General features: G+C 46.3%; 5 protein-coding genes, 1 long non-coding RNA gene and 1 pseudogene across 8 annotated transcripts; 4 read left to right on the top strand and 3 right to left on the bottom strand.

Annotated features, from left to right (window-relative positions):
• The first annotated feature begins 9,241 nt into the window (after window positions 1-9,241).
• LOC136545749 (protein ETHYLENE-INSENSITIVE 3-like 1a) lies at window positions 9,242-13,017 on the top strand (annotated as a pseudogene).
• Window positions 13,018-20,035: 7,018 nt separating this feature from the next.
• Window positions 20,036-22,747, bottom strand: LOC136466385 (putative disease resistance protein RGA3). Its single transcript, XM_066464772.1, has one exon. The coding sequence runs from the start codon at window positions 22,745-22,747 to the stop codon at window positions 20,036-20,038; it is 2,712 nt and encodes a 903-aa protein (XP_066320869.1).
• A 15,048-nt stretch (window positions 22,748-37,795) lies between these two features.
• On the top strand, window positions 37,796-41,211 carry LOC136545721 (probable arabinosyltransferase ARAD1). 2 transcript variants are annotated; one of them, XR_010781138.1, is made up of 3 exons: window positions 37,931-38,904; window positions 39,537-40,615; window positions 40,733-41,211. XR_010781138.1 is itself a non-coding variant. In XM_066537714.1 (2 exons), the coding sequence occupies exons 1-2, from the start codon at window positions 38,077-38,079 to the stop codon at window positions 40,098-40,100; spliced, it is 1,392 nt and encodes a 463-aa protein (XP_066393811.1). In that variant the 5' UTR covers window positions 37,796-38,076; the 3' UTR covers window positions 40,101-40,680. The 2 variants fall into 2 exon arrangements, 1 of the variants encoding a protein (XP_066393811.1); XM_066537714.1 differs by lacking the exon at window positions 40,733-41,211 and having other exon boundaries at window positions 37,796-38,904; window positions 39,537-40,680.
• A 229-nt stretch (window positions 41,212-41,440) lies between these two features.
• Window positions 41,441-47,662, bottom strand: LOC136545732 (RGS1-HXK1-interacting protein 1-like). Of its 2 annotated transcripts, none has more exons than XM_066537720.1 (8): window positions 47,496-47,662; window positions 47,030-47,096; window positions 46,854-46,943; window positions 43,471-43,523; window positions 42,317-42,453; window positions 42,134-42,198; window positions 41,925-41,983; window positions 41,441-41,813 (listed from the first exon to the last, which is right to left on the bottom strand). In XM_066537720.1, exons 1-8 carry the CDS (start codon window positions 47,577-47,579, stop codon window positions 41,724-41,726), a joined length of 645 nt encoding a protein of 214 aa, XP_066393817.1. In that variant the 5' UTR covers window positions 47,580-47,662; the 3' UTR covers window positions 41,441-41,723. The 2 variants fall into 2 exon arrangements, with proteins under 2 accessions (XP_066393817.1, XP_066393823.1); XM_066537726.1 differs by having other exon boundaries at window positions 46,854-46,931.
• A 2,182-nt stretch (window positions 47,663-49,844) lies between these two features.
• On the top strand, window positions 49,845-50,669 carry LOC136499944 (uncharacterized). The gene is made up of 2 exons (XR_010769996.1): window positions 49,845-50,188; window positions 50,314-50,669. It is a non-coding gene; the product is annotated as an uncharacterized lncRNA (long non-coding RNA).
• A 7,601-nt stretch (window positions 50,670-58,270) lies between these two features.
• LOC136499935 (E3 ubiquitin-protein ligase SIRP1-like) lies at window positions 58,271-60,156 on the top strand. Its single transcript, XM_066495420.1, has 2 exons — window positions 58,271-58,717; window positions 58,935-60,156. The coding sequence occupies exon 2, from the start codon at window positions 58,976-58,978 to the stop codon at window positions 59,948-59,950; it is 975 nt and encodes a 324-aa protein (XP_066351517.1). The 5' UTR covers window positions 58,271-58,717; window positions 58,935-58,975; the 3' UTR covers window positions 59,951-60,156.
• Window positions 60,157-60,260: 104 nt separating this feature from the next.
• On the bottom strand, window positions 60,261-64,457 carry LOC136499927 (pyruvate kinase, cytosolic isozyme-like). Its single transcript, XM_066495413.1, has 3 exons — window positions 64,082-64,457; window positions 61,422-61,883; window positions 60,261-61,325 (listed from the first exon to the last, which is right to left on the bottom strand). The coding sequence occupies exons 1-3, from the start codon at window positions 64,358-64,360 to the stop codon at window positions 60,510-60,512; spliced, it is 1,557 nt and encodes a 518-aa protein (XP_066351510.1). The 5' UTR covers window positions 64,361-64,457; the 3' UTR covers window positions 60,261-60,509.
• Window positions 64,458-70,345: the final 5,888 nt, after the last annotated feature.

Here is a 70,345-nt window from a genome sequence, read left to right as displayed (position 1 = left end):
CCCCATTACACAAGCTTGCAATTACTTTTATACATATTAAGCTTGTGTAGTTGCTCTTGTAATTAGATAGCTTGTGTAGCTTGCTAATTACCTTCTTGCTTGTATAGCATAGAAGTAGCTCCCTTGCATGGCTAATTTGGTTTTAGTAACCTTGTTAGTCACATTGCTTAGTTTGTGTAGCTAAGTATTTGCGCTCTCTAATTAGGCATTGGTTGTCTTGTTATTGAGCATTGCTAGTAAGCTTAGTTAGCTTTGTGCTTTGATTACTAGCATGTGTAGGAGCTCCCTTGTTGCTTAAAGTACTAGTGGCATAGGTTTGTGTAACCTTGCTCCTAGAATTGGTTAGGAGAGCTCTAGCTAGCCCGGCACCTTTGTTGCATAATTGTTATCTTTGCAAGGTGCTAGTGAACATATATAGTGGGGTATAGTCTTGGCTAGACCGATAGTTTTAATTTCGCATTTATATCGGTTAGCCGACGCGATTAAGTTTAGAAAAGACTATTCACTCCCCCTCTAGTCCGCCATCTCGACCCTTCACCGAGGCGGTGCCGTGGGAAGATTCGAGGCGCCCCCGTGTCGTCGGGAGGTGGAACTCTCGGCCTGCTGAACCACAGCGGTCTCTAGGAGATCGCGGAGCTCGCCGCGGACCCGTCGCCCCTCCATGGTAGAAGGCTCGGGCATTGCACGGACCAGCATTGCCACAGCCGCGACGTTTTGGCTGGCGCGATTGAAGACTAGGGGTTGCTCACTCCCTTCGTCGTCATGGATGCGGTGATGCACATCGCGGGCCCTCCGTCGGGCTCCCCCGCCTTCGCCGCGGTCTCGCTGTTCTTGTTCAAGAGAGTCTCAAAGCTGCTGTAGAAGGAGTTGTCTTGTTCGACCTTGGCCTGGAGCACACGGAGCTGCTCTAGGTCTGGGTGCTGAGGTCATGCAAGAGCGACGTTCTCATTTCGTGCGGCTGGCAGGACATTACATGGGGGCGTGGCGGCGCCCGCCCCTGGACGAAGCGGGGAACGGCTACCTGCCCCCTCATCATCTTCGCCGGCCCTCAACATCTCGAGCCCAACGTGAAAACACTCGCGAGTGGGGTCATAAGTGCCTTCATCGTCGGAGTCAGAGTAGCCGAGGTAGTAGTCGCTTATGGCCAAGAACTGGCGCAAAGCCTCGGGGTCGTGGAGCCTGGAGAAGTCCACTCTGGGCCATGCCTCGTCCTCATCCGAGGAGTCGGCGTGGGTGCTTAGGTCAAGAGCGAAGCACTGGCGACGTTCCGAGGGATCCTCGTGAGCGGCAGTGTAAGCATAGGCGTAAGAGGCGGCGGCATTTCTCAACCCAAAGGGGTATGGGGATGGTACCGTTGCCAGATTCTGCTCCGCCGGGGTCGGTTCTTCTGGGAGTGGTGGAGCGGAGCTTGATGACTAGGCATCGCCACGTGTCACCGGCGATTTTCCTTTGTCCAAGCTCAGGCCAGATAGGGTCCCCAGCCAGGGACCCTATGCCAACAGCTGGTCCGTAGGATATCGGAGGGAGTGGCGTGCCGCCCCGGGTTCGCGTAGCGTCGGGGTGGCCTTGCTCGCGTCGTGCCTGGCGAGCGCGGCGAGAGCGGCCGCCCGGGCGCCGCCTGCGCATGGGCTGCCAGTGCGTAACTTCATCGTCGGACGGTGGGGCTCAAGGTGTGAGGAGTACCATGTCGTACTCATGCCCTAGAGACATGAACTCTAGGCTCTCGAACCAAACTACGGTGCCGAGACACAATGGTCGTACGGGGTCTGCCATCCGAAACCTGCTGGGATGACGAAACTGACACGCAGCGCCCCCTACCTGGCGTACCAACTGTCGGTGTTTCGGACCGGGGGGTCCTCAACCGACTAGTGAATTTGTTCTGCGTGCTCCCGATTCCAGATGGTGATGCAAAGAGACATAAGATTTATACTAGTTCGGGCAATCGGTGCCCTACATCCAGTCTAAGAGATCGAACTTGTATTTCTTGCACCGAAGTGCTTGTAGTAGGGGGTTACAAGCTAAGGGAGAGAAGGAACTAGTCCCAGGTCTCAGCAGGGTGTCGTGTGGGCCGCCTGAGACGTTGCTCTCAAGCGGCTGGAATGTGCGCGTGTGTGTTACCCAGTGTCCTCCTCCCTTTCCTAAGTGGCCCAAGTCCTCTCCTTTTATAGTTGAAGGGAGGACAAGGACAGTACATGTATTACTATGCGGCACCGTGCCAATAGGGTGGCACGTCCAAGCCCTGTGGCCTGTTCCTGTGGCGGCGTGGTCGTAGGAGTGGTCCGTCCTTGGAGTACTGGGGCGGCGTGGTTGTCTCATTAGATCCTGTGCGTCGTGGGAGCCCCGGGAATGCCTCGGAGCGGACGTGGCGGCGAACGTGCAAGCCACTATGGACAGACTATGCGTGAGGCCGAGACTTGGTCACTGCCGAGGCTTGCACTGCGGTGGGGGGGTCTCGGTAGGCACGAACCCTAAGATCGCCGAGGCCCTGGTGTACAGTGCCGAGGCCTTGTGCGGGCGGCTGATCGTGGGTACAGCATTTGGACACAGTGGCCGGTAATCCCCGTCGTACCCTGTCCCAGCCGGTATGGCGCTGATCGTGGACACAGTGTTAGGATACAGTGGCCAGTAATCCCTGCCGTGCCCTGTCCCGGCCGGTATGGCGTTGATGCGACCTCGGGTCGTGTCGGCCATTCTGTGGCGTTGAGCCACTGTCCAGCTGAGATTGCGGGAGTGGTTGAAAGTATTAATGAGACGTGACGCGCTGTCGGGGGGGGTCGACCGAGGCGGGGGGCGACGGGCTGCGGACGAGCCGGCCTCGAACGGTACGGAGAATGAGGCCTCGCACGAGACGGAGATCAGGCTCCTTGCCGAGGCCTCGTGCGAGAGGCCTCGCGCGATACGGAGAATGCACCTCCTGCCGAGGCCTTCTCCGGAGAGCCTCGGGCGAAGCGGAGTTTGCCTCAGGATGCCGAGACCTCCTGCTCGAGGCTCGAGGTGAGGAGGAGGACCCAGTGGGCTCGGTCGTGGCGGGTGAGGGGCCCACGACTTGCCTTCTAGTTTTTATTTATTAGATGGGACTCTAGCGACCCTTTTGATGTTTGCTTGGGGTACCCCGTTCTAAGGCACCCGACAATCTATTTGCTCAACTCTTGCTTAAAAGTAGAAATATGTGCTTATCTAGAATAGTTATAAATAATTAACTAATCATGACTGCTAATAAGAAATATACATAAGAATTCACTACTAGTATTGATTTCCGTAAAAAGGAAACCCAGCAAACGAAGAAGCCTATCATATCCTTTGGAGTCGAGAAATTACTCCCACTAGTCGGATAAGTCTCGCGAATATATTGTGTACTCAGAGTTTATTTACCCCTGTTGTAGGTGCAGCTGTTATGTGAAGGATTCTTCTGGTGGGCATAGACAGATCCTTGTATATTATCAATAGACGTTTATTTTAATTCCGCTGTTTAAATTCCGTACTCTGAACTTGGTACTTTAATAATGTAATTCTAAGAACTCTGATTGTATGAAATGGACTAAGTTTTGTAAACTCGTTCTCATTATTGGATCCTAGAGAAAAAAATATGGATTATTCGAGTTCTCCCTTATGGTGTGCTCAACGGAATCCGCCCGATATTGCTTGCTTTCGGGGTGTTTAGTGTCTAGTGGAAGACGAGCGCCTCCGAAGATGTATTACTTCGAACGATTCTGTCACACTTTCCACGACCGATTAGGATCCACCCGTTCGTACCAAAGCCATCTCAATCTTAAAGCTCTTCCAAATCTAGAATCCCTAGCCCACCAAGGGCTTTGGTCTTTGCTGCCTCAGGCCAAATCACCGAACAATGCCCCTCCACCGACGCTAAGTTCTCCTTTCCAAAGAAAGCCCCTCCTGATCTTACTAATTTACTTAACCGCCCGTTTCTTAATTTAGAACACTGTGAGGAAATGCACTGGAATAGAGGACAACACTCAGTTCACTATAGTTAGTCTGCCATGTGTGTCCAAGAATTTTGCCTTCCATTGATGGGTAGGTGCGCAGCGACTTTATCGATCATGGGAAGCACATCAACCCTCCGCAGCGGTCTAAGGTCCCGTTTAGTTTCACCAAATTTCCAACTTTGACACTATATAAAAAAATTCCTCGTCACATTAAATTAGCGATACATGCATGGAGTACTAAATGTTGATGAAATCAAAAACTAATTGCACAGTTTAGTTATACTTTACGATACGAACATTTTAAGTCTAATCAGTCAATGATCGGACAATTACTATCCAATAAAAACAAAACGGCGGAACTAACGTGGCCTAATATTTAGTGGTAGGCCTAAGTATTTGTATGGGAATGCTTTGACGTCACATGGGATGACACCGCGAATTTGCGGTCCGTTCGTTTAGACTTGTTTAGCTTATAAGTCATATTTTTTCAATTAATAAATATTATTTTTTTTCACATCAAATCAGTCGATAGTATTTTAGTCATGTTTTATCAGTCAAACAAGCCCAAACAAATAAGGATCGTTGCTGGCTATCGGATATACCACACAACTCCGCATTAATTTCAGCGGAGCTCATCAGCGGCAGGGGTTGCCAGCGGGCCGGACATTGATGGGTACACCTACTGTACAGCCAAAGAGATAATAGTAGGATTATGATTGAGAATAGAGAAATGCCTGAATGAGACGGTCCTGTCCTGAAGCAGCGGAAGGTGGCACAGACTGGTCACCGCCGCCTCCCCCGGCACGGCGTCATCACTCATCAGGCATTCAGGCCTCTCTCTGCCAAAACCGGGTTGACGGGCCGCTGTTTTCGTTTCCCAGAAAGAAATTTCTGGTTTCAAAGGATTGTTTTCGAGCTCATCTTCGCACGAGTACGTACTCCGTCGAGTACTGTACGTACCACCACCCAGAGTCTTGATCAAACCGATACAGAGATGCTGTGCTAGTAGCATAATCAAGTTGCTAATGAACCGCAGCTGAGGGTCAAACACCTGTCAAAATCATATCCCCTCTCGCCCTCTCGCTCCCCGCTGATATTTTTTCAGGGAAAAACCGGCACACCGGTGAGCGAGGCGTCGACGCATCGCGCACGGGTCTACTTCAGCCCAAGCGACCTAGCTAGCTACAGTAGCCGCACGTCTCTGGGAACTTTGCTGTTTTTGCCGTCGGTGTCCCGTCGTGCAAGTTGACTCTGATTTCTTTGCATTTTGTTGCCTGGTTGCTGGTTGGCTAGCTGAGCACTGGCTATGGCTAGTGATGGCACTGCTGCGGCCGCGCCTAGTTAGCTGACTGCGACAGATGTTTATGTCCCAAATGTCAACGGGTTTATTAGTGCCAGTAGTACTCCTATCCCTAAACAAAAATACGAAGAGCACGTCCAAAAATGCTGGACTTTAACTGTCGAAGCTTCTCAGTGGAAAGACATTTTTGTTCTGCGTTAATCTGAACCGAACATCTGTCGAGTCCGAACAACGCCCTTGTGTTCTTCAGACTGGGTCGTCTCTTGGAATCATTTCTTACTGCGATGGCATCAACAATTGCTCCTAGAGTCCTGTTACTCCAGCTTTTCACCGCGGCCCACAGTACCAGACTGGTGTGCCGTGCCCCGTGGGAGGTTGTCGTGGATGGGACCGGTTGCGACGACCGAGGCAGCCGCACATGCCCAGCGGCAGGGGAGCACGATGAGCACGTGCGGCGGCTCCGCGGGAGTGGAGTGGAGGCCACGGTGGGCGGCGGGTGGTCGCGGTCCCGGCCCGCGGCTCGCACCCCTTCGTTCCCCGATACGTGTACGGCCGGGATCGGTGTCCGTGGCTGCACGGCCAGCACAGTCGCCAGTCGGTGTTCCCCGCATCAGCGATTCAGCGTGGGCAAGGCTGGCACGGCCGCACGGGAGGGCCGCGGATCCATGGCTGGCTCCATGCTTTGACGAGGCCAGATGGAGAGCGCTCGTTCGCCGAGAGCCCAGCGCACATGCACGACCTTTAGTCTCTGAAATACTCCTACTTAATTAAGCTTGGCATTAGCGGGCTAAGAAATCCATTTGAGTACATTGCTCGCATGTTGCATACTAGAGTACCATGCTTTTGTCAGAGCAACATATACTAGAACACCACGTGTCCAAAGAGAACATGAAGATCACAGGTGCACAGAAGGCTAGTCACTTGGATCACAAAACCTGCGTGGACGACCTGCGATTATTAGTCTGCATTAATCAGTCAACAATAATCTGTCTCCAGCAATGCAGATGCAGGTCTGTAGTAACAAGAAGAAAAAACAGGCGACGCGGTGATGACCGGAGTCACCCGAGCAAAAGGTGCAACCGTGCAAGGTCTGCTGTTCATTACTATTACTAGCACCACCACACCATCGCTTGCAATTCGGAATCCAATGAGCTTGCAATTGGTTATTGTACGACCAATACTCTGTTGATCCCATTGAAAATGTTGTTTTTAACTTTTAGACTTATTATTTGATCGTTCGTCTTATTCAAAAAATTTGTAGAAATATTTTTTATTTTGTTATGACTTATTTTATCATTAATGATATTTTAATAATAATTTATTTATTTTGTTATTTGTAGTGAATACTTTAATAATAATTTATTTATTTTATTATTTGTATAAAAATTGAATAAGACGAACGACCGAACAAGAGGTTAAAAAGTAAAAAACGACATTTTTAATAAGAGTACGTACCGAGACTTTGGAACCCGGCAGAAACATCACAAAATCAGCTCGAATATGTATGTACTCCTACTACTAGTAGTAGGATTTTAAGAAAAAAACCCTGAGTTTCGAAAGTGACTTAACTACAGCAATCAGTGAGAATAGTAGTAGTACAACCCACCATTGACCCGTTTATACTTGGTAGTACACTAGTACTACTGTAAAAAGGAGAGTTTGATTCGTGCTCTGCTTTCGTTGTCACTGCCGGGGCTTTGTTGTTGTAAAAAAAAAAACCGGGGCTTGGCTGCTTGGGGGGTGGCCCGTGGCCGCAAAAGCTAGGCCAGGAGCCCCTAAAAAAAAAAGAGCTAGGCCAGGAGTAGCGTCCAGCGCGCGTGGTAGGTGGCCGTGCGTGTAAAGCCACACGGGGACAAGGTGCGTGGGGCCCGCGGGGCAGCACACATGGCCCCAGCCCATAAGGCACCACGTGGTCGTTCTGCAGGGGATCGCTGCGGCGACGGATTTCATGGCCGTCAAACTTTAACCCGATTTCATGAAAAGGGTCCTGCCTGTGCCTGGTTTTGATGACTCTTGACAGACCGTTTTGTCCCCAGGCCTTAATTAGATCGAAAGTTTTTTCAACTTGATAAATAGTACCATTTTCGTTTTATTTGACAAATATTGTCCAATCGTGGACCAACTAGGCTCAAAAGATTCATCTCGTGATTTTCAACTAAACTGTGTAATTAGTTATTTTTTTACCTATATTTAATACTCCATGCAAGCGTCCAAAAATTGATGTGATGAAGAGAGAGTGAAAAAACTTGGAATTTTGATGGAAACTAAACAAGGCCCCAGTCGCCCAGTGCTACACGCTTGCTGGACGCAAACAATCCTTCCAGGGACAGTGACGACGGGTCGATATTTTGCTTTACTTTTTTTTTTCCTTACAATTAATTAAAGAAACACAAAATGTAGCGTCAGTTTGGAGTTTGGGATCCTTTTCCATCTGTTCTCGTTCGATATGTATGTGGGATGGCAATGAGAGCTTTCCTTTACTGTCTCTTACGTGGAGAATAACACTGTGAACAAATCTACTAGGATTGATCCTTGTTCACACCAATTTCTCATTTGGGGCAACTCTATCTTGCCTGCAAGAGTCTCCCTTTCATGAGTTCTCCGCTATTACAATGGGAGGGTATGTCTTACAAAATTATTGTCCATGTACTGTTGTGCTCTACTGTTGGCTTTTTAAGTTATGTTCCTGAAATTAGTTTAAATGGTAAAGCATAAGAAAGTTAAATCTTAGTACTGAAATTTAGCTTATTCTGATGCTTATGGCTGAAATGCTATAAAAAATTATTCGTTTCGTTGAAAAATACTGCTAAAGTAGTGCAATAAAACAGGGTCATTCGGTTAGCAAATAAAGAAAGTGGATGTGGAAACCAAGTACTACACCCTATGCGGCATTATGCTAGACAAAAGTAAAAGCTAACACCCCTCTTCCTCTCTTTCTTTCCCTATCCTTTTTACCTGTTTGGTGTATTCTTCTCACTACTGCATTGATGACATTCATTTTTGAAAAGTTTGAAATCCATGTGTGTGTTTTTGGCGTTCTCTTTGATTCGAAGGAATGTTAAGAAAATGGTCGATGAGAGAGGAGCGCGCCCCACATCGAACCGAAGAACACGGGGGACGGAGGCACGGAGCCCATCTGCGAGGGTAAAGAGGTAGCATCCACTCTCCTTCGTTCTAGCGCTTTTGTCCTGGCTCTACTACGCGCAGCCCCGATCCTCCTCGGACCCCGGCAGCCAAACCGGGAGAGGAGGCCACCGACCGGGACCGGGCCCCGCGTGTCACAGGCAGACGCCCACCAGCCAAACTCGCCATCACGCGGGTGATTAGTGATTACGGAGCAGCGAGATCTTTTTTACCGCCGCGCAGCACCGCAGACTCGCAGTGGCGGCTCGTGAGTGGAGGGCGAGGATCATTAGTTTAGAGGGGAGATTATAAAAGCCGGGCTGTCGATGTTCGCTTAAACTTATCAGCCGATTTATCAGCTAGAATCTACAGCATTTTTCTTCTCACAACAAATCAGTTTCAGCCGATTTATCAGCAGGTTTTAATACTAGCCGAACAGGCCGTAGACTGCAGAGGCCGAGCAGCAGAGCACCACCAGCATCAGGCACCAGCACGCTCAGCCCTTGATTAGTTTTCACCCTAAAATTTACGCCATGTTATATTTGACACATGTATAGAGTATTAAATATAGACTAAAAAATAACTAATTGTATAGTTTACGACTAATTTGCGATACGAATCTTTTAAGCCTAATTAATTCATAATTTGACAACAAGTGCTACAGTACACATATGCTAATAATAGATTAATTATATTTAATAAATTCGTCTCGTGATTTATCGAAGGATTATGTAATTTATTTTTTATTAACATCTGAACACCCGTGCAATACGTAACCTCGAAACTTTACGGGGCCGGATCCTAACAAGGCCTCACTTGCCTGTGATTACTTTGCGCAAGAGGGCAGAGAGGCCTTGGCCCTGCCCCCGTTCTTATCCCCACCTCGTGCCTCCACTCCTCCCCCTCTTCCCCTTCCTCCTCCCTCCCTCCCTCCCTCTTGCCCGCTTCTCTCCGTCTCGTCTCCCAGGTCATGGCAAAGCTGGAACACGGGGGAAAAATAGCAAGTGGGAGATAAACAGGAAGAGCTAGGTGAGTTCCTCTACCTACCTGTGCCTCCTATCCTTCTCAGTTCTTGTGTGGTTGCTCCTTCTCTTCTTCGTTGATCTTCGTCTTCTCTTTCTCCCTTGATGTCTGCTTGTTCTGTTGGAGGGTGGTCGGCTGATTATCTGATGGATATGTAGAGCGATAATTTTTCGAGAGATCTTTTTTTTCCTCTAGATTTTTTCCAGGATCCTGTAGCTTCCTGCAGTGGCCAATTCCCGTTTGAGTTTTTTTTTTCTGATCTTTCCTTCCGGTGCTGATGTTTTGTCCTTCTGCGTAATAGCTGCGGCTAAATCCATGGCAGAGTTCCAAGGTTGATGCCTTGATGATGTAGCAGCTCCCATCCAAAAACCCGAGTTTCTTACATCTCTTTTAAGCTTCCGCTTGGATCTCAATACTTCTCCTAGTCAAAGGCGGAGCTCGTTCTAGGAAGTGTATAATCAGGGAAAAATTGTTTTCCCTGCATCATCTTTGGAGGTGGAAAATTTGATCAGTTTTCTTTAGGTTCGATATGTGTCTAGTCCATTTCATCCCTTGACCTTGATTCCCTTTGTCAAGCACATGGGTACATGTTCTTGTTACCAACTGTCCATTCGTGCTTGGCTGGGTGCCTGGGTAAAAACAAATAGATCCATGAAAAATGATTTACTGAAAAGCCTTCCTTCCCTGCCTTTTGACCTTTTTTTAATCTTTCCCCCTCGTGATTCAATCAGAGCTTACGTTCATACGTTTGCACATGCTTTCGTAAGAAGGGGAAAAAGATGCAACTTTACGTGCTTGTTCCAGTGAACCGGCATATGAGAAGTAGTTATTTGGTGGAAGTATTTATGGTCATACATTTTCATGCTTGAATTCCTTCTTCCACAAGTATGTTATGATGCATATTACTATTCCATGCTGTGTAATCTGTTTCTTTATGTCGAAACAATAAGGATTGTGCTATATTGGTCCCTGTTAGTCTTAGAAGTATCAATTTCAGAAGGATTATGGGGGAAGTGTCCATGTGTAGTTTGATCAGATCAAGGCCCTGTTCTGTTTCACCAAACACATGCTAGGCTGCTAACTTTGGCCTTCCCGGTTGTTGCTTCAATAGGCAAGCTTGCCTTTTGCTGCCACATGATTGTCTCCAATAGCTGTGTAGAATCTATGATGCCAAGGGCAATAAGCCCTTGCAGATCGTGTAATCACCAAATTAAGATGCCACAATAAGCTTCACTCGGCCATCTTAATTACTTTTTTTTTACTAATAACACGCAATCGTGTTGCACATGTTTACCTTTACCCTACACTTATTGTCTCTGCACTTAATTACTGACAGTAAAACACAGCAGCTGACGTGTTCATCTTCCTTGTTGCTTCCGCGCAGGTGAATACTACAAGTAGCAGTACAAGGAAGAGAGTCAATCTGCCCGTGACTGCGAGTGAACTTGTTGGGTGTGGTGTTTGTTGAGGTCACGATGATGGGAGGCGGGCTGATGATGGATCAGAGCGTGGTGTTCCCTGGCGTCCACAACTTCGTGGATCTCCTGCAGCAGAACGGCGACAAGAACCTGGGCTTCGGGTCGCTGATGCCGCAGACGTCCTCTGGCGACCAGTGCGTGATGGGGGGAGGGTGATCTTGTGGACCCGCCGCCAGAGAGCTTCCCGGACACCGGGGAGGACGACAGCGACGATGACGTCGAGGACATCGAGGAGCTGGAGCGCCGCATGTGGCGCGACCGCATGAAGCTGAAGCGGCTCAGGGAGCTGCAGCAGAGCCGCGGCAAGGATTCGCTGGCCGGTGGTGGTGGCCTGGCTGACGGCTCGTCCAAGCCAAGGCAGTCGCAGGAGCAGGCGCGGCGCAAGAAGATGTCTCGCGCACAGACGGCATCCTCAAGTACATGCTCAAGATGATGGAGGTGTGCCACGCACAGGGCTTTGTGTATGGGGATCATTCCGGAGAAGGGCAAGCCGGTGAGCGGCGCCTCCGACAACCTCCGTGCGTGGTGGAAGGAGAAGGTCCGCTTCGACCGCAACGGCCCGGCCGCCATCGCCAAGTATCATGCTGACAACGCTGTCCCTGGCGCTGAGAACGAGCTCGCCTCTGGCGTCGCCAGCCCTCATTCCTTGCAGGAGCTGCAGGACACGACGCTCGGCTCACTACTCTCAGCACTCATGCAGCACTGCGACCCCCCACAGCGGCGCTACCCGCTGGAGAAGGGTGTTCCTCCACCATGGTGGCCTACCGGCGACGAGGAGTGGTGGCCGGAACTTGGCATTCCCAAGGACCAGGTCCCACCCCCCTACAAGAAGCCTCATGACCTTAAGAAGGCCTGGAAGGTGAGCGTGCTCACCGCTGTCATCAAGCACATGTCGCCTGACATAGAGAAGATCCGTCGCCTCGTTCGCCAGTCCAAGTGTCTCCAGGACAAGATGACTGCCAAGGAGATCTCAACCTGGCTGGCGGTCGTCAAGCAGGAAGAGGAGCTGTACCTGAAGCTGCACCCCGGCGCACTCCCACCGGCATCTACTGGTGGCATCGCCAGTGCCATATCCTTCAACACTAGCTCAAGCGAGTATGATGTGGACATCATTGATGAGTGCAAGGGGGATGAGGCCGGCAACCAGAAGACAGCAGTCACTGACCCAACCGCATTCAACCTTGGTGCCGCTATCCTAAGTGAGAAGTTCCTCGTGCCGCCGCCGATGAAGGAGGAGACTGCCGACGTCGAGTTCATCCAGAAGAGGAACGCCCCCGCTGCTGCTGAGCCAGAGCTAATGCTAAACAACCGAGTGTACACCTGCAACAACGTCCAATGCCCGCACAGTGACTACAGCTTTGGATTCCTCGACCGGAATACCCGCAACAGCCACCAGTACACCTGTAAGTACAACGATCCAATCCCTCAGAGCACTGAGAACAAGCCGCCACCAGCACCCCCACAGTCACAAGCCTTCCAGCCAGTCTTCAACCAACCCAATCAGGCACTGAACAATCTGGATTTCAGCCTGCCCATGGATGGGCAGAGGTCTATCGCCGAGCTGATGAACATGTACGACAACAACTTCATGACGAACAAGAACATGAGCAGTGACAGCGTCACCATCATGGAGAGGCCTAATGCGATGCCCCAGAGGATCCAGATGGATGAGGGTTTCTTTGGACAGGGCAACGGAGTCTTCGACGATGTCAATAGCATGATTCAACAACAACAGCAGGCACCAGTGCAGCAGCAGCAGCAGCAGCAGTTCTTCATCCGCGATGACACGCCATTCGTGAACCAGATGGGCGACATCACCAGCACGTCGGAGTTCAGGTTCGGTTCTGGTTTCAACATGTCTAGCACCGTTGATTACCCTGGTGCGGCACAGAAGAACGACGGGACTAATTGGTTCTACTGAAGAATAAACTTGTAGGGCTGAAAAACGTCGTTATAAGCTTTGGATTTCTCCATGGTTCTCCTAAGTTGTCAAGTCTATAGGTCTTTGTCATATAGGTTTTGCAGTAGCTGCAAGACGGCTGGAACTTGGAACTGGTTTATACTTGTATGTCCGTCCAGCCATAAACCTCTTATGGAAACTTAATGTTATTCCTAGTTTTAATTGGTTAGTTCCAATGCTGTTCGTATATATGGCTGTTGAAATGCTTGTGCTTGTTTCTGTATGTGATGTTGTACTACCTGTTATTTGGTGTCTGAATGCACTGTTTCTTTGAGTAATTCTGCTCGAGATCTCTGCTCATTGTTGCTGAGGTGCATCCTCACTGCTGCTCTTCACAAAAACAAGATGACCTGACCGCTTCAGATATTTTGTTAAAGGTTTTGGGGCGTTCACATGTTTGACTGATGCAATTTCTCCGGGTTTTTTCCTCTGTCGGTGTCAAATTGTGAAAAAAAATCCAACCTAACGTGTTTGAAATTTCCCTATTCCTGTATCTGTCGCGCCTTGAGATTCTGTCAATACGGTAAACATGGACAGGTACTTCTGTCATATTAGGTGGAAATTCCGCCTGAATTCCACTGAGCTTGATATTGATATACACCCAAATCACACCGATCCGTTAGATAATTTTCCTCGTTTCATTGGACCAAACGAAGAACTTCCACGACAAAATATGTCCACCATCTTCTGTTGCTTGAGTTACCGTTTTGTTAAAGAGAGATTACCATTAACATCAAGATGCTTAGAAAAGGCATGCTTTGATATTCATCATCCTTGCTTTCCCCAAAGCCTGGTCAACGCGAAGTGGCAGCCCTAAGGAAAGTTAGGCCGTCCAAACCGTTCCAAGTATTTTGAATTTTGATGCTCAAGAAACTGGATGGTCCTTTCTTTGATCGCAAGAGCCCTCCTCCCTTTATTGCTTGCTTGGTGTGGTGGCACCTGTCATCATCCATAAGACCATGACCCATCTTATCCTTGCGATTGTGATGCTGGCGTGACCTGCTGTGAGCCCTCCTCACATGCTCGCTGCTGGAGCTGGATGCTGTGGGGCGGGAGCTCCCGTGCTGGCTGGATCATGGAGATGGAGAAGGGGATGGGGATGGGACGGGGGTGGGGAGGGGAGGGGATCAGGATGGGGACGGCTCGCTCGCTGGACAGCAATTGCGGGTTCTTGTTTCCGTGGCGGCGGATCCAAGCGTTTGGGCCCGCTGCCAGATTTCTGCAGATATACACTACTGTATTCAGAGAAGTCGTTCGACTGACGCGTTTAGTTCGGTAAAGTTTGCACTACAAATTTTACATAGTACACGATTCTCTACGATAGCATTTCGTTTATATTTATAAATTATTGTCCAAACATTGATTAATTAGGCTCAAAAGATTCGTCTCGCAAAGTTAAAGCAAACTGTGTAATTAGTTTTTGATTTCGTCTATATCTAGTACTCCATGCATATATCGTAAATTTAAGAACCAAACAAGGGCCCAGCTGAATTTCCTGATCATTTCGCAAAGAGCCCCAGAGCTCTGTTCATTGGGGGAAAAGAAAGAGTGAGGCGATGTTTAGTTTCAAAAACTTTTTTTAAAAAGTGCTACCATAGCCATCACATCGAATCTTACGATACGTGCATGGAGCATTAAATGTAGACGAAAAAAACTAATTGCACAGTTTGGTTGGAAATCGCGAGACGAACGTTTTGAACCTAATTAGTCCATGATTGAATACTAATTGCCAAATAAAAACGAAAATGCTACAGTAGCCAAAATATCAAACTTCACCCAACTAAACAAGGCAAGAGTTGAGTCTGATCTAAGCTAAAGTGACTACAAGTAACGAGGCCACCAAATCTGGGCCCTGTCGGCTCCAAATCCTTCTTGAGATCTACCTAATCCGCTCCTAAAGAAAACGCTTAGATTTCTATCTATTAAGCTAAAAATGTGCAGCATAATTTAATTTAATTGTTAAACGAGACAGGTGGCTGATGTGACTTGGAATGGTCAAATTGCCCCTTTGATATTCGCTAGCCACCCAACCGGCCAATTATACTACTTTTGTTAACCTAAAACAATGGTTATAGTGCTCCAACTCTACATCCTACTTCTTCTTTTATGTGTTTTATTACTTTTTGGTCCATTGCTGAGCTTATCAATGATGGTGATGGGTCATAGGTGCGGATCAAGCAGAGGAATAAACCAGCACTGCTCTTTAACTAACCAATATTCTGAGGCAAACTAAGCCGCTTAAAACACATGCTTAGGCGCTTGATTCTTTATTGTAGTACGACTTCTTTTTTCCTTCCAGCTTCATGGACCAGGCAAACGAAAGAGCAGGTCTCCATGCCGTAGCTTAGATTAAAATAGATGAGGCCCCAATGATTTGTTTGGACTCAACGCTCAACTGGCACTAACAAACTGGCCAAATGGGCGGGGTTCAAAAGAAGCAGAGAATCGGTTCATCGAAAACGTGTGTGTGGGATGCCATATCGGTCCATGGACTGACTGCCGGAGGACGGTCTCCGCTTCACCGATTGGGTCATGGACACGCCTAACAAAGCGCACGAGGCACGATCAACTGAACCCAGCCATGCTTTCCCGGTCGATCTCGACGTGCGTGATGATGGCACGGCGGGCCTGGCAGCTGCCCAGATGCCACGCTGGACGATGGGGGGGGAGCTCGCTGGTGAGTGGCGACTGGTGAAGTGCAAGCGAGCGAGCCCGTCGTCACTGGCCACACCGTTGTTTTCCCGGCTAGGTGCGGCGTACGATGGCGAGGTCACGGGGCTGGGGCTGTTGAGCCGGGCCGGGCGTACAGTGCCGACCACGGGGACAGCGAGAGGATGGGAGGTGGCCATGAGATGGTGATAGTAGAATTTGTCGTCGTGGGGGATGTTTGGTTCGAATCCGTGCCGGTTTAGTACAGGAAGCTGGAAGCGTTTCCATGGGGACCAAGAAGTGGGATGGTGGCGTGGCTGGGTTGGCCTGAAAGCAACAGATGGATGCGATGGTAGGAGGTGGGAGAGTGGGGCTGGCAGCGCCGCGGCTGCTGCGTCCGCCGTGCGACGAGTGACCGACGCGACTTCAGCGTCCGCACCGCTGCGTCCAGCCTGGTTCGATTCGACGGTGGTTCCGGACTTGGCCTCGGCGCGATCTGTTTCTGGTAAAAAGGACCTGGAGATAGATCGACGGAGATTGCCTCGTCACTCGTCAGTTGGTTCCTGTACACGCGGATGTGTCACGCCACGCGACATGGGCCTCCTCGGGGATCCGCGAGGCAGGGAGGACCGGAGGAGTCGCGGCCTCGGTCTGACCCAACCCAATGCGCACACGCGTTGGCGGCCTCCCTCCCCCTGCAACTTGCGAGATGAACTTTGCCTTGGGAACTGTAGCCGCGTAGCGTGCGTGCGAGCGCCGTCGCTGACGAACGGGGCGAGATGCCGCCGGGCGATCCGAGATTTCATCAGTGGGGACGGCTGATCCCGCTCTCGCCGAGGCCCCGGCGGATAGCGAGGCCGACGCCGACGCGGGCGTGCTGTTCACGGCGACTGACGGATCCATCAAGCTGGCCTTCTTGGCAGGGCATATTCCGCGGCGATGCGCGAGCAACGTCAGGATTCCCCTGGCCCTGGCCTGGCGTCACGAGCTCGGGGTTCGGCAGATGGCCACCAAGGCCTCGTTTAGTTGGCGAAATTTTTGGCGAAATGGTACTATAGTACTTTTGTTGTTATTTGGCAATTAGTGTCCCATCATAGTCTAATTAGGCTTAAAAGATTCGTCTCGTGAATTTCATCTAAACTATGTAATTAGTTTTATTTTTTATTTATATTTAATGTTTCATGCATGCGTCTAAATATTCGATGTGACGAGAAATCTTGAAAATTTTTGCAAAATGAAGTGCAACTAAACGGGCACCAGTCGCCGATCCTACTCTACGTAGTACAAGCCTTGCTTCGACGGCAGCTCGCGCTGCGGGTTCCTCCTATTGTGGTAGTACAATCCTATTCCCAATCCACTTGGACCACGATTTTGCCCAGTGGCTCCGCACGGCAGTGCATTTCCAGCCCAGCTTTCGCTTCGCTCTCGCTTTCAGTTTCAGTGGATCTTTTTTATCCTTGTTCGTTTAGGATGTGTGCCGTTTCCGCGAGGCATTGGAGCCGTCCTCTGCCTGCAAGTGGCTGGCAGCGGCCCCTGTAGTCCTGTAGCCGCTACTACATGGTTTCTCGTCCACCAGGTAGTACTAGTAGGAGAACTCGCTTTCAGTGGCGCAGCGCAGGGAAGGGGACAAGGCATCGCCGTGCAAAGCTGACAGTTTCCTGCGCCACATCTGCGACTTGCAGCTCCACGGCATGTGTCATAACTGATGGCTCATGTGCCTCTTCTCACAAGGAAACGAACAAACACGGGCGTAAATGGAGCCTGCGCCGAACCTGCGTGCGTTATTGTTGTTTTCCGTGCGAGTTGCTGTCGACCCCGCGGCCCGCCTCACAGTGTTGGGCTCTTTCGCCCAAGTGGGCTAGTACGTAACCGGACAGCATTCGGCCTGCACACTACTTGCGCGACCTTTGAGGTCGCCTGCATTCTTTGCGCGTGTTTAGTTGCGCGAAGTTGAGATCTTAGCTACTGTAGCACTTTCGTTTTTATTTAGTAATTAGTGTTCAATCATGGACTAATTAGGCTTAAAACGTTCATCTCGTAATTTTCAACCAAACTGTGCAATTAGTTTTTTTCGTCCACATTTAATGCTACATGCACGTCTCGTAAGATTCGATGTGATAGATACTGTAGCATTTTTTTGGGAATTTGGATGGCAACTAAACGTGCGCTTTGTTCGAAAAAAAGGGGCCTTCTGTGTTTCTCTCTTCTGCTTTCTGTTCCTCGGGATTCGGAGGTGTTTTCGGTCTTTGTGAGGCTGGTTTGTACGGAAATGCTTCTGGCAAAAACGGGTGCGCAGAGATTGCAAAGGACAACATCAGGCTGTAGGAATTGTTTACATAGGCTAACGTGCCTGTAATGTTTTAGCAAGATGAGAACAAGACTACTCCGCCCTGGCCGCAAAATGGTTTAGTGTAATAGTGTCTTTCTGATTCTTACTGCTTTTCATTTCTCGTCAGTTTGACCTTATGTGTTGCAAGCCGTGGCTTGCGTTCTGTAATTCTTGCTACCCTCTTAATTAAAAACGGGCTCAGTTGAGCGCGGTTGCGAGAAAAAAAATAAGCTGCTCCGCCCAAACGGAAGCTTCCGTTTTTCTTTACGAGTTCAGAAAGAAGTTGCTCTGCCTTGGCCTGGCTGCTTGGAGATCCTTGCATTTCGTTCGAACCAGATATCCCACGTGAATTTGTCTAAAAAAAAAGAATACCCCACGTGAATAGACTGAATAAGGAGTTCCGGACTTGCCCAGGAATCAGATCACGGAGGTTGGAATGGATGGATCCACGAAGAGCAGTGAAGAACATGCTAGATTGATCATTGTCGGTTGGCCCAACGGTCAATTAGGCCTTCCGGAGGACGTCCAGCCGTTCTGCTCATTGATAGACTTGTAGGACCTCTAGGTGCAGATCAGTGGAGAAATTCTTAACTTAGATAAGCAGACTTGGTAATATACTTTGTCGAGTGCAGTCGCAGCCGTGGCGCCCTTCGCCAACAAGGTGGCCGTGACGTGTCGGTATAGGCGAAGCCGTGTAGACGTCCGCTAGGTCGTCGACGGTAGCAGCAGCGTAGGCGCAGACCAGTGGCGACGGTGAAGACGGTGTGGACTTTCCGTCGCTTACAGCGCGCCCTTCTAGATCAGACTAGGGCTAGGAACCTCGGTGGGACGCTAGCGGCTACGATGAACCTCGTATCTTGCACCCCGGCCCCTACCTTCCTCTTTATAGCGCTATGCGACGGGGGCCCATCAGCCAGGAGAACGGCTGGGCGCCCCGATCAGGGCGTGGATCAAGGGCCCAATTGACCGTTGGGCCAACTGGTGAAGATCAATGTAACATTCTCTCCCTTGATCTCACCTTATGACTTAAACTTAACTTACTTTTATTTTTTTTTCCATTCCATCGCAGATCAGTACATAGAGCGTGCCTCATCGTCAAGGTCAGTTGCCATTAGATTAAACAGCTACAAAACAGATTCTCAACTAGGCCCTTAGTATCCAGAAATCATAGAGCCTGTTCGTTTGGCTGGGCTTGTTCGTTGCTGGATCGTGAAGAAGTACTGTTGGCTGGTTTGTGTAAGAGAAAAATACTGTTCCGGCTGAAAATTTACGATCGTTTATGAGGGAATAATCCCAGCCGAACAGGCTGATAGTCTTTCCCGTCAATCCATGTCGACTGTGTGTTCTCTGAACGCACGACTGTGTGTTCTCTGAACGCACTGGGTGGTTAGTCTTTGGTAAGCGGATCCGCAAGTACTTGCTTGGTACTTATATGCTCAATGTTTTCAAAATGATTCTGAATTTTCTCCTTTACAACATATAACTTAATGTCAATGTGTTTAACAATACACTAGACCTGTTGTCTTAGGAGTTAACTACTTTAAATGGTTATTGCCGTTGACTATCATTGTTAAATCCGGGTACATATTCCCTTAACCACTTTTGCCTGTTCCTGAGGTCTCATGACAAGCTATATTATGATATGCATCATTGATGACACCACAACTGTTTCATTTGATCTTTTTCACAATAATACTCTAACTACGAGTGTTAGCAACTACTGTAGAAGATTTCACTATACATCTCGCCAAAACTTAACAGAACATAGTCATGTATAGAATTCAAACAACTCAACGATTTGAATTGTTGTTCAGGGTTTGACATATTCAGACCCCCACCCCAAAGTAAACCTAGACTGCAAAGTGCAAACAGCAGAACTCATCATACAAGCGCCCATTGAGCGTGCATATAAATCTAGGCATCTAGCAAAACTTCAACGCGTTGTCAGGCACATCATATATCATATACTTAATGAGCGAATCATGCAAGTAAGGCTCCACATATTTGATCAAGGAAATAAATCTCAATTGGGAGTACAAATGTTATTCCAATAGCCAATCAAATGTTCAGATATACCTCACACATCAACAGATCAGAAGGCACAACAGTTGATGTTAAATCAGGAACCTAGCTCAGCTGGTAAAAGAACTGACACCACGATTCAGACAGACGCATCAAAGAGCCTAGGAGAAAATTGCCATAAATATCCAACTTTATAACTCCACTGCATCAATTACTCAATTGAATCCTTACATCAGGAATTTGCTGCACTCTCTCAGCGCCTTCTTCCAGGCACCATCTCTCTAATGCATCGCATCCACTTACAACCAATCGGGAGATGTTTCTTGGCAATATGACCACTGCACTTATTCTCAGATTTGGAGCGCCATCGGTTTCCAGACAATGAAGGGATTCTAGGTTGCACAGGCCTCTGGGAAGAACTGCAAGATCAGCACATTGACGTATCCTTAAAGTCCTGAGAGATTGCATCATCTGCACGGAAAATTGAGTGAGCCTGGGGCAAGAAATTATCTCCAGGGATTCCAGAGCCGAGAGGTTCTCGAAGCAAGAAGGAAATTGTCTTCCAGGGTAATTTTCGATGCGCAGATGCTTAAGGCTGGTATGTGGACAGAGTGCCTCAATGATCGTCTCACTGTTCTCCATGCCCTGCTGCTGCTCGTCCTTGCAAGTGTCCTCACTCCATTTCAGCATCAATTCGCGCAAGTACTCCTTCCCACGCAAATTGCCCTCCATGACACCATCATTGGTGGCAGCTTCCAAATTAAGAATACAAAGCTCTCCGCGGATCTTCAAATTCTTCAACTCATTAATGTTGCACTTGCCTCCATCCCTGGAGACCACAACAAATCTGGAAAGAGTTTGAAGTGACTGTAAACGGTCAATGCCACTTGGCATTGATCTAAAAGTAGTAACTCTATCCCAATCAATATGTAAACTAAGGTGCCGCAAGTTAACTAATCGGCTCAAGCCTGCAGGCAAATCCATGAGCCAATAGCAGTCCCTGAGGTCAAGTGTCTGCAAATTGAATAGGTTGCTGACTGTTTCTGGAAGAGTCTTTATCAGAGTATTCCGAAGATTGAGGTATCTGAGGTGTATACAGAACCCAACAGAATCTGGCAGGAGGTCTAGCTCAGTGTAACTCAGGTCTAGTGCACGCAGACAAGTTAACTTCGAGAAAAGTGCCGATGGTACCTGATTCAAGGGTAGTTTCATTGTGGGGCATAATTTCAAGAGCCTCGAATTTTCATAGTGATAAATCTTGTCAAATGCAAGAGGCTCATCTTTCGGGCACAATATGGTTGTATAGCGGATCCACTCAGGATGGTCAGCTACAGGTGAATTCTCAGTGCTGAGAGTTAGAGATTCATGTTTAGAAACAAGTTGTGCTAGCTCAAGCATCAAACTTGGCACTCTAAACTTTTGATTAGGGAAGTTGTGGGAAGTTTCAAAGAATGACCTCCATAGGAGCTCATCAAAACATCTTCCTGCTTCCATCTCAACCCTTTTCCTTCCATTACTCTTAACAAGACCGTCAGCTATCCAGAGTCTAACCAGCTCATCCTTCTCAAACTCAACACCATGAGGAAGTATTGAACAGAAGGCAAAACATTGTTTGAGATGATACGACAAGTGCTGATAACTTATCTGCAAACTTGGTAATATATTGTTTATGTTCTTGTCATCTTCAAGAATCTGCATTTCACCTAGTATGCTTTCCCACTGTTCTTTGTCTCCATGAGTGTCGGACAATAGCACCCCAAGAGATTTAGCAGCTAATGGGGAGCCTTGGCAGTTGGCAGCAATCCTCCGCCCAATGGATTCCAGACCATGCTGATCTCTGCTGCTCCACCCTAAGAACGCATAGAGTTTGAGGATTTGCCAGCATTCTTCATCTTCCAAGCGCTCTAAATGGATGTTTAGAATGGGGGAACTCATCCTAGACACCCTTTCGTGTTGAGTAGTGATCAGAACCTTGCTTCCGTCCGCTCCACCAGTCAATGAGGGCCTCAGAAATTCCCAGAACTGAAAACCCTCTGCCCATAGGTTATCAATCACCAGCAAGAAGTGCTTTTTATGTAGGTGGTCGTGCAGCTGCTGCTGCAATATGTCCAAGCTTAGAAGTTCACATTTTTGACTGGTCACAGCTTCAATGATCGTTTTGGTGGCCTTCCTCACATCACACCTATCTGGTAACCAAACCCAGATCTTGTCAGTGAAGAAGTTTTGTACCTCAGGATCTTTGTAAACCGACTGTGCCAGTGCTGTCTTCCCAATGCCTGCCGTTCCCCAGATGGAAATCACCCCCATTTCTGCACTGTCAGAAACCAGAGCACGGACAATCTGCTCCATCTCTTCGTTGCGGCCAATGGGCCTCTCGTCACGATGCGCGGCAGATTCAAGGAACCGCGGGCGCTGCATCGGCTGAGCCGCCGTCCTCCTCCCGTCTCCAGCTTGCAACCTGTACCTTTTCCTGCCCCTGTTGATCTCGTCGAGGCGTTCGTTGATCTTGGCGATCTTCTCATCCAGCTCCCACCGCTGCCGCGGGCCGAGCTCGACGCTGGGCCAGAGCCGCTTCCGCTTCCGCGACTGCTCGGCCGCCGCTAGCCTGGACACGGCCGTGCTGGTGCTCAGCCTGTCAAGCAGGGCGTCGACGTCGAAGGCGGCGGCCCTGAGCTCCCGGAGCCAGAGCCTGACGGAGTCGTGGTCGACGAAGCGGCGCTGCTCGGCGTCCTCGAGCACGGCGTGGATGCGTTCCTTGGTGCGCCGCAGCTTGTCGGCCTCCTCCTCGACCTTCCACAGGCGGGCGCCCCGGGAGCAGAGAGCGTCGATTACCGCGCCGCCGATTTTATCCGAGTGACCGAGCGCCGTGAAGATGCTCTTCAGCGGTCGGTCCCCCAGCATGTTACTCAGCCGATCCATGGACGACGAGGTGCCGTGAGCCAAGAAGGGGGAGTTGACTTGTTTTGGGAACGGGGCGGAACAAAGCAGAGATCCTGAGCTGTGAAGAGATCCGGCGAATGGAGAGCTCGCTTCTTGTAGAGTGGCCGCGAGTTTTTTGCTCGGGATTGGATGGAAAGTTCACTGGCCGCTTCCAGGAAGGATCCTGGCAATGGCGACGATGGGTAGGAGGTGGGGAAAGGAGGAGTAGCAGCCAGCTGCTCTCGGGCAAATGAACGAACGCCTCGCGGCCGGAGTGGGGTGAGGTCGGGCGAGAACCTTACCAGAAGTAAGGGGGTGTTTGAAGCAATTGGTGTTAGGTTGCTCATTGAATGTTTAGATATATGTATAAAGTATTAAATATAGATTAATTATAAAATTAATTATATAGTTTGTGATTAATTTATGAGATGAATCTTTTGAGCCTAATTAGTCCATGATTTGACAACGGTTTGCTACAGTAAACATATGCTAATGACGGCTTAATTAGGCTTAAAAAATTCGTCAAGAGAAGTACAGACGAATTATATAATTTGTTTTTTTATTAGTATCCGAACACCCCATACAACATCCTTCCGACACCTCTCTTAAATTTTAGTAACCCGATCTAAACATCCATTACACACGGTCGGTCAACGTCGACTTGGGCTCATTATTTGTTTTTCATATTTTATTTACCTACTAGCAATTGCTATAAAAAATTTCATATTATGTACACAGGACCTTCTTGCTGGTACCATTGCCAATAACACTGCAATGCCAATGTTTGTAAATGAAGTGCATGGGCAATCTTCAACCATGGCTACTCCGTTTATCCAAGGCGGACAAGCTAATGCCACAATGCCGTTGTTTGCAAGTGATATGCATGGGCCATCTTCGAACATTTCAGTCCCTTTATTCCAAGGTGGACTTACTGGTCTTCTGATTGGAGTTGAACAAGATGCCACATTGTCCAAATCTGCTAGAAAGTTACACTTCAATGAAAAATAGTCATTTTGGGTCACTGAATTGTACGTATCATTTTCGGCGTGTTCGCTGGTTGGTTTCTGAGCTGATTTGGACTGGTTGGTGCTGGTTTGTTGTAAGAGAAAAACATTGTTGGCTGGTTGAATAAGCCTGGCTGAAACCAAGAAACGAACAGGGCGTTTACTTCCGGTTTGAATTAATAGCACTCTGTAAGACTTAGCTGCATTCTATTTGAATGCAGTTTATTTTATTTTGGCATACAAACATTCAGTCATCAACGCTTTGGTCTTGTCAATGCAAATGTTTGAATTTCTACACTAAGTGCAACATCTAGATGATGTGTTTGAGAAGATCCTCTCTGTTCGATTTCAAATATAGTAATACTTACTGATACAAGGTCATTGCAGACAATGAGCTGCTTATCCTTTTCTGCTAAGAAAAAAAGAGCTTATCCATTTCAGGCTGTGGCATACAAACATTCAGTCATCAACGCTTTGTAGTTTTCAACACAGATGTACACTCTGTTCGCTTTGCATTTCATATAACATGCTTGCATTCAGGAGAACCATATATATCTTTCAAATACGAAAGCACATTGTACACATTACAATTGGGCCGGAGTTTACCACTACAATCACCACAAGCTCTCAGGTTGCAAAGAAAAGTTACAGTCATGAAACTACATTCCTATACAACCATATGCATAAGATTTTCATAAAATTCCAGCTCCAACCCCTGTCAGTTTTGACTGGGCAGAGGACACCCCTGCACTTGATCACCGCAAACATGTATGTCCATAGTTTCAGTTGGTGTTTCAACAAATTGAGCCATATAGGTGAGATGCACCATTCTTCACATAAGATAGCTTCCTGACTCCCTAGAAACAAAATGAAAAGTTCAGGCTGCTGCATCAAACACCAGCACGGTGATTAAAACATTGGCAAAATGAATGTGACTTGGGACAACAAAATCGAAGCCTTTACATGTCAAACACCAATAATGGACATCATCAGCATGTTCGTAACGTTCATCAGCACCATGGTCCATTCCGATGGCTGCGGATCTGCGGCAACTTCATGGACGACCTGACTTGCCTCATGTGGCTGGACGCCCGGGGTGCCGGCTTGTCGCAGAGTTCGCATGGGCCGGGGCCTGGAACCAAGGTAGGCGTAGCCAACGACGGCGATGATCGGGAGAGGCAGTGGCGGCGCTAGGGGATGGGGGAAGCGGATGCGGATGAAAGAACACAGAGACGACGCGATGGGGATGAGCCTGGGCTGGTGTGAGTCGAGCCCGAGCCGCACGGCCTCATCGCCTGGGAGCCGAGCCGATACGCTGGGCCGCTGGGGAAACAAACACCGTCGAAGCCGTTCCTCACCTGGCCGCGTGATCGCTTTTTGGGACGCGTGGTTTTCATCGGAGTGAGGTCTGCACCGAGCGTGAGTGGTGCAGCCAGACTGCACACAATTTTTTTTCCGTGGCACACCGCACACCTCATCCAAAAACTGTGTCCGAATTCGCACCGGAACTCATGAATAACCGTTGACCCGTGATAGGAAATCAGAAGACCTAGAGACGCAAGCTCTGTTTGTGCGCTTGCACGGACCTACACAGCCATCGCCCTCGCCCTCGCCCTCGCCCTCGCCCATCGCTCATCAGATCAGGTATCCACAAGCAGCCTATTCCTATTCCGAAACATAGTACACCTGATTGGGTGATTCGGGATCGGCAACAGTTTCCGAGTCGAACCAGGGAACCATCAATTTTCCCGCCACGCCTAGTATATACATGATGCCATCGATCTCGTCCGCTTCCTCGATCCGTCATCCGCGCACTCGATCCGTTCAAGCAAGATGGATCGTCGTCTTCCCGGCGGCGTCCCGGCGGTTCGTCTCGCCAGCCGCTTGCAGGTCGCCACCTTCTTCGCCACAGACTCGACGACATCGTCGTCGAACCGCAGCGGTCGACAACAAGCAGGTTCACGACGACACCAACCCCCCGCACTGGCGGCGGACGTGAGGATCGTCATCCGGAGGCACTTCCCCGTCGTCAGCCCAGGCGGCGGCACCCGCATCGCTGTGAAAGTGGCCGAGGACATCGCCCTCCGCAGGCGGCCCTCGCGCAGGCTGCGCGGGGCCGAGAGCGTGGAGAGAGCTCTGGCGGAGGAGGTGCTCCCGCTGGTCGCGCACCCGTTCGACCGCGGCGCCGTGGTCGCGTCCCGGCAGCAGATATGCGCGCACGTGGCCGCGGCCTGCGCCGACCCGCGCATCGCCCGGGGCGGCGCCCGTGTCCTTGTTCTGATCGATACCTTCGCGTGCCCCGTGGTGTTCCGCCGCCTTCCGCTGCCTCCCAAGCCGATGAAGGCTGTTGTTGCCTGTGCGCCGAAGAACTTCGTCGTCACGAGTGTCAAACCTTGCATGGAAGAACTAGAGAGCGCTGCGCCTGTACCGGAAAAGAAGCCCGTCGGCGTCATCGGAGATCAGCGGCCAAAGCCGGTGGTGGAGGAGAGGTACAATGGTTGGGTACCGTGGTAGGATGGACAGCTTCTACCCTACCTCTCGAAGCTGCTAGGCAGGCACGCAGTTGACGGGCACTGCCGCTTGTGAGTTGTGATTGTGAACGCATATGCCTGCGCGCCCAGGAATTATTCCCTTTTTTGAGGGACATGTATTACTGTGAATTAGTAAGAAGTTTTTGAATTATAAACAATGCTTGCAAGGTTTATGAATAGTGAACGGTCTGAAGTAATTTCGACTAGCTAATTTGTATTTATGGAAATTCAGTTTCGTGAATTGCCCGCATCTCGTTTTTAACTTCATTGTCCTGTTTGATACTATATGCGGTCTCTTTATGCTTATTTTTCCCCTGAAGCCCGAACACACAAGAGAACTGCACAGTACATTAACAAGGAGTACTGTTATGCTCGCACCACGTGAAACTATAGGAAATGGTCACTAACCACCAAAATTAAGGGTTTGCTGGGATCAGCGAGGGCTAATATCAATTATGCTGTCTGAGATCGATTGTCCCGTTCGCTTGGCTGATAAGCCATAGCTGAAAGTACTGTTGGTTGATTTGTTGTGAGAGAAAAACATTGTTCGTTGACTGAAAAAGTACGATTTATAAGCCAAACGAACAAGGTAGATGTCGGCTTTTGTTGATCAGAGAGAGTACTATGGGCATGTCATCCTAAAACCATCCGCTTATCCCTATGTTGCCTACAATCCATAGCTAGTTCCATAGTGCATATCCAGCAATGACAAAGCTAAAGAAAATTGAAGAGATGCACTTGCCTTATAGGTGCATACACTTGTGTTATGAAAAATACATATGTGGTAGCTTCGCCCCTGATAAGTGTAATGATCTCTAGTGACAATGGAAGCTAGTGTATTACTTCCTATGTTTTTAGACACGATGTATTCTAAAATAGTGGGGTAAGTCATGTAATTTGGAATTTAACCAAATTTGTATAAAAATAATAATAACTATCATACTAAGGCCTTGTTCGCTTGTCTTATAATTTGTACTTTTCAGCTGGAACAATGTTTTCCTCTTACAACAAATCAGCCGGAACAATATTTTGGCTTGTTTTTTCAGCGAAGCGAACGGGGCATAAATATGTATCGAAGTGTTGATATTGTTTTCTATAAATTTAGTTAAATTTAAGATAGTTCGACTTTGACCCAATTTAGAACTGCATCCACTTTTTGAGACCGAGACTTAACTAGAGCCAAGCAAAGTACTACTATATATACCCCATCCATTTTTATACATCTGATATTTAGAGCAAGCTACTTAGTTAAAAAAAATTAATTACCATCCTAAATGTCTTATATTTAGAAACAGAGGTGATAGTGATACCGAGTTGTCAGCAGCATATTGACCTATGTAAAAGAAACAAAAGCAGATGGAGATGTCAATGGCTATATATCTCTTTTTTCTCATGAAAAAGCAAACCTATGCATGTTGAACCCTCATCGAAAGAAACGCGGGTGGGCAAAAACTACAGAAAGACAACAAGAATTATTCAAACTGCTACATCACCTTGCCCATTACTACTATCATAGCAATAATAAATACTCCCTCCTATTGGGAAAAAAAATATAATTCTAATATAGTATCAAATCAGATTTTAAGTTTGATCACATTTATATAAAAATGTCATACCAAATAAGTGCTACTGGATTCGCCGTGAGATACATTTCATCATGTTTTATGTTATAAATATAGACACTCAGTTTTATAAACTTGCTTTAAAAATCGGAACAGAGATAGAGGTAGAATTGCATCTTTCTCCAGACGAATGTAGAGTAGATTGTTTAAATACTAGAGTTCTACCTTGATAGCTGGTTGGGGGGCGTCATGGCTCACCAGATTAGTGCGATAGCCAACGGACACGACCACCACCACCTCTCATACAACCATGGTAGCCTGGCGCGGAGGGGAAAGGGAAAGAGGATTGAGGTTCTCTCCCCTTTCTTTGAGGTATTGATTGAGAATGACCTTCGAGGGCGCTGGTCAGTAGCGCGTTATTTGCATGGTTAAACTTTTCTTAAATATAATAATACATAGATCTTTTGTGTATTCGAGAAAAAAAAATTCACATGAAAAAATCAGAAAAAAGAAGTAAAAAGACGATCAGTTGGAGCTAGGATTTTGTAACTCAACCCTATTTATGCAAGAATAGAAAAACAATCTCTTTTCTTAATATGGCAGAGTTGCTCTAAGCCCATATAATATACTCCTTCTGTCCCTCAATAAATAGATTTTATAGAATTGTCTGAAGTCAAACTTTTTAAACTTCGACCAAATTTCTAGAAAAAAAACGTTAAGATTTATGGTATCAAATTAGTATCATTAGATTTGCCATAGAATATATTTTCATAAGGTGTTCGTTTATATTATAGATATTGTTATTCTTTTCTATAAAGTTAGTCAAACTTTTTATTGGACACGAATTCTAGGAATTGATTTATTTGGGGACAGGGGAACATAGTTTGGTTTTTAGGACATCTTGGTAGAAGCATAGTTTGGCTCTTAGGACATCGCAACATGAGCAATGCTACATTAGAGTACAAATATATTCTTTACAATGTTAAAATGGTGATTTTGTCTAAATTTTCACTATACATACTCTCGTATGGCATAAGTATATACACCGGTACAAACTTGGAAAACCCCAACACCTCGTAACCCCGATGCTGTGACCACCCTTAGCCCTGGGCAAATTTTACCGAGAACCGAGAACCGAACCGAATTTACTGAGAACCGAAATCTCGGTTCCCTGTTCGGTTCCCATTTCCTACGAACCAAAATTTGTTCGGTTAATTCGGTCCCTTCTCTCGGTTAACCGAACTAACCGAGGAACCGAACTCCCACCGCCAGAGACACGGAGTCCCGGCGCCCCCCCTGCAACAGCCGACCTCCCGCGACGCCGCATCCCCGCCCAGAGTCCGACGCGCCCTTCTGAGTCGCTGATTTTTTGGAAGCCGGAGTTGGTCGGTGTAACACCTCGGTGTTATGCCAGCATTTAGGCACTGCAAATCATGCATATTGTGCATCATCAAGCATCCTAAGTATCCATGCCTAACTATGTAAATGGTAACTAAAACCATGTTTCGAAACATATGAAACATGCTCGTGAAACATGAATGTTGCATACACTTGTTTAGAGTTGTTTTTGCCCTAATTATGCTTGCTAGGTTAGTAAAACATGTTTGGCTATAATTGTAAATCATCTAGAATTATTTAGCACAGTTTTTGAAGCAAGGTTTGTATTCAAGCTTTTGACAAAATATGCATTTGAAACCTTTATTGAAAATGGTCAAAAATTCTCCCAATTTAGCTTTTGCTTCCCAATTCAAAATCTATGCAAAATTTTTAGTTGGTCCCTAAAGCAAAGTTGTAGAGGATTAAATTCTAAGCAACTTTTATTTTTGGGACATTTTCAAAAGAAGTCATTTTCTTGCTCAAAATGATATTTGAAAACTGGTATTTGAAAATTTCTTGAAAATAGAAATTGAAAAAATGTTTCTCCTTTCGCGGGCCGCCGCCTCCTTTCTGGCCCACGGCCGAAGCCGGCTCGGCCTGCCACCGCGCCCGTCGCTCGCTCGCCCGCCCCGCGTCTGGCCCAGCAACGCCTTTGCCGCGGCCCAACCCACCTCGCGCGCCTGGCCTGCCTCCGCGCTGCGCCGCGCCGTTCCCGCGCGTCGCGCCCGACCGCGTCAGGACGCGCTCGCCGCGTGGCCGCCATGCACCGGCGACGCACGCCGCGCGACAGCCCTGGCCTGCCTCGCCCTCCACGTGCTTGCCTTCATCTGCTGCCCCCGCTGCGCTCCCCACTCCGCACTCCCGCTTGCTCAGAAGCCACGACAGCAGCAGCGCGCGCCCGCTCTCACCACCGAACGCCGCCGCTGCCCCGCCGGCAACGTACCCTCCTTCCGCGCCTCCATTCTTCGATTCCCGCCGTCAGCAGCTCCGCCTTGGGTCCCTGCTTTGCCTGCGCTCGCTCACGGTCGCCGTCGTCGAGGTAAGGGCCGAGCTTGGCGCCTCTTTCCTCTCCGACGAGCACGCTGCCGTGGCCGTGTGGTCCGTCACGCTGTCGGGCCAACGCCACCCTCCCAGCCAGTGCGGCTCGACGTGGTGTGCACGCTGGCACCGCCCGCGCCACCAGAAGGGCTCGCCGCCGGTGAGCACCGATCGGCGGGGCTCCTCCCCTGTTCTCGGGTCGCTGACCCGTGGGGCCACAGGGCCCAGCCGCAGTGGCTGGTGAAGGTTCTGGGTGCACAGCACCGGGTGCACCCAGCCTTTTTCGTCGGCTGGTTTTTAAAAAGAATTAAGAAATGAATTTTCATATTTCTGTTAAATACTTTGGAAAATATTTGTGTACTCATTTTGGCTCTAAATTTGTTGAAACAAATTTTGCTAGGTTCCTTATCACCAGATCTACATGATAAAAATGTTGAATGTCATTTTTTAGATACTTTTCTATAGAGCTTTAATTAATTCTTAATATTGCTGATATCTTGTAAAATGGTTAATAAATCCTATATGTATCAGAAAAATATGATTTCAAGTTTGTTACTCTTCTTGTGTAATGTACTTCCTAGAAAAAATATGTGCCATGTATGTCCTGTAGAAAAATTATGAGATGTAGTTCAAGTGCCTTTAATGGCTGATTTTTGTTATTTTTGCTAGAGAGCAAATTTTGTATAAAACATGCATGTGATAATTTTTAAACAGTGATTATTTGTTGTGTAGAACATAGGAAAAATATTTTATCTATTGTTTGACACTTTTCACGGTACAAAGTATTTTCATGTTCATAATCATGCCATAGCTTGTTATTTTTGTGTAGGCTAATCCACTCATCCAAATGCCATAAAAATCTGATGGTAGACTACTTAGGGTAGTACTGTGCTATGGTAATTTTCTAAGATTTTTCTAAGCTATAAAAATAGATGTTGTTATTCAAACATATTATTAACTAGGGTTAATCATATGTTGCTTTGTGTATGTTTAAGAGATTAGTGAAGCTTTGATGTATCTTTGAAGCATTTAATGAGATGTGTTGACTTAGCATATTAGTAGTAGAAGAGAATGCAGTAGATGACATGTGCTTATAGTATATGTTCTTGGATGATGTTGACTACCTTGCATTCAAGCACATCTATTGTGTTCATTTCATCCGATGCACTTTTTGCATAAACACTTACGCACATGCATCATACATGATCGCAAACCGAGAGCCCAGTCATCATACCCGAGGAGCCTGAGGAAAAGCTCGAGGTGCAGCCGCAGGAAGTGACCGAAGCCGACAAGGAGGACGTTGAGAAACTTCTGGAGTACCCCGATCACCGCCCGAGCTCCTTCGAGAGAGGCAAGCCCCGGAACATTTTCTCCCTAGTTTGCCATTATTAATTAAATGCTTTACTTTAATTGATGCATTACGTTCAGGAGTTGTTTGCAACCGTTGCTACATTATACCTTGTCTACCTTGTTATATGATATCCTTGTTACCCTGGTATCCGTAGTCGAGTCAATGCTTAGCTGGCTTAGACCGGTAGAAGTCGGGTAATTTTCTGTCACCTGTGAGCTATAGGTGGTTACCTGGATCTGCTTGGATAACTATGTAGTCATGGTATAACTAAGTGTTAAATGAAGTTGAGACCGGATGGAGACTTACAGAGTTTTGGACTGTAGTGCTTTCCGTCTGTGTCGATTAAGGACCGACCGTTGTTGGGCCTCAGGTCATGTTGAACATATGCCTTATATTTAGCTGGCCGAATAAAGTACCTTTCGACCACGAAGCTGGGAGATTATTCGGGTCGAGTAGATTGCCCGCAGCGCACTGTGCCAGAGCAGGTGTGGTAAGACATGGGGGCGAGATGATAAGACCAAAGTGCAGTCGGTCGACCTCCGGGTACATGTGGTTCCTAGCAAACTCGAGATTCCTGGATAGTTGACTCGGTGATCAATACCCCACTTTAGCGGGTAAGTGAGGTTTGTGTAAGGAATAAATCACCAGCTAATTAGGAATCGATTCGAATCGCCATTGCTCCTAGATAGTGAGCACTTGACTTGAGTGACTTCATCGTAGTAATGTTAATGGAACACTTGGACAGTTATAATGAATATGACATTATGGAAGTTGTTGATGATCATGGGTTATCATTATTGGCTTAATCGCATGCTTGCTCTAGTATAGGTGCAAATTTAGCCGACAAGTTAATAACAATTAACTTGACAATAATGCTTTTGGAAAGGTTATTAGAATGCTAAAAATATTTCTTTTTGCAAATGAGTCGGCTACCCTACTATAAGCCCTTCATAATCCTTGGTGTCACTTATTTTCGGTTATGTCGGGTAAGTTTAGCTGAGTACCTTCTTGTACTCAGGGTTTTATTTCCACTTGTTGTAGATGGGCAGATGTATTATGGCTATTGTATCAACTGCCTTTATCCTGCAATGGGTGATGCTTAGGACCATGGGCATGGTCATTCCTTACGTCTCGTCTAATGTTTTTATTGGAGATGATCATTAGCTGGCACTGTATTTGAACTCCATGTGAGTGTGTGTGGTTTGAACAAATGGCTTCCGCTACTTCTATTTGAACTCATTTTGTAATAACTATGTTTAAACTCTGATGTATCTGCGATGTGAATTTTTATGTAATATGTGATGGTGACCGCTGAACTTATTACGATCTTGGCTGGGATGTGAGTTGGTTTGAAATCCTTCATGATTTCATGGACTACCGGGTTATATGGGCTTAAGTTTGCTAAATCGTCTGCTCCGACGGATGATTTTCTTACTTAATTTCGTATAATTGGTCGGTTCTGTTACAGTCAGTTAGTTTGGTTCGAAATCGAACTGAACTAACCGAAGCCAAACTTCATCGGTACCAATTTAGAAGAATCGATCAGTACCAACTTTCCTGGGATGAAAGAATCGATGATTCGGTTCGGTTCGCTGAATGGCCAGGGCTAACCACCCTCTCGTAGTCTCACCCCCATGTAACCCACGGTCGATGGTCTATCACTCACACTCTACCAAACCAGAAACCACAAGGTTATAAAAAGAGGCTTTTACATGTATGCCATTAAAAAAGTTTATAATTACACATAAGCCATTAAAAAAATTGACCGCACACGAGTGCCATCGTTCTGAACTTCTTTGCTCTCCAAGCCATTTCATCGGTGTTCCGTTCATTTTTCACCGTTACATGTGGGCCCGGTCAGTATAAAGGTCCAAAATACTCCTCTCATCCCTATCCTCTCTCTCTCTCAAACTCTCTCTCTTCTCGCGCGCACGACGGCAGAAGAAGGAAGCGGCCACGCTGGCAGGGCGGCATGGCGTGCTCATGCGCGCGCGCCCGCGACGGCCGCGGCGGAGCTCGCTCACGGCGGCATGGCGCGTTGCTCCTACCCCGGGCGCCCCCAGCAGCCAGAGGTGGTCGGACCAACATGGCCGCGTGCGCCCCTACCCGCCATGGCCGTCGGTCGCGAGACCTCCAGCGCCACCCTGGCCCTGCGTGCCCCGCCCCACGAGTTCCCGCCGCCATGGCTCCCCTTCCTCGTCATGATCCTACCGGCGCTTTGCGACTGGCTCCCCTTCCTCGTCATCCTCGACCTCTCCTCCAACCAACTCACCGGCCCAATCCCCGCTGAGCTTGCCAACTGCCGCTTCCTCAACATGCTCAGGCTCTCTAGGAACCAGCTCTCCGGCTAGATCCCCACCTCACTCGCGCGGCTCGACCGCCTCAACACGCTCGACCTCTCGGGGAACAAGCTCGACGGCCAGATCCCGCCCTAGCTCAGCGACAACTTCTCCAAGGACTCGTTCTCGAGGAACTCGAGACTCTGCGGCCGCCCCGTGTCCTCGCGCTGCGGCCACGGGCTGGGGAGCACCACCCTTGGCATCGTCATCGCCGCAGGAGTCTTTGGAGCCGCAGCATCATTGCTCCTCGCCTACTTCTTCTGGCGGTGCACCGGGAAGGGCAAGGGAGGGCACCGCCGCCACAGGCGTGACGCCAGCGAGTCCAGCGGCAGGTGAAAGGTCCTAATGGCTAGAGGAAGGGGATGAATAGCCTAATAAAATTTCTACAACAACATTTAACAAAATGGTTAGATAATTATGAGGCGAAGTAAGTGTTGCGCTAGCCTACTCAAAATGTAAGCCACATACCATAATTCTAGTTTAGATAGTGTCTATTCACACAATAGCTATAACATTACCCTATGTTAGTGTGCTCTCAAAGGCTAACTAAAGAGCCACACCAACCAAGCAAGCAATCTCTCACAACTAGTTACACTAAAGAGCTTGTCAACTAGTTTGCGGTAAAGTAAAGAGAGTGATCAAGAAGGTTATACCACCATGTAGATGAAGAACCAATCAATCACAAGGATGAATAACAATGAAGACCAATCACCTTGGAATCAATGATGAACACAATGATTTTTATCGAGGTTCACTTGTTTGCCGGCAAGCTAGTCCTCATTGTGGCAATTCACTCACTTGGAGGTTCACGCGCTAATTGACTTCACACGCCAAACCCTCAATAGGGTGCCGCACAACCAACACAAGATGAGAATCACACAAGCCACGAGCAATCCACTAGAGTATCTTTTGGCGCTCCGCCGGAGAAAGGTCAAGAACCCCTCACAATCACCACGATCAGAGCCGGAGACAATCACCACCCTCCGCTCGACGATCCTCGCTGCTCCAAGCCGTCTAGGTGGCGGCAACCACCAAGAGTAACAAGCGAAATTCATAGTGAAACACGAACACCAAGTGCCTCTAGATGCAAACACTCAAGCAATGCACTTGGATCACTCCCAATATCACTATGATGATGAATCAATGATGGAGATGAGTGGGAGGACTTTGGCTAAGCTCACAAGGTTGCTATGTCAATGCAAATGGCCAAGAGTTGTGAGCTACAGCCGGCCATGAGGCTTAAATAGAAGCCCCCACGAAATAGAGTCATTGTACCCTTTCACTAGGCACTGATCGAGGTGACCGGACGCTCCGGTCCAACTGACCGGACACTGCTCCTTAGCATCCGGTCGCCTGATGGTGGCCACGTGTCTCTTGCGTTCAACAGTGAACGTTTGATCTCAATGGTCGACATGTTGACCAGACGCTCCGACAGAGTTGACCAGACGCTGGACCCTCAGCGTCCGGTCGTTTACAGTAAGGGTCCAAAACATGTTTTTGCCGACCGGACGCGTCCGGTCAAGCTTGACCGGATACAGCCCAGCGTCCGGTGCTTAACCCTAATCACTGTGCTGACCGACAACACGACCGGACGCAACCCTTCAGCGTCCGGTCGCAGAGCGACCCAGCGTCCAGTCAGTTAACCGACGCCAGCATCATTGCGACCAACTCCATTTCACCTCTAACTTTTTCACCCTTACTCAAATGTGCCAACCACCAAGTGTATCACCTTGTGTACATGTGTTAGCATATTTTCATAAATATTTTCAAGGATGTTAGTTCTCTACTAGATCCTAAATGCATATGCAATGAGTTAGAGCATCTAGTGCCACTTTGATAACCGCATTTCGATACGAGTTTCACCCCTCTTAATAGTACGGCTATCAATCTTAAATGTGATCACACTCTTTAAGTGTCTTGATCACCAAAATAAAATAGTTCCTATGATTTATACCTTTGCCTTGAGCTTTTTGTTTTTCTCTTTCTTCTTTCTAAGTCCAAGCACTTGATCATCATCATCATGTTATGATCTTCATTTGCTTCACCACTTGGAATGTCCTACCTATCTCATGATCACTTGATAAACTAGGTTAGCACTTAGGGTTTCATCAATTCACCAAAACCAAACTAAAGCTTTCAGCGGGGAAGACGGGAGTTGGTGGACCGAGAGGTTGTGGGCGGCGCACAACCGCCTGGCCCTGGTCTCGCTGTTCCAGAAGCCCATCGTCAAGGTCAAGCTGGCTGACCTGATGGCTGCCACGTAGGACTTCAGCACCAGCCACATCATGGTCGCCGGGAGCTCGTGGGGCGAGGACGGCTTACCGAGCCGTGCTACGGGACGGATCTGCACTGACGGTCAAGCGCCTGCACTCGTGCCCACTCTTGGAGAAGGCGTTCAGGGCAGAGATGGGTCGGATTGGGCAGCTGCGACATCCCAACATCGTGCCATTGTTGGGCTTCTTTGTTGTCGAGGATGAGATGTTGCTGGTGTATAAGCATATGGAGAGTGGGGCTCTTTTGTCGGTGATGAAGAAGCCAGGGAAGCGCCGCTGAAGCGGGCGCGGGCACGGGGGAGCTCCGCCCTGATCGCCGCGGGCGCGCGCGCGAGCGTACCATGCCGCCCTGCCAGTGCGGCCGCTTCCTTCTTCTGCCGTCGTGCGCGCGAGAAGAGAGAGAGTTTGAGAGGGAGAATAGGGATGGGAGGGGTATTTTAGACCTTTATACTGATCGGGCCCACATGTAACGATGAAAAACGAATGGAACACCGACAAAATAGCTTGGAGAGTAAAAAAATTCAGAACGATGGTACTCATGTGCGATCAATTTTTTTAATAACTTATATGTAATTACATACTTTTTTTTAATGCCATGGAAAAGCCTGTTATAAAAACACTCGTGAGCCCAACTCGCGTGAGAGCTCCTCCTCTCGACCCTTCCTCTTTTACAGTTGAGCAAGGGCGAAAAGAAGGCGAGTAGCTTCCGGCGCCAATCCCCTTCGTTCCCTCTCCCCTCCGGCGGCCGTTTTGGTGTCGGAGAGGATGGGGAACGGGGGTTGAGGCGGCCGATGTATATCTTTTGCTTGCCCGCCAGTGGAGTCGTCGCCGGCGTTGGCCGTGGTGTTGCCTGGCTTCTCCGTCGTGGAGGAGTTGAGGTATGTTTTTCCTTGCAGTAGCCGTTGGGAGAAGGTGGCGCTGCTTCTAATGAATAAGCTTTTCCGGCTTGGTCTTCTCTCTGCTGATGGCTGCTCCGGAGCCATTCGAGGCGGGCATGGAAAGAGGGAGAACTCTAGTTTTGGAAGAGTAGCCGACGCTGCGTCCGTTCCAGATCTTGGTGTTTCCCGCTTAGGAGCCGGCTGCTTGGCGATTCTACCACCTTTGGTTCGATTGCTGGAAGGCCGATGCAGAGGGATGGTTCTTGGATTTGTGGTTGGTCCTGTGCTTCTTCCTCGTCGCCGGCCGGCGAGTTGTGCAGGGCCACGGTCAGAGGAGTACGAGGCGTGTCCCCGGCCGATGTCCTTTCTCCGTCAAGATCTACTGCAGCTCGATTCAAAGCCTTCGTGCGATGGTACATCTTCTGGCTATGGTGTTCGTCGTCTTCTTCTTGATCTGGGCTAGCGGCGGCGGTGGAAGACGAAGATCGACGGCGGCAAGCACAGAAGACCCGGAGCACTTTTTTGTAATTTCTCTTTTTATAGGGTCTTTTGTGCAAGTTGTGTGGGACAGCTGTCCTCTCTGCATCCTTCTAGGATGTACCTGTACTGTGTGTATTTGTAGTCTTAATACAGGTACGCTTTCAAAAAAAAAAAAAACAGAAACCGCAAGAGCAGCCGTGCCGTGGGGTAGCGTGCAGCGCTTGCGTCGATTTGGAGGTGCCCGCCCGTGCCTTTCCGCCGCTTCCCACCGCGCCGCACCCGCCCCACTCCCCAGCACCCAACTCAACCGTTGCCACCAGCTCCAGATCCGACCGCCTCGATCGGGACTCGAGCGTCAGTCACCACAGCGATCAACCGGCCGCCGCGGGTGATCAACCCACCCGCGCTTACCCCCGCCAGATCCCCAGATCCCCCTCCCAGTCAGCCATGGCCGCGCCCCGCTCCGGCCTCCGCCCGCACTGCCACTGCTAGCGCCATGGCCGCCGCCGCCGCCTCCTGCCGGAGCCCGCTCGCCTGGCTCTTCGCGCTTGCCGCCGCGCTCTTCTTCTTCTCCTGGTACCTCCTCCTCGACTCCGCCGCGGGCCCAGCCGCCGCCCGCCGCCCCAACCAGTGGCTCCGCCCCGGCGGCGGCGGGCGGCGCCCCGGCCCCGGTACGAAATGCGACCCCGCGGAGGCGCTGCTGCGAGTGTTCATGTACGACCTGCCCCCCGAGTTCCACTTCGGGCTGCTCGACTGGAAGCCCCCCGGCTTCGGCGGCGGCGTGTGGCCCGACGTCAGGGACGGCGTGCCGGACTACCCGGGGGGCCTCAACCTGCAGCACAGCATCGAGTACTGGCTCACCCTCGACCTCCTGGCCTCCGAGCAGGGCGCGCCCGCGCCCTGCGCGGCGGCGCGGGTGCGCCACGCCGCGGACGCCGACGTCGTCTTCGTGCCCTTCTTCGCCTCGCTCAGCTTCAACCGCCACTCCCGGGTCGTGCCGCCCGCGCGGGACAGCGAGGACCGCGCGCTGCAGCGGAGGCTCCTCGAGTTCCTCGCCGCGCGGCCCGAGTGGCGGAGGACCGGAGGGCGGGACCACGTCGTGCTCGCGCATCACCCCAACGGGATGCTCGACGCGCGCTACAGGTTCTGGCCCTGCGTCTTCGTGCTCTGCGACTTCGGGAGGTACCCGCCCAGCGTCGCTAACCTCGACAAGGACGTCATCGCGCCCTACCGGCACCTCGTCGCCAACTTCGCTAATGACACCGCCGGATACGACGACCGGCCGACGCTGCTCTACTTCCAAGGCGCCATCTACAGGAAGGACGTGAGTATCTTGCTACTTACTCATCTCGTCTAATTTGAATCTTCATTGGATTAGTCACATCTAATTTAATATAATAGTAATGTCAGCATGCCTCTTTTGCTTAAAAAACTTGTGTTCTTCCCTAAAAAGAATTGAGAATGTTTGACATGCTCATGTGGCACGTGCAATCCTTTTCATTCCGTAGCCTTGCAATGGCTAACATGTCCCTTTCCCTCCGTGTGCCACTTACCTAAATTTGCACAAGTTCTGGGCACCAAAGATGCATCGTTGTATGCTTCTTTACGAATTGGAGCGTTTTGCCCTGTCTATCAGTAATTAGTCCAGCTCGTACATAGGCAATCACTTCTCCCAGTCATATATGACCACGATCAGCATACTTCGCTGTCTTTTTGCAACAAGTTCAGTATACTTTAGTAGTTATATTATACAATCTGACAGGTGATCTATGTATCTGTAAACAAATTCAGTATACTTTAGTAGTTATACAATTGACAGTCAAACATGGATTAGACGTGGGTTATATTGATTGGTCTAAGAGATTAGGCTCTGTGAGCAGATGAACTATGGAAAATGTATGTAGTTCACATATATATTTGCTATTCTACTCACATTTTCACTGCACAATGTTGTAGGGTGGTTCCATCCGGCAGGAACTGTATTACCTTCTGAAAGACGAGAAAGATGTGCATTTCTCATTTGGAAGTGTAGCTGGTAACGGGATCGAGCAATCAACACAAGGGATGCGGTCATCCAAGTTCTGCCTCAACATTGCAGGTGACACTCCATCCTCCAACCGCCTCTTCGACTTCATAGTCAGTCACTGTGTTCCCGTCATCATCAGCGATGAGATTGAGCTCCCGTTTGAGGATGTCCTTGACTACTCAAAGTTCAGCGTCATAGTACGTGGTGCAGACGCAGTCAAGAAGGGGTTTCTAATGAGCCTGATCAAAGGGATCAGCCGAGAAGAGTGGACACGCATGTGGAACAAGCTAAAGGAAGTAGAAAAACACTTTGAGTACCAATACCCATCCCAGACTGATGATGCCGTGCAGATGATATGGAAGGCTATTGCTCGGAAGGTGCCCTCTATCCGGCTGAAGATTAACAGATTACGAAGATTTTCTCGGTTTGATACTAACAAGACAGATGAGACTCTACCCCAGTCTTCTTCTTGGCTACAGAATCAGGCTCCTTGATTTTGGACTACCAAGCCCAGGCTTTCACCATGTTTTCAATCCTGTCGAAACAAGAGTTGATACTGAAGACCAAACCTTAATCGCATGACTGGGGGCAGATGTTACATCTGCTGACATCAACGGAGAGTAAAGTTGAAACACTTTAGCATAACAGAATTACATATCCAATGGCATATCATTTTTCTTCGATTCTTTTCTTTTACTTACTATTCATCCAAAATGTCCTCGGCTGCAGACTAAGGACAATGAATTTTGTACGAGAAGCTGTATATTCTAGGTGGCAATATAATTACTGATCAGTTACAGTTGCTGAGCACTTTCGGTTAACGTCCACTGAAGTCTAAAGTCAAATAGGGAAGGTTCTGCAGATGGAGAAAAGGGTGATATCACGCTGTGTGTGAATTGAGATCGGAATGTGCCACTGAAAGCATGGAAAGACTGAACGGGCGCACCAGATAGGGAAAGCTGGATAATAGTCTCTTCCTCGACTTGTTTTACGGTTTCACATACTGGTTGTATGTTCAATTGTTTCCTCCACTTGTTTTATAGTTTCACATACTGGTTATATTTGCATTGTTCATCAAGTTCTCGATTACTTACAGCGCCCACTGGCTACCTTTAATGGTACGCAGTCCCGGCCAATCTTTCAATCTCGCCAAAGAAGAAATGACTCAGAGGGGCAAGCGGAGGAAATGCAGAAATCGCGTATCCCTCCTATCCTCGGTGGAGTACAGTGGATATAGAAAGAAAGGAAGAGTTCGATTGCTTTGCTTTGAGACGGTGTCCTTCTTGGTTGACTCAGAGGGGCAAGCGGAGGAAATGCAGAAATCGCGTATCCCTCCTATCCTCGGTGGAGTACAGTGGATATAGAAAGAAAGGAAGAGTTCGATTGCTTTGCTTGGAGACGGTGTTCTTCTTGGTCGACGTATAAGTAGGTATAACAGAACATATAGAACAAGAAATTTGCACCTTGCCAAATTTTATATCACACTATTATCTTCTCATCTTGGTAAGGCCTCAGGCCCCAGACTGTAGCCCTGTTAGCACTGACCTATTTGAGATTGCCTGATGGGAAGATAAACACGCCGTCCTCGGCAAGAAACACGATGTTAATCAGGTGTTTTTCCATAAATGTTCAAGGACTGTCAATGGATGGAATTTTTTGTTCAAATTTGTGATCCTGTTCGAAGAGAAAGCGAGATGCGAAAAACCTGCAAAACTAAAATCAATCATGACTGCAATACCCCTATCGCCTCCTCCCTGCATTTTGTAGCTATTTGTTTTTCTGAAAAGGAATGGCAGAATTATTGCAGGAAGCACAGCGCCTATCAAGGTGGAACAAAGTTTTCCTTGCAATCGCATATATATATATGGTGAGTAGCCATCTGCTCATCAGCTTCCCAGAAATGAGCAATGCTCAACATTAGTGACAGGAACAATTTATGGTTGTGATGAGTTACCATGTTTGTCCTAGCATTTAAAATGCTGACAAAAAAGAAGGTTAGAATCCAATGCGGAACTTTGTCTAATCAAAGTGGCATCTCTCATGGTGGATTCACAGTTTATTGTACGGAAGGACCAAAAGAGGCTCTCTATCAGGGGAAATGTACAGACTGGTGCAGTTCAGACACGGACACCATATTCAGATATTTTGTTGATCCTTTCCTGCAAGGCACATCTCTGGTTCTTCAAATCGGAGGCCATGGAAGCCACCTAATGGATAAAAAGAAACAGTATTTTAATCAACACTTTTTTTGTAAGGTTTTATTTAATCAGCACTTGACGCAAGGGCAAAGACATTCTATGTACAAATCATGTACTCGCCTCTGCTCGCAGCTCGAGAGATTGCCTGGTAGGAATGGTCCTTAGTCTATCCATCAGACCTACAATCACAAAAATAATACGCATGCCGTTATGAGATGTAAAGTGAGCAATCTTAGTGTTTAGTCGATTTTGTGTAGAGGACGTTTGAAATTAAGTTGCAAATAACTAAAAGCAATGAACCCAATAATCAGAAGAAATATAATTAATACCTGCAGCTGTAGATTCTGCTTTGTAAATGGAACCTATAAGAGATTGGATCTGCTTCCCAGTAGATCTGGAGAGGGGCACAGGCAATAATTTTACAGTATGTTGGTGACAAACCATTATTAAATGAAACAGCAACAGACATGGAAAAAAACAGACTTTTCCGAATGAGACTAAATGTAAAATACCTCAAATCAGTACGTCCACGCTGCAGATCACTTTCACCAACAGCTACTTTGTCAAGAGTGTATTTTGATTCTTTCTTCAAGTTCTGAATAGATGTTTTGTACTCCATCATACTTTGCTCAGCATCATTCAGCAAATCCTGGCAAGATTTTGGTAAAAAAGTCAGATGCACTCATACATGATCACACAGTTATGATCTCATTGGATTCACAGAAGTTCCATTTATCTCATGTAAATCATTCTAATGAAGTGCTAGTTGATGAAAGCCGGACAGGAGTGAACCAGAAACTGGAGTTATGGCGGGAGACTTTGGAGTCCAAAGGTTTTAGACTCAGTAGAACTAAAACTGAGTATATGAGATGTGACTTCGGTACTGCTACTCGGGAGGAGGAAGATATTAGTTTGGAAGGTCAAGTAATGCCTAGGAAGGATACCTTTCGATATTTATGATCAATGCTACAGAGAGACGGGGATATTGATCAAGATGTTAGCCATAGAATCAAAGCAGGGTGGTTGAAGTGGCGCCAAGCATCTGGTGTCCTATGTGACAAAAGGGTACCACAGAAGCTAAAAGGCAAGTTTTATAGGACGGCGATTAGACCTGTTATGTTGTATGGTGTAAAATGTTGGCCTACAAAAAGACGACATGTTCAATAGATAAGTGTCGCGGAAATGCGTATGTTGCGTTGGATTTGCGGTCATACAAGAAGGGATCGAGTTCGGAACGATGATATACGTGATAGATTAGGGGTAGCATCAATTGAAGAAAAGCTTGTCCAACACCGGTTAAGATGGTTTGGACATGTCCAACGGAGACATCCAGAGGCATCGGTGCGTAGTGGAATCCTAAGCCAGGATAGTAACGTGAAGAGAGACAGAGGAAGACCGAAGTTGACTTGAGTAGAGGCAATAAAAGGAGACTTAAAAGGATGGAATATACCCAAAGACTTAGCCTTAGATAGGAGTGCTTGGAAAACAGCTATTCACGTGCTTGAACCTTGATTGCTTCTGCTGGGTTTCAACTCTAGCCTACCCCAACTTGGTTGGGACTTAAAGGCTTCGTTGTTGTTGTTGTTGTTGTAAATCATTCTAATGAATCTTACATGAGTGAAGAAAAGTTTCAACATGAACATAACCGCATTTATAAGACTTATACCTTCTCAGTCTTGAAACGGCCAAAGGTATTGCGGTATAAAAATCTTCGAGGACCTGATGGTACAATTCATCACTAAATCAGTATCAAAATTTGAGATGCAACAAAACAAGTATGCACACCATTGCCAAACTAATGTCACCTTTGTGTAATTACTAGAGGAACTATTCACAGGGAACGCTATACATATTAGGCATACAGCATTACAAAAGTTAATTCTTGATAAGGCAACAGCTTTACAAAGTTAATTCTTGTTAAGTGCACTGTCTATTAGTAACTGTTGTTCTTAAGTATGTTCTGGCTGGTACTTTTGTCAAATGCTCATGGTTGTGATGTGTTTTATGTGCTATCTCTACTTAATTTCACGAAACTTTTGTCCAAACGAAGTTAAACTCTCAAGTCACCATTTGCCAAGGCCTGAACCATCAACCATCCAACTTAGTTTGAGATAACTGATGAGCAAATAAGATTATGCCAGTTGCCAGATACACCTGGTTGGTCTGGGATCCATCGCTTTTGAATAATTATGTCCAGATTATATGTAAGAACTCAACTGGAATGATAAATGCATACAAAACAACCCAAGTACTAGAGTATATCTACAATTCAAACTGATAATCAATCAAGGAGGCCCATACAGCATGAGCACTGTAGACACTTGAATCAACGAGACATGGCAATAGAAATATCAAAACAATAGGACTTGAAAGCTTCACAAGAGGGATAATACGGCTTTGCAGAACTATTTGATAGCTTAAGCATAAAACATAGTATCATATGCTGTTACAAGCACAAGCTAACAAGCAGTTACATATAGCAACTGCAATTAAAACCAATCTTCTCACAGCAACTTGATAATGCATCTGATCCACAAGGCTTTGCATTATTAGCTCGAGGAAACTACTCCCTCCATTAAAAAGTGGAGTTCTAGATTGCACTTGCACTCAGACAAAAAATTTCTAACTATGATCGTTAATCATGAGAACATGATACAAAAACTTAAAACATTAAGGCCTTGTGTGGATGTTGTTGGATTCACCTCAATCCACATGTGTTGGTGTGGATTGGGGTGGAATTTAGTTCAAATTTTACTCCAATCCACCCCAACACATGTGGATTGATGCCAATCCGAATACATCCAAACAAGGCCTAAATGTGCAAGTTAGAGACAGTATCAATGTCCGAAACTATTTCCTTTTTCACTCCAGAACTATAGGGCCTAAAGCTTTATGGTTTTATTTACTCATGTGCGCTTCAAAATACCAAGCCCTTGACAAGCAGTTGGGAGTTTGGGACACTACAGGTACAACTACACTGCACTACACTTCCAAATCTCAAATATTTGTCCAGCAAGTACAAAAAGAAGATCTATAACTATTCGTTAGCATAAAATACAACTAAAAGGAGATGTTTAATATCAATTGAAACAAGATTCCAGCATCAAAAAGTAAAAAAAAAATCTTTTGTTATAAGTTATTTGCCTGAACCTTGATTGCTTCTGTTGGGTTTCAACTCTAGCCTACCCCAACTTGTTTGGGACTTAAAGGCTTTGTTGTTGTTGTTGTTGTTGTTTGTTATAAGTTATTTAAAAATATCATAATCTGTGACAAAAGGAATACCACAGTTCCAATCAAATTGCAACTAAAACAAATACTCCCATTATTCTCTGGAGTCAGCTTCACAGAACAATGCACCAGTTTGATGTTCCAAAAGTTCACATCTTTACCCCCTCATCAGTTCGGTTGATGGTTTCTACGGCTGATAAGCCAGCTGATGCTGATTTGTTATGAGAGAAAAACACCGTACCATGACTGATAGGTTCAAGCGAGCAGCAGTGCTGCTATGTGGCGGCGCCGTGGACACAATAGCCAGCATGTTTGGAGTCAGTGTGCTTGGAATAGATGCACATGTACCTGCCATCACAAACCTTTGGGATTTTTTCTCCTCAAAAGGGGATCCCAGATGCAGCCCATGCCATAAGCTGCCCAGAATTCCATTCTGTTTCTGGTTGTCCACCCCCTAGTAGTCCGACTAATCATGATTAGTCGATGACTAATTGGATGACCAGAAAACTAATCGGCCTAATTGAGTCATGGCTCCTAGTGAAGTCCCTGACTAATCACAATTAATCAGACGATTTGATAACACTGGTTGGAACATGAGACTAATTTAGTACTGAGGCATTTATACCCACTACCTTACAATAAGGTCTATTTGGGAAGAGTGGCAAGAAAACTGAGCAAGTCACCTATTTGAGAACAAACCAAAATGCAAATCTCAAAATGACATTAAAAGAAAATGTAGAAAATGATAATCTATATTCCATGTTCTCGACTGAGTGCAAATCAAACAAAAAGACGACTAAAGGTGACATTAACTGTGAGCTCATGGCAACTACTATCACATCCCATCATGCATCCTGTTTAATTGTTTCAGAAATCACACCAATCACACCTGGAGAGAGGAAATAGAGGTGGAGAGATAAACCTCAACAGGAAAAGGTCGTGTAAAAACACATTTCACAAGAAGTAGAAGGTCGGGTTATATATTGGCTGAAACTATGTATTGGTGCCACTGAGTGCACTTGAGCCTGACGATGGCTGGTGTGGAGTCTTACGACCTACCTGAAGTGCTCTAGTGTTCATGGCATAAATGCATACTTGCATGTTGTATCAGAGTTGTTTGAGTTACTTTACTACGTCACTTCATACAATGAAACTGATAATCAACTTCCTGAGAAGCAAGTTTTTTTCAAGATTGTTTCTTGCTAAGATTATATCCCACCATTTTTTTCTCTCTCTAAAAGCTGCAAAATGGAAAAGAATAGGCAAGCAAAAAGGATGTGGGAGTAACTTCCATGAGTTCACAAAAACATTGCCATTAGTCATCGTTTTATCCAATACGGAGTAAGTTAAAACTTGGAATTTAAGATTAATAATTACTCGTTTTAGTCATGAAATGATATTGGAAATTTGGATCCATTTTATTATATATTATCAAGGAATATCGAAAGTTTTATATAAATATTGACTGCTGAATCTTGTGTTAATTGGTCTTAACCATCTCCTGCTAGCTACCACATGTTAGCATAGATGTAGTAGTGTGGAGAACCAGGGTGTCAAACTAGGATGCCAAATGTCACACTTTGTACTCTGGTTTTAGGATTTGCCAGATCATGTTATTCTCATCCGATATCTAACAGAATCAATCCCCATGTTTTCATTCACCTTCCTAGTTCCTACTGAAAACACAAAATAAAATAATTGTAGCATTTCCCTCATGACATGTTTAAGAAAATACAATTCATGAACCATAGCTTCTCCTCATCATTTCCCACAGGTACAACAAACAAACATCAGTAAGGTTCAAAAAAAACAGGAGTATACCTCTGAACAGAATGAATCCTGCAGCAGTGGCACATCCAATTGCCTCCGCCTGATGCTCTCTCACAAGAACCAGAGCATCTGCAATAGTTCCTTGTATATGGAAATAAGACCAGATAGAAATTTCAGGACCATAATAGGAGACAAATGCATCCTGGGGTACATATAAAAAATCTCACCTTTAGTGCCCTCGACAACTGCATCCTCATAAGCTTTGTATTGTGACCACAGCCCTGGTGTCAAACTCTACAAGGCAACAGGAAGAATGTGATCACAATAGAACAAAAATGATGGATCTTAGAGGAAATGCAAATTTCTTGGCTAATCCAACATGTAATACGAATATTTGTGGGACCTTTCTCACAATACAGATAAATGAGACATCAATGGATAGGTTCTATAATTTTCTCACTGCAAATGAAATAGGATTAACTTAGTTAAGGAAAAGTATAGAATGCGGGAAACATAACTGTGTTCCAACGCGTATGAAATAATCCCGTAAGTAATGCTAAAGACAGATCGGCTCAACCGAAATAAAGGATACCAAATACTACATCTGAGATGAAGAAGGATGGCCTATGGCCACGAACACGAATCCAATAGGAAATTTTTCCTATGGGGGTCTAATCAGGAGAGGAACGAGACCTGGAGCTTGCGGAGAGGCCACGGGGAGGTGGAGGCAGATTCCTCGCCTTGCGCCGGCGTGCGGCCGGGATCTGGGGACGCCATCGCCTCCGCTGCTGCTCGTTCTCCGGCGACCGAGATGGGTTTGGACTTTGGAGGCGTTTGCTCGCGGACCTTTCCTTTTTCGCATCGTGGCCCGTCCTGCCTTCTTTTTTTTCCCGAGATGAGAGGATTCTTGGGCTCTTGGCCCATATTGAGATGGGTCAAAGAGATGGCCCTAGTGGTAGGCTGGTAGTGGTAGCCCACGGACTAACCTATGCCTTTGGTCATTATTGTGCACACTGGACTGAATACCAACCACAACCAGTCCGTTGCTTAATTTAGGAATTCCATTAATTTATTTGTACTAGAAAAATAATGTTCTGTAGAATACACCAGCCGAAATCAGTTGTGAACTCAATTATTTTAAGTAGAAAAAAATCTTAACTTAGGGCAATGTATTGAACTTTTGACGGTGGACTGAATACCAACCAGTCTGTTGCTTATAATTTTGGAATTCCATTAATTTATTTGTACTAGAAAAATAATGTTCTGTAGAATATACCAACGGAAATCAGTTGCAAACTCAATTATTTTGAGTATAAAAAAATCTTAACTTGTTATGAACTTTTGACACAGTGGACTGAATACCAACCAGTCTGTTGCTTAATTTAGAAATTCCATTAATTTATTTGTACTAGAAAATTAGTGTTCTGTAGAATATACCAGCGGAAATCAGTTGCGAACTCAAATATGTTCGGTAGAAAAAATCTTAGCTTACGGCAAATGTTATGAACTTTTGAAGGATGTAAATAGATCATCTAGTGCATACATCAACAAACTCTTTCTAAGTTTCCATGTTGCCAAAAAGAATTTTGTGCCGCAAAAAAAAAGTATAAGAAATGTTGTTACCAGTTTGAGCCTGTTCGCTTGCTCGTAAACGATAGTAAATTTTCAGTCAGGAACAGTGTTTTTCTCTCACACCAAATCAGCCAGCAGTAAATAATCCACGATACGGTACGGCCTCCCGAACAGGCTGAAGCTCTCCGTGAACGTACTGTGTGGCAACTGGCAACCATGATCATTTCTATCCGAACCCTTCTCTACATAAAGGAGGAAAAGCACCAAGCAGAGAAAAAGATATGCCAGCTGATACTGAAATATATAGCGATATAAAAATTGACTCGTATGTTTCAAAAAAAATCGACTCGCTCGTATTTCTTTTTTAAGGAAAAGAGTTGACCAAACAGCTACACTCGTAGTCCTTTTTTTTTCTAGCATCATCTTGGTTCATGGTGGCATTCGTCGATGTCAGACTGATTAAAAAGAGCTGGAGCTAGTGCTCAAAGATTTATTCTGGGCAAATAACGATGGAAGAATGAGGTTGACATGTGTTGTATCGCATACAAATCTAACTTTCGAGAGTAAATAGAAAACTCCCTCTGGTCTAAATTATGTCACTTTAACTTTATACTTAGTTCCCTCTCAAAAAAATTATACTTAATTAAAAAATAATTCAATGTATAGAAGATGTACCAACATCTATAATGTCAAAATAGTTGTATTTTAAATTCTCCATAAAGTGTATTGACAACACATTTATTTGATTTTATATTTGTTATTAATATATTTCTATAAAATGTTGTTCAAAATCAGAGAAATTTGATTTTAGAATAAAGCTAAAGTGACCTATAACATTGGAACATCCACAGTGCTATTATAATGTATCTTATTATGATGGGAAATATCCATTTAGGTGTCTTTACACTTCATATGTGCTCATGTTTTAGACTAATTATTATTCTTTCAAAGGTTGACTAGGGCTCCATTCGTTGGTCTGAATCTTGACTGAAACTGACTGAAAACACTGTTCTGGCTAAATTGTTGTGAGAGAAAAACACTGTTCCAGCTGAAAAAATAAGCCGAACAAGTCGAATATGAAGTAAGCCGAACGGGGCCTAGGTGTGGATGTCGACAATAAGACATCAATGATAATTTCCTCAATATCAAGATGTGCCAGGCCAATCTTTTAGAGGTGTTCATGGATGTAAAATTTGTGTGTATATTCATAAAGATGTAGGGGTCTTATGTGCTATGTGAGTGTCAAAATCTACATAGCACTGCTCCGGTGCTCCTCTTTTTAAAACTGCACACATCTCAAAGCAGTCAATTTAATAAATTATTTTTTTATTATTTTGCAACTGGGTTCCGCATGGGCCCAACCCGTCCAAGCCCAGCCCGAGGCCAGCCCTGATCCAGAGGTGAAGTGACGTTTGTCCAGGTCTCCGTCTTCACGCCGTCGTTTCCCTAGCGTCAGAACTCAAACACGTCTGCTCGCCTCCTCCGAATTCCGATCCCTGCATAAGATGCCTAGGAGCTCCCTCCTCCGGTCCCTTGCGGCGGCGGGCGGACCGAGCCAAGTGCGGCATCTCCTTCCCCCTCCTCCCTCGATCCCATTTGCTGGCAGCCGGCAAGGAGGTTCTGTGGCGCCGTCGTCGCCGGGAGGAAGAAGAAGCCCCCGCGAGCCGCCGGGCCACCGACCGGGGGAGGCGCCTGTCCGCCTTCTTGTTGGAAACATGTGTCTGCTTGTTCCTGCGCCCCTAGGTAAAGTACTGCAGGCACAGAAACTCCTTGAGAGCAATGCCTTCTGAAGCCTGTACATCTTCTCTGACTCGGTATGGCTGCGAATGTCTCGTTTCTTCAGATTCAGAACATTTCGTTTCGTCTCTATGAGAGACATTGGCATTAACATTCTCATTAGAAACTAACGTTCCTTGACTTCTTGCCTGAATGGTTTCAGCAACCTGCGTTCTGACTGAGTGCAAAGCGTCGTTGGTCCTATCTGCACGGCCCACCTCCAGTGATTTTTTCCAAAGTGCTCTATGTTTAGGAGATGCAGCTCTAGTCCCTGTATGGACTTTTTCTGACAGCCACTGCATCGGTGGAATAGGGGGAAGTAGCGATGTATCTACTTTGGTATCTTGTACTTTTGTTTCTCTTGTTCATGTAGCATGAGATAGAAATAATAGGTGAGTGAACTTCTGCAAAAATATAGTTTATCATGATATAACAAAGAGTGGGTCACAGAGTCTGTTTTGCTTAAGGTCTGTCGAAATATTTGGTTTAAAGCTATTGACATCTGGCAGCTATTCTTTAGTTATTATTCAGAGAAAGGTATAACTAACTGAGTGTATGCAGCTTAAAGATACGAGACTTTTCTGATATATCAGTCAATCTCAGTGTATAGCAATTTCTGAATCTTACATTGCACATTTGAACCTGAAGATTTGGCTAGCAATACTTTTTTTTGAAACTAATTAACTAGCAATACTCTTCTACGTTGCAGCAGCATCCTGGTGTAAGTACCTCAGTTGGGGACGCCTTGCATCCATGTATTTTGCAATGACCAGTATAATATTCAGAACATCGCAAACATTAACATGGCTGCCTTTGTATGCAGCTGCTAGACGCTATCTTAAAGACATGCAAGCTTGTATATCTTAGTACCAAGTGAACCAACAGCTGCCTTGCTGATCTTATGCAATGCAAGTGGTAGTTGTTTCTATCTGCAATGATGGCCAGAAATCCGAAACCAGGTGCAGGACAGAAGATATGTACAGATGGCATTGTGCTCACGTGCTTGTTGGTTAGAGAATAGGGTTCTTACTTGTTTAGTTAGCAGCCTAGGCCATAGAATAGAATGACCAGAAATCTGCTTGTAAAATAATTTTGTTATTTTTTTCACTTTATATTCACGATCCTGATCCACAAATTTGGAGATGGTGCTCTAAGCAATTGTTGAGTATGTGAGTAATGAATTCCATCACAGTTAAGTGCTGAATCGCACCCTTGTTTTTCCAAGCATTGTGGACTTGTGTCAAAATAGTGCAATAGTGCATTGGTTCTCATGGACTCTACGTCTCTGCTACATTTGTGTTAGGAAACAAATTATAGACTTCTGAAACTAATTTCTTCCGAACGGCAGCAAATACTTATAAACAAGTTGTAAACTTTTGTGCAGCCGTTATTTAGTAAGTTCATCTTGACCTGCTGACTGTATTGGTTGATTTCCATGAAGACTTGTTCATGTGTATCTCTATAAAATTTCATTGGGGTGGTGTGGTGTCTTCAGTATGTGAGCGGCCAGTGGCGACTACTTTTTGTTAGAGGATGTCCCTGAAGAGACAGCGGCGAGTACTTCACTCTTCTTATAAACTAGGTAGTAGGTAGTATGCCCGTGCGTTACTACGGGATAACTAAATTTTTGTACTAAAAACACACAGATCGTAGGATAAAATAATAATACTGTGAAATTAAATACCGACGTTAAAGTGACATTTAATCCAAAAAAACAAACTTCGTGAAATTAACAAAGTCACGGAGAACGGGGCGTCGCAGGTTCACCAACTCTATTGTATAGACCTTTCCGTGCGTTGCAACCGGAACAAATAATGGCCTGAAAATTTGAGCATGAACGTGTTGTATTGTTAAAAAAACGATAATACGAGCGTGATGTTCGAAATATAAATACTACAAATTAAATTTTGTGCATGACTAAAATTCTGATTGATGGTTTGTAATCATCAAGCTATGCATTTATAGTATTGTTGGTATATTGCTAATAGAAGCAAATAGAAAGAATGGAAACCGGAAAGAGGTAGCCAACACCCAAGATTAGTTATATGGTCTCACTAATTAAAAGTACAATCAACTTATACTTGAAAAGTGATGTTTTATGAGTGATGTGTCCAAACATTTTTAATACAATAGATACTCTACTCTGTTAAATGAACTTAGCAGTTCCGTGCCAGTTAATATAGCTCCAAACAACCAATAACAAGTTTTTGTGATTGGATGGCAAAGTATATTTTATACAAATAATTAAAAGAAAAATTGTTCATGGATCCTCGTTCTTTGGTATTCAGTAGCTAATTATAATTAGAAATATATGGCAAAGTTAGATGTGCTGACCTGACAATGACAAGCTACCCTTCGACCAACTTGTCCAAAGTCAAGTGTTAAAAGTAACACAAATTATAGCAATGCAAACTGAAAACGCAAAGAGCTTGAGCACTGAAGAATGTGCATGGAAGTTGTACCAAGCTGTTTCCTCCTCTTTGCTTTCTCTCTTTGCTTAGATGAACATGCTAATATTTTCATAAATAGTAACATCATACCTGCAAAAATAGTATCTGTCAATGGCGTGACAAAGAGATCAGTCATTAGTGATCCACGTTTTTTTTTCCAGAGAATAAAGGCCTACCAGTCAAAATCTTTGCAAAAATGCAACCAATGCTCCACATATAAAATTATAGCATGCAGCGATACCCAGCTCAAATTGCATATATTATATTGTTTAAAACTGAAAATTGAATATATTAAAGAATAGAGAATGTATGAGCATCGCAAAAACTCAGATTGCACATATTACATTGTTTTAAATTGAAAACTGGATAAAGGATTTAAAACTGAAACTTGGAAATTCAGACTGCAAGATGACCAGGAGATAAACGGCATAACACTAAGAAAATAATGACGGTTTGAAGTTTTATGGACACAGATAAGAAAAACAGAGAAAGCAACATGGTAAGAAATGTTTAGTTCTGCACATTCAATGTTGTAACTGCCCATACACCACTGCAGTTACCTTTCTCAACCCATAACTCATGCTCTATCCCACAACAACAGCAATGGACAATTAAAATGGAGACAAAGACATGAGCCAGACCGGGATGAAGGACGCGCACGGCCTGCTGGCTTCCACTGCTGCCCGCCCGGCCTCGAAGACCACGACCTATTTTATGATGTGGGCTGTAAAGGTATCCCTAGCGATTTAACATTCTAAAATATCCTCATCAGCAGTCAAGTACCCAGCGTATATAGTAGATCAGTTCTAAATTGCTCTTAGATGCTACCATGCAAATCAGAGATTTGTAAAGAGCTAAACTGCGACCACTTATGACCAGTAAGCTAATCACATACATATCATATATTAATCAAAGTATCAGTGCGTTCTCATGATTGCAACCAAATTATTTTTTATTTAACAACCGCAAGATAGTGTTACATTCATTATCATGTAGCGAGCTAGTAATCACAAGGCATGAGAATAGATGAATTACCTTTGCCAGTGCTAAGATGGAGTCGTCAGCGTACTTGTATCAGGTCCAGACTCGGGAGCTGACACAAAATTATTTAGTATCTGCACTTGTATGATTGACTTAATTCTACAAATAAACAAAACGCATGAGAAGAAATGAATCACCTTTGCTATGGCTGAGATGGAGTCAATGGCATACTTGTATCAGCTCCAAACACTTAAGATGGCAGAAAATTATTTAGTATCTGTATTTGTACAGTGGACTTTATTCTACAAGTAAACAAAGCTTATTCTGAATAAACATAGATATATTTATCCCGACAATACTTGCAGAATGGATCATCATTACAAGTTTAACTAAACCAAAATAAATTATCTTGATAACTTGTTGCAATTTATTACTGAACCAAGGGATAACATAGACTACTTATGGTATACAAAGGATTGGAAAACATTGATTGAACACTGGAGAACTCGGTTAGCTCCGCATAGGAACTTGTTAAAGCACAACCCTGCTGCTTATAATTTAATGGTTTGCTCGGCACATGAATTATCTCTGCTTGCTCTAACCCTTATCTCTGCTTGCTCTTTGCTTTTATGGTTAGCTCTGCACAATAATTTGTTGCTTTAGTTGTTAGCTCTGCATCAAGAATTTGTAAATCATTGCAGTCCTGAATAGCCTTAATTCAAATCTCTTGTGAAATTTTACTTAAACTTGGATGGCACTTGACCAAATCTATAAAATATGGAGTGTTGAACGAACAACAAAAGATCATAGGATCAAACAATCTACCATTTCAATCCTCAGTGTCTAATTACATATAAGTAATCAGTAGCAATTTTTTTGGGTATAAATAACAGCAGCCTGTCTGCTAGCATCCTAATTTGAAGAGGACAAACTCAGATCACTCCTTTTCGGCCTCTCTGCTATCAGCCTTGTTTGAAACAGGGCATAGAAATTTTGTTCACTTGAATTGTTTTGCAAGCTTATTAAAATTATTTACACCATTTGCAGAACACTTCGAATAGAAACCAGAGTTACCAGTAAACCTATTCCAATCATTGTTTCTTCGGCTCTCAAATGTGCATGAAAATTTGAGACGTTCATGGACTGTTTGCAAAGGCCCTTTTATTTGGAGTTACAACCTTGTAGATAATCATGTCTACATCTAAATACCATAAAATAATTTTGCACTTATAGTTTCTGACCCTAAACATTTCATAGAGCAAAGCATTCCTGCTGTCCGGACAGTTTGACTGCAAAGTGCGAACTCACTGTTAGAGAAGCCAAGCAGGCTTACTGAAAGGTGCATTTGGCTAACTGATGCTGCAGCTATGTGATGCATATTTCCTATTGAATTCAGGAGAGAAACTATGGCTCATTAGAGAGAGAGTTAATTAGTTGCTTACATATTTTGACATCTCAAGAGTCAAGAGCATGAGCTTAGCAATACCACTACAAGCCCTCAGGAGCATGAGCGCAGCAGGGATCAAAATGTGTTCTTTACCCATAACATAATGTACAAAATGACCAAAAAGTTATCTTTACAAAAGCAAAAGCAAAGCATAAACTGGAAGCCGACAGAAAGCAAATGGATCCCTGCCATTGTAGAAAAGATCTTCAAATTAAAAAAAAGAAAGCATAAGTAAATTTAAATGATCTACAAGTAAAATGACCATTCTTAGTAGATGAGCAATACTGAAGTATGGCGTGCTGTTGGGGATTTGACTTCGTCATAAAACTCAGCCCCCGAACTTTGGACTCATATTTGTAATTTCTAGGACAAAGTTTGCCTGCAGGAAAGTAAAAAACGAAGATGATATTTTGACTTCGCCCAAGAAGATTCAACTTCGCTACAAATAAAGAAAAGATTGGAACAAGTCGGAAGCGAAGACAAGATTTTGACTTCCCTTGACAAGCGAAGTCAAGACAAGATAAAACAAGAATCGGCAAAGTCTGATTCTTCAGAAAGATTGGCAAGTACAAGTTGAAGAATGAAGCCTAGAATAGCAAAAAGGACAACTTCGCCCCTCTGGTTTAAAGGGGTTGTAATGATTAAAGAGAGGGGTAAAATGGTCATTTGTATGTAAACACGAAGACTAGGACCTCTATAAATACCCCCTGACATGTATAGTAGGACCAGAAAATGAATACAACTTTACACTTATGCTCAAACTTGGTGTTTGTGTGATTATTTCACCCAACACTTGTACTGCTCCAAAGATGCCACCTGCAGAGGGCGAAGAAGACGAGAGGGGCTATGTCTCTAAAGTCTGAACCGAATGGAATACAAATAATAGAAGACAGATTACACGGAATGCAATGTTTAGATAAACGAGGATTCCTTCAGTTATAAAACCATTCGAATCCAAATAGCTTAGAGATCGCACATGATGAAATCTAAATGCAATTACTGAGATCTATAAAGGAACGTCCTCGAAAAGAAATGGATCACAAGACGAAAATCATAAGTAAATGAAATGTACCTGTCGACACGGATGATTCTCGGATGGAAACACTGACGACAATGAAGTCAGCGTGCTAACAGTGTGGGATGTGGGCATGTGATAGTAGACTGCACCACGCCGGTGTGTAGACTGAGAGAAGGTTTGCGGTGAAATTTAACTAAACCAAAATAACTGATTCATTGGGGATGGAGAGCGATCAGAAAGGCTGTGACTGTCTTTGGGATCGGGGATCACCTTGCTGCGACTGCATCCCCCGGTGCGGGTGGGAATTGGGAACGAACCGCGCCTCGTCGGGCGTCTCTCGCTGTTGGCCGCTGCTGCGGACTGTGGGTGGGAACTGGGATCAGGAAGAAGGATCGGCCGAGGTGGTTGATGAGCTTACCGGTCTGCTTGGACTGCTCGAGGACGAGGCGTTCTCCTACTGAAAGACCCTCGGGGAGGGGAGGGCAGATGGCGGCGGCAGACGTGGGATGCGCGATTTAGGAATTAAGAGGCGAGATGGGAGGGAATTTAGGAAGGTGGGATAGGGAGGTGCCGTGATTACTGTGATCAGCGCAGGACTGCCGGAAACGATTTCAGGAGAGGCAGGCTCGCGGGATCGCACGTCCTAGGCAGAAAGGTGACCCGATCGAATGTCGCACGAAATGGTGGTCTTACTTTCTTTTTTTTTCTTTTTTCTTTTTCTTTTTACTTTTTAGTTGTAGGAGATTTGACGCCGAATCGAATGCAGCCGCCGAACCTACCGGCTCTCAGCTCACAGGGGCGAGGCCCATGCCTCCCCCATCTAGTGTGCCCTGCGCCACGGGAATCTGCTAGCTGTTAGCAAATGGGATCGGGGTGGAGGGGGACGGAGGTGCGACACTTGGCTCGGTCCGCCGGCCGCCGCTGCTCGAGAATGGCGGCCACAAGGGACCGGAGGAGGAAGGCTTCTTCTGCGAGAGTTTTACCTCTCTACCTATATTTTTTTACGTGCCACTGAAAAGTTCAGACGCACCCAGGTGCTATGACACTTTATTTTTTTACCTCCCAAGTCATTCCGCCCCACCTCACTGATAAAACGAGATGTGTAAAGTTTAACAGGGGGCTATCGAGAAGATTCACAGGACACATTATACAGCGAATTTATAAGATAGGGTAGGGCTAAACTGTAAAGAGATCTTCTTCCGCCTTTAGCCATGGCCGATTGTGCACTCGTGCAGTAGAGGTGATGCTCCGGCCGGGTAGGGATGGGCTCGGCTCATGCGACTGGTGGTGCTTGGCCGTGCATGGGTGAGCTCGGACGGCCGCACAGGCAGCAGTGGGCTCGGCGGGCGGTGCGCGGGCGAGCTCCGTCCCGTCCACCGCAGGCGGTCGCGCGAGCGAGCTCCGCCCCGGCCACCACGGGCGGCGCGTACCGGGTGGCTGCCGAGGCGACCCTCGGTGGGTCGAGGCCCCAGCACGTGAGCACCCTCGTCGTGGACGGCGCGCACGTGCGGTGGCCACACGCGGCCACGACGTTGAAGCTCCCGTCCATGGGGGCGCCGGCAACGATCGGGGCAGCCGTGTCGTTCCTGAAGCAGCGGATGGAGGCCGGCGTCCCTTTGAGGATGCCGCAGACAAAGCCGTGGGCGCCGCGCTAGGGAATAGGATGAAGTACGCGGCGCTCGCCATGGCGCCGGGCCGGGAGCATCGTCTCCGTCGCCAGTGTTGCGGGCGTGCTCGGTGGCATGGGCCCGCACGCGAGGGAATCGGAGGCGTGAAGACGGAGAGCTTGGACAAACGTGACTTCACCTCTGGATCAGGGCTGCCCTCGGGCTGGGCCCATGCGGGACACCGTTGCAAAATAATAAAAATATTAATTCATTAAATTGATTGCTTTGAGATGTGTGCACTTTTTAGACAGAGGAGTACCGGAGCCGTTCCCGATTCGGGGGACTATTACGTACAAATACTTTGAAATTTGTTGTTGAAACTTGTTGCTAGATTTTCTGTAAAGTGTGATTTGATATGAACAATTCTCCTTAATACTTTCTCAAAAAGCCTCAAGTAATCAAGCAGAATGCATAGATGGTTAGATAGCTGTCATTCTGTCACGGCACTCTATCGTTGATCCAGTCAAAACTGATTACATTAGGCTAACGTCTCGGATACGCCATAGAATTTTTTTTTACCACAGAACACAATCCTCACATCGGCACCATCCCTAGTCTCGTTCTTCGGTTTGGCCGTATCGCATCGCACGACTTCCTTGTGACAGCAATCGAGAACCCATACAAAAAAATTTCAGTCTTCAGAGTTTCCGCAGATGGAGCTCTCCGCTGGCGTTGCGCAACCAACAAAGCTCATGACATAATCACCGAGCAATCGGCTGATGATACGAAACAAGAAGTCGCTAATTATCCCAAGGCTCCCATCGGTTTTAAAATATCCGAGTTGCGTGCGTCGCCATCCTCTCTTGCTCGGTCGCCTCGCCCGGTCTTGGTGTGGATAAATCGTCTTCCTTGCTGTTCTGGATTCTTCTTCTGGCTTGTTTTCCCTCTCGTTGCTTGCTCTCGTTCTGTCTCCCTGACCGAGGAAGACGAATCAGATTTGGAGATCGTGTGGAGCCTACAAGTGGTTGTTCTTGGAGAAGCATAGTCTGCGTCTCTCTTGGCTGGTAATGTTCTAACCATTCATCTAATTGTATTTGTTCTCGTTTCGAAATTGATCTTGTTGTAATGTTCTGCGACATGGTTCGGTGTTCTTCGTGCGCTTTCTGTTAGAAACTGCCAAGAATCATTAGTTTCTGGTTGTTTGTCATGGAAGAATGCCCATCTGATCCGAATCATCTGTTCAGAATATAGCTCTGATCGAATTCTCGTCTTGGGGTGTAGTTCTTGTCTTCTTGAGCAAGGAGGCGGAGGAAAGGAAAGACATGGAAGAGGAATCCGGTGCAGCTTCAAGGTACTACTGCCACATGTGCTCACTAATCATACGGCCCGAACTGGGCATCGAGGAGGTGGAGTGCCCCCACTGCCACACCGGCTTCGTGGAGGAGATGGCGGGCGACCGGCGAGGCAGCGGCGACGAGAACATCCGAGGCCGTGCTGCCGGCGAGGCGAGCGTCAACGCCTCGGACGCGGCACTGGAGCGCGAGGTTTCGCTCTGGGCGCCTGTCCTCATGGACTTCATCGCCGCCTCGTCCGGCCGCCACGGCCTCGACGGCGGCGGCAGAGGCGGAGGGGACCTCGCGGCTCTGGCGCGAAGGCAGTACCGCAACATCGCCCTCCTGCAGCTGCTCAACGCGCTCCAGGAAGGCGACGCCGACGGCGGGCGCGAGCGGGTCGTGCTCATGAGCCCCGCGGACGCGCGCGCCATGCTCATGGGACAAGAGCGAAGGGACGGGGACCGCGGCGGCGCCGCCGCCCTGGGTCCCGGCGGCCTGACGCTCGGGGACCTATTCCTCGGCCCGGGGCTGGACCTGCTGCTGGAGTACCTGGCCGAGACCGACCCGAGCCGGCAGGGCACGCCGCCGGCCAGGAAGGAGGCCGTGGCCGCGCTGCCGACGGTCCGGGTGCGCGAGGCCTTCACCTGCCCCGTGTGCCTGGACGAGGTCGCGGGCGGCGGCGAGGCGCGCGAGATGCCGTGCACGCACCGGTTCCACGACCAGTGCATCCTACCGTGGCTGGAGATGCACAGCTCCTGCCCCGTGTGCAGGCACCAGCTGCCCACGGAGGAGCCCTCGGCTGAGGCAACTGGCAGCGGCAGAGGCGCTGGTGTTGAGTCCAGTGGCAACGCGCTCGGCGGAGACGGGGCAAGCGGCGGCGGGAGGAGGCATTGGTTCTCGTGGCCCTTTGGCGGGCTGTTCTCGCAAAGATCCAACGGCAACTCCTCCTCGTCGTCGTCGTGATGCTAATGAACACTTACATGATGATAATATGCGTTGGTGTAGCCATGTAAGGGCCTGTCTTGTACTTGACGATTGGGTGGAGTTCTTTTTTGTTTGTTTGGCCAGTGTAAAGCTGCATTTGTGTTCTTTGGCTGTAGTTTTGCTTATAGTCTTGCTATGGTTGGTATCTGGAATCCATGCAAGGCGTTTCCCACCGTGTTTGCACGCGTTTCCCACCGCGTTGCTGAGGCTCTCAGAACTAATTCAGCAGCTCGGATTAAAAGACTGAAAATTCAGTTTATGGACTACCCATGAAAATACGATATCAACATGTCACAAAACACATTATAGCATAGATATAGTGTATATAATGTTTTATTTAAGTTCCCAAACATAAAAATGCTCAAAAGCATTGCGTAGTTCCCTACAGTAAAAGGCTTTTTCATTACTAAAAAGCCAAATTTTACCTCCGAAGCTCACTCTAAGACATGCAAATGAGCCAACAAAATGTAACTAGCAAGGGTCCATTCATAGCCTAACAAAATTTGCCCCAGTGGAAGACCCACCCACGTCACCACCACTAATTGACTGTCAAGATCTTGATGACAGATGATGCACCAATACGATGCAAGGCGACGACTGAATCCCCTGACTTGCAGATCTTGAGCTTCTTCGAATGATCTATGGCAAAACTAATGGCTTCCTCAGTCGACTCAGTATCAGATGCCTTCGCTGTAGCGGCGCTAAGCATCGGGATCAGGCCCCTCACAATCATGCTGTGCCTGGCAGGGCGCTCATCACTGCAAGTCCAGTTAAAATTATCATCCGTCTTCATTTCTGGGACCACAGCGGTTATCACTGGAATTGCTGGCCTGTACTTTGCCACGAGCTTTGCGGTTGTGCCTCCCCTTGTGAGGACCAAGATGAGTGATGCATTACAGATGTTGGCGGTTCGAACTGCTGATGACGCCAAGCTCTCCAGTGGACTCATAGGGATTGGGGCGGCACTACTGATTAACTTGAAAACTGCTCCATAATCTGTATGTGACTCTGCTTGTAGGCAAATCCTTGACATTGTTTGCACCGCAAGCTCTGGATATGCCCCAGCTGCAGTCTCACCGCTAAGCATAACACAATCAGTGCCATCCAGGACAGCATTGGCGACATCAGTTGCTTCTGCTCTTGTAGGGCGGGGAGATTTAATCATTGACTCCAGCATCTGGGTGGCAGTAACAACAGGCTTTCCTTGCACATTACATTTGAAGATCATCACCTTCTGAGCATAGAATATCTTCTCGATGGGTATCTCCATTCCCAAATCCCCTCGGGCAACCATGAAAGCATCTGAGTTTGCAAGTATCTCATCAAAATTGGCAACACCTTCTTGATTCTCAACCTGCATAAGCGTTTGATGGCACGTAAGCAAATGGCAGCATTAAAAAAACACAAATTCATACAGACATATAGACAGGAGATGAGCTCATGAGAATACCTTGGACATAAGTAGTATTGACTTGGCATGCTCACCGAGCACACCTCGGACCATCTGAAGATCTGATCCTTTGCGTACAAAGGATAGTGCAATCATGTCAATGTTGTTTGGGACACCCCACTGAAGGATATCCTCTTTGTCCTTTTCTGTTAAGGTTGGGAGATCCACGATCACCCCAGGAAGATTGACATTCTTTCTCTCCCCCAGGAGCGCTGAGTTCTCACAACGGCAACGAACCAGGCCTTGCACAGGATCACAAGAAAGCACAGTGAATGTGATGGTGCCATCAGCACATAGTATTGTGCTCCCAGGCTTCAGGTCTACAGCAATCTTGTTGTAGCTCATGGAAATCATATTTTCATCACCCTTAATGGAATAATCAGTGGTGATGGTGATTTCGTGCCCCCGTGTCAGCTTTACAGGCTTGCCATCTTTCAAAAAACCTGTGCGGATCTCTGGTCCCTGTACAAAAATAGAAAATTACAAGGTGCAAACTAAATCAGTTGATGCATTCTTCTTTCCATGCATTAAGTTCCATAAGATATTCAAACAGTTTGACAGGAAAATATGCATGAAAAATATTCTTAGCATTAAATAAATTTGTGGCAAACAGTATGCAGAGCTAGTCAAATCCATCACAAGCAAAATAGATAATTGATGAACCTCTAATAATCATCAAAAGTAATTGCATCTTCATGTTATTAGATATCAACCACGCAGTATATTTAGCCATGAACCATAACTCCATGCTGACATTTGTGCTACAACATTACAATCTTGTCTATCATTAAAACGATCAAAAGAAGATAATCATACAAAACATATTTCATCAGAATAGCATGGACCAAATCACAGTACAACTAATGCAGCATAAAAGTTCACTTTCAAGGCTCTTCATGACGAGCAGCAAGGCCATCTATCTCCTGAATAAAAATAGTGTCTTATGGAACCACAGAACAATGCATTCCTGAAATAACCAATGCATCTACCCCTCTTGGTAAACACTGGTTCGTTAATTAGTACGACAGCATTGATTTTAAGTATTGTTTATCCTCTTTCCACGCTCCACTGCTACCTATTCTATCTAATAATCTAATAAGAGAATAAAAACAACGACAATAATAGGGCCCATGAGAATGTCATCCTTATGGCACCATAGAACAATACATTGCTGAAATAATCCTGTCATATCATATGATAAGAAACAATGCATCGATCCCTCCAGATATAAAAAAAAATCATTATTTACTACAACAGCATTGATTCTAAGTATTATTTATCCTCTTCCCATGCTACACTGCTGTCTTTCTAAGAGAATAATAAAAACAATAACATTAATAAGGCACATGAGAATATGTCATTCACGAATAAGTGAATGGAACCATCTAGCCCATTGTATATGTGAAAAGCCAGCTTTCAAGCTAATATCAACTAATCATTTATGTTGAAAGCTGTAGTCTATGGGTGAATGAACTGATCATATATCATATATAAAGAATGATGTGGACATTTCAAACAAAGAGTAATGATATGTCAATGCCCGTCATATCATAATCAACCACTCAAGACTTCACAAAGAAATTAGTTTCACATGGCTAATTAATTTGACAGCAATCCAAAAAAAATATGAGTACATCATACAAGAGAACCCAGACGTCAAAAGGGACTGGGGAGGGCCAATAGCCCATTAGGTACCTTAGAGCTATCAACTAGTATAATAAAAAAAGTTTAATATGACATCCAAATTCTGTAGGCCCTCCAGCCATCATACCATGACTGCATTGATAATGGCTTCCCAAACGGTGTCCCAAGCGCTAGCTAGGAGGAACACTCATCCAATCAAACGGAGAGAGAAGAAAATTTTCCTCGCTAGCGCTTGCTCAAGAGGCTAGCTGGCACGCCTCTCAAAACTTTCTGGGTCACTGACATATTAACTGCCGTGCTATGATATCTGAGTGTTCGCTTTTTTAATTGTTTCTAGCATCCACATCAGCTAGCGATTTATACAAGCTGCTGGGACGCCTTAAGCGCATGGACAATGCAAGTTGCACGCAACAAAATTATATCTGGGTCAGCCACACAAATTCCAATTGGCCACGCCACAAATGTCAACCACATACACACGTCTAACCAACCCACTAACCAGATACCACCGTGATTTACATAAACAAATCAGATGCAAACAATCAACAAGAAATCCTAATGCTGATTATAAATGCCATTGACACAATATATACCTGGAAAAATGTCAGGTACCAAACTAAAAATTGAAGGTTATTAATAAATAACGGCACGGCAGAAGAAGACGCAATCTTACACTTGCCTCAACCAGTACGGACAAGGCACATGTCAAACAATAAAGAACAAACATGTGACATCCGACAGAAGCTAACTTCCAAAATTGTACTTAATTAGGGGGTCGATCATTACCAACAAGTGACAATTTTGACGCTCATCTGAACTAATCGTTCACGTGTGAAACTCAAAACATATAATCGCAAATCAACATGGGGAAACAACGTACAAGATCGGATCAACAGCCTACAACGGAAAACAAAATCGGCCATAACAATATTTTTTTCTAAAAAAAAGGTTGACGAGATAAACGACGGCGCGCGAAGGCGGGGAAGCACATGAAGCGAGTTGAAGGCAGGGTGGACCTTAGTGTCGAGCATGACGGCGCAGATGAGGCCGGTGAGGTCCATGGCCTTTCGGAGATTGTCCAGGGTCTCCTGGTGGTATTCGTGGGAGCCGTGCGAGAAGTTGAAGCGCGCGACGCACATGCCGGCGCGCAGCAGACGCGCGCACATCTCGACGGAGCGCGAGGCCGGACCTAGGGTGCAGACGATCTTGGTCTTGGGCCGGCGCCGCCATATCTCCTCCGGCCCCGTTGCGACGCATTCCATGTCCACGTCCGCCAATGCCGCCCGGAGGGACATTGCCGCCTAGGGTTGGGGGCGTTGGGCGATTGATCAGGCGGCGCGGAGCGGCGAGGAGAGGGAGGGGAACAGTAGAGGCAAGGCGGATGGGTCGGAGAGGAAACGAGTATTATATGAAGGGCGATGGAAGTGGGCCACGTCGTGGGCCCTTCGGAAATTGGCTAGGTTAATTGTGGTATTAAAATGCTCTCGCTCGGAGCTCGCGTACCATACGAGTATTCTATCGTTTTTCTTGTCTTGAAGAAAGGGTTTGCTTTTCTTCAGCACGAAGAGTACACGCACGGAGTACGCGTTAGATAGATTACATTAAAATATTGGACAGTACAACTACGTCAATTCGCTAATTCAACGTTCGAGTCTTTTTAGCTAATTCTCTATCACTATCGGATTTAGCTTCTTTACCGAGTGCCAGATTGATATACACTCGGCAAAACCTTTATCGAATGTTACATTCGGCAAAGGGCACTTGATAAACAGTTTATCGGCAAAGATCTCTTTGCCGATGCACTTTATTCTCGGCAAAGAAAACGTGACGACAGCTTTGCCGAGTGTCAAGGTCAAGCACTCGACAAAGGTCGCCGCTTTGCCAAGCACCGTTAACTCAGACACTCGACAAAGGTGGCCGATGTGCAGAGTGCCACAGGCAAGACACTCGGCAAACAGGCGACCTTTGCCGAGTGCCTTGCAAGTGGCACTCGACAAATATGTGATTTTTATCGAGTGCAATGGCCTTTACACTCGGTAAAGCATGTTCCCAGGTAGTCACTTTGCCGAGTGTCATGGCCATTGTACTCGACAAAGTGACTAAAAACAGTCTTTTTATTTGTTTTTTATATCCCATCCAAACAAATAGAAGATATATATAACAAACATCACCAACATCACATATATATCATCAACAATGTATATATATCACCAACACCACATATATATCACAAACGTCACATATATATCACAAACGTCACATGTCTCACAATATAACATAAATAAGTTCACAAGTAATCCAAGTGCTCCATCATCTACAACCATAATTGCAAATAGAATACCATTAACAACCATAAGTATCATCATCAAGATGGCCAATGAGACTGATTTGGTGAAGGATTCGCTGAAGCATGAGGATCATTCGATGCTGCCGATTGATTCTACACAAAGGAGAAGAAATTGCATATGTGAGACAAGATAAATATATACCATACATGAATAAAACTTTCATACTTCACTAGGTTTGACCGTAAGCATAAACATACAAACTAAAACATTTATACTCACAGGAGTAGAATAGTGAGGAGATGGAGGTGGAGGTGGAGCGAATAGCGAAGGTGGCGGACTACACCCATAGCGGCGCCAAGACTTTGCATGTACTGAAGAATGTCCGTCATCCTCCGCTGCTCGGCCTTCACCCTCTCCATCTTCGCCTACATCTGTTCCCGTATTCTCCTCTCTTGTTCCAGCTGGGCCTACAATATATTCACCCTAATGTTATAATAATACAAAGGAAAGGTATGAAAAAACCAATGAACGACGAATAAACTAGGAATAACCTTGAGTGTCTCCACTTGGTGGTGTGAAGTGTCCTACCGAGGTCGTATGGCCGGGCTCGTGCTTGTGCTTCTTGCTCGAATCTAGGAGAGACTGGGAGTAGCAGCCGAGTCGATTGCGCCGTCGCCAATCCAGTACCGCCCATGCTTCTTGCCTCCTCCCACCCTCATGACAACTTCTCCATCAAAGTCCTCAGTGCTCGGATCGTACTCTGGCCCATGGACCTTCCTTGCCATCGGTGTGTACTCACTAAGGTGGTTGTGGACAATCGCATTGCTGTACGTCTTGGGCTCATCCTTTGGGTTGTAGTCGACGTCGGACGTCGCCTTGCCCTTGTGGGCCATAGCAAATGCCTTGAAGATGGAGCAAGGCTGGCCACCATATGACGCCGACTACGAGAAAAATAGCAAGATGATTAGAAATCATACAGAATTGAGAGTTAGAATAAATAAATGAATTCATGTACCCATGTTTCTACGTATCCGCTGAGGCTACGGCTGCCTTGATGGTGTGCTACACCTGGCATCATCAAACACCACTCCCAGCATAAGTTGTGAGTCTCCTCCCACTCACGTGAGTACCACTTGTCCACCATCTATACCCAACACTAGGGATGCGCAGCTCTCCAATAAGGAATCATCTACAGGCCATCAAGTACATGACATATCAGAAGATGAAATTAAGCCTACTTAATCTCAAAAGAAATCAATATTAATGTTCTATATTTACCTGCAGGTACTGGTCCTGGGTTAGCATCATGGTTCTTGCGTCCCTTTTGGTGACCTTCGTTCCAAGGACGGTCCCATGGTAAGTTATGATGGCCTGGATGCACACCTCATAATGCATGTCCATGACTAGTTTTTTGCAGCATTTGGTAGCCACCGCATCTGCCCTAGCCTCATGTCCGTCCTGGCATCTAAAGAAATCCTGCATACAAACACGATGTATCCATTCATTATTTTAAGAATATCCAATGAATGCGATGTATTGAGCAATGTAGTGCGAGAAAGACTTACCCACATCTCTTGCTTCACCTGCTTTGCTTTGTCATTGAATACCCTGTGGTCCCGATCTGCAGCATCGGGGGTGACGACGTAGTGGTCAAACGAGTAGGCTGGCCCCGTCACTCCGGCGTACTCAACCAAACCAGGGAAGTGCTCCTTGCATAGAAGACCGAGGATGCCATTGACTTGGCATATATGAGCACCTCCACTCACCACAATCGTCCAGTTCCTACCCAAGTGATTAAAAAAAATTATTAGTTTCTATTTTGATTTTCAACATATCATATAAAGTAGTGATAACATCTAAAGTTACTTACTTTTCCCACTCGGGTCAAATCAGCGAGCGTCTCTCACAAGGTATCAGTCGCTGAGGGAGGCTCGCAGGACCTCGCAACTAGACGCTCGATGAACTAGAGGAAGCGGAACCCCCTGCTGTATTGTCGTCCTCCTACGCGTCCTCTTGTGCCTTCTCCTATGCCTCCTCCTATGCGTCCTCCTACGCCTCCTCAGCATCCTACTGGGGCACCTGCTCCTCCTCCTCCTCACACAACAGGGCGATAGGCGACGACTCCCTCCTATGGCTGCTCCTCCTCCTACTCTCCCCCAGTGCAGCGGTCGTTGTCCTTCCATACAAGGACGCTAGCTTCCTCATCCCACCACCCACCATCTTTGTTAATAACCTGCAATTAAAAAGAGTAAACCAATAAGCACAGATAAACAAGAAGTACTTAGAAAGAGATGCAAAATAAACAAAACATAATTACAAAATAACATAGTATTACATGTATTAGAAATAATCTTCATGATCGGGATTAGCTGAATCATAAGTCTCATCATCACTATCAATCATGTCGAAATAATCAACACTATCCGAATAAGCAATGTTGCCATTGTCATTGTCTAAATGTAATCACTCAAGCATTTGTAAGTCCTTCATATTTTGCACCTCATCTCCAGCGTCCTCTTCAATAACCGTTTCATTGTCTACTTCCATTCTGATCGCTTCGGTTAAGTCTATCTCAAACCTCCCTTCTAGTCCCTCTTCTTGAAAGAACTCTCCATCATATGTGTTTGGGTCTAAGTTGTAATCTTCATCGTTTGGGACAGGCACTTTACCGTGTGATGATACCCTGTGCACAATATCCCAACCCTTAAGATGCCTTTTGGTTTGACACGCATATGAGAGATAATAAACTTGTGTGGCCTGTTGGGCCACAATATAGACATCATCTCCTAGTAAGACGGAATCCTATCGAATTTCGACTAGCCCAAGATTAGAATATGTCCGTCTCGTTACTTTAGGATCAGACCAATGGCATTTGAATATGACAGGATTAAAAGGTTTGGAACCATGAAACTTGAGTTCGTATATTTCTTCAATTCTTCCATAATACTCGACCTCATCAACATCGGGCGTAAAAACTCTAGGAAGTCATGCAGGGAGTAGTGGTACCAAATATGAATTTTGAAGTTTTTCTTTGTAGCTCGGTCGTATGTCCATACCCCTTCCTCCCAAGCATGAACCAATTCATCAATCACAGGCTCTATGAACATGCCCATATTATTCCTCGAGTGTCCAAAAATTATCAATGATAAGAATATGTTCTGTCATTGAAAGCATACGCCCGAGGGGGGGAGATTGAGGGAGATAACAAACATGGACCAACATGTGTATGGGGCAGCCATCATTCATAAGGATTGAACCCATCTGTTGCTAGTGCAACACGTACATTACGAGCCTCTTTAGCTTTCTCATGATGAATGCCATCAAAGTGGGTCTATGCTTCACCATCGGATGCATGTACCATCCTGTCAGGATTATATCGTTTGCTATTTTTGTGCCATGTTATCTGTTTTGTGGATTCCTCGATCATGTATAGTCGTTGGATCCTCGGTATGAACATAAGGTGTCGTAGGATTGTCACGGGAATGTCAAGCTGCCTCTTCTGGCCATCACCAGAATCTACCTCTAGGAACCTAGAGGATTTACACTTTGGACAGTGTTTTGCTTCCACATATTCTTTCCTAAATAGGACGCACCCCTTTGGGCAAGCATGTATCTGCTCATACAACATCTTAAGTGCACGAAGGAGTTTCTGTGACTTGTGCATGCTCTTTGGCAGAAGGTGACCCTCCGGAAGTAGGCTGCCAATAACTATCAACATAACATCGAAGGCATCATGACTCAGGCTATACTGGGACTTTAACGCCAACATCCTATTGAGAAACCTTTGTCTGGCCATGAAGGGGTTTCTGTGCCGCAGCAAACATGTCGTAGAATGCCTTTGCGGTTGCCTTTGGCTCCTCCTCCGTACGTCATTCAGCGAACTATGACTCATGATAGTCATTTAACATGTCTACTACCCCGGCATCAGCATCATAATCCTTGATGCGTGGTCTCACCACCTCCTCTCTCATACGATCGGCTTCACCATGGTAGACCCACCGGGTATAGTCTACCGTAAATCCATTATTCCAAAGATGTTCCCCCATGACCTTCTTTGTTTGTCTTTTCCTGTTTGCACATTTATTGTAGGGATAGCAAATTTTACTCGCTCCTTTAGCAGTCATGCCAAATGCACATTCCAAGAAAGCATCAGTCTTGTCGATCCATTCATTGGTGACCTGACCCTGACTTGCACGGCCCATGTACATCCACTCATGGTCCTCTATCCTCTAACATATATAGCGGCGAGTAATATAAACATCAATTGCATCTACACGATGTTCCTACTATCTTATAGGTGAGGATAGGTCCTAATCCCACCCGTGGATCCATAGATAAGGTTTGTTTCTATGCTCTACTCCTATCCGAGATAGAATTTCGGCAACACCACCCCGTTGTTCTCCAAATACACGTCTTGCCAGGAAGAATGTGTATCCGGAGAACAATAGGGAGATGATGCCAAAACTCTGTCTCAGATCAGAGCAGACCATGGAAACTAACCCCACCTACGCATCCGTGGGCTGTCCAAAAAACGTGGACAATTCGAAACAGATATAGTTTTAGATATGGAAATATCTGCATATTTCCAACCGTATCACTTTTGAACGGGAGACGCCTAACTGGGTTACATGATCTACGACCATGATACAGAAAGAGGGGTTATACCAAGGGTGGTGGTGGAGTTAGGCTAGCAGGGCCGTGGTGGGTCAGTGCAATGGCGAGGCGACATGGTGCAGGCAGACCCGCAACGGCGAGGAAGGCGATCGGGGTCGCCGAGGTACTCTGGCTCCGCTCCGACAGGCTCTTCTCTACAAAAAAAGAAACATAAAACTGTCAATACAAAATTTCGGCAGCACCTCCCCTACACGGTGAGGTTTCCAAAACCTACAAGAAAACCAATGGCACAATGGCCGACATGCACATATATATGAATGGCACGATGGCCAACATGCATAAGATTATATCCAACCACATATGTATAACAATGTCACA

This window comes from Miscanthus floridulus, chromosome 1, assembly GCF_019320115.1.
Source record: "Miscanthus floridulus cultivar M001 chromosome 1, ASM1932011v1, whole genome shotgun sequence".
NCBI lineage: Eukaryota > Viridiplantae > Streptophyta > Magnoliopsida > Poales > Poaceae > Miscanthus > Miscanthus floridulus.
This window is presented reverse-complemented; position numbering and strand designations above follow the sequence as displayed.

Coding starts and splice junctions, on each gene's coding strand:
- LOC136545721 (XM_066537714.1), top strand. CDS start 38,077: ATGGCCGCCGCCGCCGCCTCCTGCCGGAGCCCGCTCGCCTGGCTCTTC. Junction 38,905..39,536: donor GCGCCATCTACAGGAAGGAC/GTGAGTATCTTG, acceptor ACAATGTTGTAG/GGTGGTTCCATCCGGCAGGA.
- LOC136545732 (XM_066537720.1), bottom strand. CDS start 47,579: ATGGCGTCCCCAGATCCCGGCCGCACGCCGGCGCAAGGCGAGGAATCT. Junction 47,097..47,495: donor GGCCTCTCCGCAAGCTCCAG/GTCTCGTTCCTC, acceptor GTTGCCTTGTAG/AGTTTGACACCAGGGCTGTG. Junction 41,814..41,924: donor CTCTCGAGCTGCGAGCAGAG/GCGAGTACATGA, acceptor TTTATCCATTAG/GTGGCTTCCATGGCCTCCGA.
- LOC136499935 (XM_066495420.1), top strand. CDS start 58,976: ATGGAAGAGGAATCCGGTGCAGCTTCAAGGTACTACTGCCACATGTGC.
- LOC136466385 (XM_066464772.1), bottom strand. CDS start 22,747: ATGGATCGGCTGAGTAACATGCTGGGGGACCGACCGCTGAAGAGCATC.
- LOC136499927 (XM_066495413.1), bottom strand. CDS start 64,360: ATGTCCCTCCGGGCGGCATTGGCGGACGTGGACATGGAATGCGTCGCA. Junction 61,884..64,081: donor CCGTCATGCTCGACACTAAG/GTCCACCCTGCC, acceptor ATTTTTGTACAG/GGACCAGAGATCCGCACAGG. Junction 61,326..61,421: donor CAATACTACTTATGTCCAAG/GTATTCTCATGA, acceptor ACGCTTATGCAG/GTTGAGAATCAAGAAGGTGT.